This window comes from Leucopleurus acutus (genome assembly GCF_964270905.1).
Source record: "Leucopleurus acutus genome assembly, chromosome: 7".
NCBI classification, from domain to species: domain Eukaryota; kingdom Metazoa; phylum Chordata; class Mammalia; order Artiodactyla; family Delphinidae; genus Leucopleurus; species Leucopleurus acutus.
The window spans coordinates 104,933,767-105,005,532 of record NC_139150.1 but is presented as its reverse complement, the minus strand read 5'-3'; the positions used below and the strand labels follow the sequence as shown (position 1 = coordinate 105,005,532).

Sequence of the window (71,766 nt, the reverse complement as noted above, 5' to 3'; positions counted from 1 at the left end):
AGCTACGTCACCTGCAAGAAGAAATGCACATTGTTCCATTCTGGGAGATTTTTAGGACATGGAGTTTTTGAAGACAGAAACAGGGGAATAAACAACAGACATTTACTAAGCACCTCCTATATATAGTGCCAGATATAGTGTTGTTTAATCCTTAAGGCCCCTTCGCTATTATGCACACTAAACAGATGAGAAAACCGAGAACTTCAGAAGTAAAGTGGTTTGCTCAGCATCACCCAGCCTAGGCCTCATCTCCATTCTGAGAAGTATCATCATTACCCTTCCCGTCTCTCCCTGTGTGGATAGGATCAAGCTTGCTGCTGTCTCTGTCTTCAAAAACTCCACGTCCTGAAAATCTCCCAGAATGGAACAACCTGCATTTCTTCTTGCAGGTGAAGTAGCTTTTCTTCGCATTAAAATACTTTCTAAGGTATGACATTCCAAACATAACGATCTTCTATTAATGTCCTGACACTGTTGGATGTCTGAGCTTAGCTGATTTAGAGTGAGGGAAAGTGATTATACTTTCGCTTTCCAAAGAAGAACATAGCAATTTTTTTCTGTGTTTCTGAAGTTAGTTATAAGAGTACGGACACCTTACTTCAAAGAAGGGGAGAGAAGATAAGGGCGTAAGATTTCTTTTTTTTTTTTTTTTTTTGTGGTACGCGGGCCTCTCACTGCTGTGGCCTCTCCCGTTGCGGAGCACAGGCTCCGGATGCGCAGGCCCGGCGGCCATGGCTCACGGGCCCAGCCACTCCGCAGCATGTGGGATCCTCCCGGACCAGGGCACGAACCCATGTCCCCTGCATTGGCAGGCGGACTCCCAACCACTGAGCCACCAGGGAAGCCCAAGATTTTTGCTTTTATACAGTCATCTAGGTGTTTTGAAATTCTGATTAGTCCTAAAGGAGAGTGGAGAGACGTGGAGCACCCAGCCGGCACCCCCAGTCCTTCTGTCTTCAGCTGGTGAAAAGCTGAAGCTTACATAGCTGGTATTGCATCTTTTGTGGTGTAAATGAATCATTCCACTGTTCTCTATACTTTTCCCAAGAAATACTTCCCCACTCCCCTGGGGGTCTAGAGTTTTACCATTGATCCAACTTAGGTTTTGAAAACAGTAGAGCTGGAATGGGAGTTCCTCAAACTTCTGGTCTCTAGGTCTCTGTTATGAGTCACAGGACTCCCAAATTCATTTGAAATCCATTCTTTCCCCGGGAAAGGTCTTTACTGCTGGTCTAATGTTTTAGGGAACATTTTTCTCTGTCCAGATGAATTAGATAAATGTTCGCCTGGGACACCTGACCTTTCCAGGCACTGCCTAAGGATTTGGGAAGTAGATGACTTTTCCCAAAGACACTCCTGAAGTTGACAAGTGACTAGATGAAAAAGCGCCCTGAGAGCCCAGAGGAAGGGGCAATTTAGCAGCCTGGGGCAGGGAAGTTTCCACAAGAAGGTGGCATTTGATCTGGGATTCAAAGGATTGCTTCAAACATACCAGGTTGTGGAGGAGTATTCTGGGCAGAGGGTCTGCCATAGAACCAAGGCCATAGGGGCAGAGGACCTTGCAATCAGATAATCCATGAGTCAAGGGCTTGGCCCAGCGTTGAGTACTTGGTGCCCATCAATGTCTGTGGTCATAATAGAACCTGAGGGAGGGTCTGGGGAGGCAGGACTGAGGGGTGTGGAGAGGAGAATAACAAGGAAGACTTGAGACAGACAGACAGGCAGACGCAACGATAAGGTTCAGGCAGTGGAGGGACATGGTCAGAGCTGCGTTTTATACTTCTTAAATGTGGTTTATTTCTCGAGTAGTTAATACTATTGCATGGTTTGAAATAAAAATTATGTTAAAAGATCTACATTGAAAAGTCTTATCCTCTTGCCTGACTGCATCTATTCTTTCTCCCATGCCCAGCTGCCCTAGGTTACCCCTTTTATTAATTAGTTGTTTTTTATGGGGGGGTATCATTCTATATATATATCCTATATATATATCCATTCTATATATAGATCATCTATATATATATTTATCTATATATCCATCTACATCTCTATACCTGTATCTGTGTCTACATCTCTATGGAGCTCTGTACTTTTATCTTGGACCACTTTCAACCTTGCAGAAAGGTTGCAACAGTACTACAGAGAACGCACATGTACCTCTTCATCTCCGTTTATTTTTTTAATCTATTTATCTTCTATCTATCTACCTATCTGTCTATCTACCTATCTATCTGTCTTTCTATCTACCTACCTACCTATCTATCTATCAAACCATGAATTCACACTGATACTTCAATTTCAATCCATACTACAGGATTTATTCTTGCATTTCCCATTTTCATATTTACACCTACTTTCTCTGTCAGTGAGAAACCTGACTCCCATTACCATCGATTTATTTACTTATTTGCTCAATCTTATGCATATAGGCAGCCACTGGGTTTTCCCTGCCATCTGCTCTAAATACCATTTTTGTGTGACTCACCATTACTGGCCATCTCAGCCAGTGTACACACACACACACACACACACACACGTAAATATTTTTATATTTCTTTTTAAGGAATTGGCTCATACAATTGTGAGGGTTGGTTGGCAAGTTTGAAGTCTGCAGGGCAGTCTGGCAGGCTGGAGATCCAGGCAAGAGTTGAAGTTGCAATCTTGAGTCAGAAGGAGACAAGTTGGTAGAGGGGGTGGGGTGAGGGAGACCGTGAGACTAACTGGCCAGATGGTGTTGCTAGGAATGTAATATGTTTCCTATTGTTTGTGAGGTTTGGGCTAATTTGGGGAAAGTGTGTGTATGGAGTGGAGGTGAGGGAGCAGAACCCTAGAATGGAATTGGTTGGGAAGCTGCTTTACTTACCATTCACCTTATCGTGCCTGTCTACTATTATCTTTTGAACCATAAAAACCAAATTATGTCATAAAGTAAATAAGACGGGCTTATCTTGTTCCCAAAGGCGATATGGAGCTCCCCCAAATCAGGATGTCAAGAAGGACATTAAGGGGACAGAAAACAAAAAATACAAGTGACTATGAAACATATAAAGAGCTGATCAACTTTACTCATAATAGAAGAAATGCACATTTAAGCTGCACAGAGGAATCATTTCTATTCCACAGAAAAAAAGCCAGAAGTTTGACCACATTTTTTTTTTTTTTTTTTTTTTTTTTTTGCCGTACGCGGGCCTCTCACTGTTGTGGCCTCTCCCATTGCGGAGCACAGGCTTCCAGACGCGCAGGCTCAGCCGCCATGGCTCACGGGCCCAGCCGCTCCGCGTCATGTGGGATCCTCCCGGACTGGGGCACGAACCCATGTCCCCTGCATCAGCAGGCGGACTCTCAACCACTGCGCCACCAGGGAAGCCCTGACCACATTTTTTAATTCTCATACTTCTAGAAGACAAAAGGTAGAATATACAAAAAGGCAGAACTTATCTCAACCCCTGAGTTGGATTTTGGATCCCAGGAGACTTTGCATCACGCACACTAGAACGTGGTGGGCTGGCTGGGAGAGGAAAACCTGCTCACTTAGTGTCCTTTCTGTGCCCTGCGTGGTTTTCTGTTCCTGCGTCTCGCTGTCAGTGCTACTCTTTCTCCCCCACCTTGCTACCTTATTCATTTATCAGTATATTGATAAATATTTATTGATCACCTACTGTGTGCCAAGCACCATTTTAAGTGTTTGAGATACTCCAGCGACTAAAACTGAGAACGATTCCTGCCTGGCCTCATGAAGCTTCAAGTCAAATTGACTCTTTTCTCCTCCCTCTCTCTCTTTCTCCATCGTAAATTCTGTTTCCTCATGGTTTCTGCTTCCTCAAACTCTGGTTTATCAGGCCCCTTCACGGCCCTACGTCCTCATGAGTCTCTCGACATCCTGATGGATGTTAGTGTTATCCCTAATCTTCTACTGTTACAAATAGTGCTGCATTGAACAGCCTTGAACACGTTATCTTTTCATATTTATGCCAGTGTGTCTTTGGGATAGATCCCTAGAAATGGGTTTCTGAGTCAAATGTTTTTACATACAGACTTACATGCTAAGTCCACAGTAAGTGATAAATATTACATGGTAGTAAAGTATCAAATGTATGTTGGTAGATAATTGCCAAGTTGCTCTCCAAAGAGGTTATATGGTTTTTGTGGCTTTTCAGTCCTTTTCTATGACCCTCTCATAACTTTTTGGACCTCTCCCCTCTATCCTCCACCCATCCTGAACTAGTCTCCTTCAGAGTGTTCTTTCTGCCAAAATTTATTACCAACTCAAATCTCTTTTCTCTCTCTAGTTATCCTGAAAATACAAAAGCAAAATGAAACCTAATATACAACTGCATTTTGAGTTGGAGGCTTAACCACACTGAGAGTAATTATTTTAAATGACCTAAACATAGTAATTTGACTGTACACCCTTAGTGGGGAATACCTTAGGATAAAAAGAACTCTAAAAGATCTTAAACTCTTTTCACCAATCATATTGTTTGCAATAGTATTGGTTTTGTTAGTCTGAAACTATTAAACATATAGTAAGGTAGAGTAAATAATCATTTTGATGTGGTTAGGAATCAAGATCTTTAGCTTAAGAGAAAAAGGATAAAAATATGAAATCAAAGAAGTTAAGTAAAATTATATACTTCTAAATTCGGATTGGAAGTATATATACTCCAGAAGTTTTTCCTCTCTGTTAAAAACAAACAAACAAAAAAAGTAACTGTTCTTTCTTTCTTGTCCTCTAACTCTTTCCTTTATTTGTCTTCTTTTCTCTTGTTCAACAATTCATCCCTAAAGGCATGAGGTGCAGCTGAGGAAGAGGTGCACGCTTTGGGGGGATCAGGATAGGGGAGCCCTGGGGTGCAGAGGGTGTCCCTGCGGAAGAGTGGGCTGCCAGCGTGTGGTCAGAGCCAACTGGGACGAGGATGGTGCCTGTGTGGAGGAGCAGCCTGGCGCTGGGTGTTGGAGCGTGGGCGGATGAGGAGAGTGCCCATGGGGACAGTCAGTGGCTGCAGCCTGGAATGGGTGTCAGAGCCCCAGTAGGGTGGGGAGAGGGCTTGCCATAGGAGAGGAAGTAGAAGCAGCTATGGGACGCTGTGGGAAATTGGCCAAATGAGTAAACAGATTATGGGTAATGGGAGTGATTGCCTAACCCCCCGGAGAAAGATGTTACAAATACAGAAGGAGAGAAAGCAGAATGGACCCTGTAGTGTTGGATTGGAATTGAACTCACTATTTCCCACAAATAGATATAGATACAGAGACAAATATAGATGTGTGTGTACGTGTACAAGTTTAATCTCCCCGAGCTATGTCCACTGATAGAAGTCCTGAGAATGAAGATGCCCCATAAAGCAATAAGCCGTTTTAGCATCCTGATCTCGGTTTCTAAGTATTATTCTACAGTAAAGGAAACTGTGTTCTTTGGAGAAATGACTTATTTCACAGCTGGGACAGGCAAAGTACAAGATGAGCCTGGAATACAATGGGTACAAGTCAGAGAGACACAGAAGCTAGTCTGAAGGGGCACGTACTGGCCATATCTGGGACAATTTGAGCCTCAAAGTCCACAGTGATCACAATGGATAATAACCCATGGAATAAAATAGGAAATCTAGAGTCCATATTGACAATTTGAGCCTCAAAGTCCACAGTGATCACAATGGATAATAACCCATGGAATAAAATAGGAAATCTAGAGTCCATATTGATACAAATATGTAAATGAAAGAATTGAAAGTTTGGCAAAGAATAGGGTATTTACATAGTTTCAAAGTACTTTTCCAAGAAATACTTAGTAATTACAAAGACGGAAAGAATTATTTTACAATGGAGAAGCCTAGCAGCTACCACCTTAATCAAGCGATCAAAATGAACATCATTTGTAATGCAACAAACTGAAGTTGTGTGTCACCTAATAAGATGCAATGAGAACCCAGCCTCACTTCCATCATGTTTTTCCCCTGGATGTACAACCTGAATCTAATCATGAGAAAACATTAGACAAACACAAACTGTAGGACATTCCACAAAACAGCTGCCCTATAATTTTCAAATATTCCAAAGGCATGAATTTTGCAGAAAGATGGGGAACTGTTCTAGATGGAAGGAGACTAAAGAAACACGAGAGCTAAATGCAATGCGTAATTCTAAACTGGATCTTTTTGTTTAACCCTGGTAAAACTTGAATGTGGTATGAACACGGCATGGTAATAAAGATCAACGTGCATTTCCTCATTTTGATGGTTGTACTGTGCATATGGAGGAAAATGTTTTTGTTTGTTGGAAATACCAACAAAAAGTATTTGAGGGTTATGGGACATTCGTGGTAACAATTTACTCTCAAAAGGTTTTTGCTGGGGTGTGGGGAGTTCTTTGTACTTCACTTGCAACTTTTTCATAAGTTTGATTTGTTTTCAAAAACTAAAACAAGATAGCACTTATATAATAAATGCATATATATGTATATGTGTGTGTGTGTATATATATTTCCTAGTTCTACCCATTAAAGAGACTCAGAAGCAATGATCCACCAGTAGCACTGAGTGCCTCCTGTGTGCAGATTATGAATTCTAAATACCATTTTCCACCAACAGGAATCAGAGTTCCTAAGAGAGTGTTGGATTACAGATCCAAGACAGGAAATATACAAGATAAGCCAAGAACATTTTATCATTCCTGAAAGCAAGGAAACTATCAAAGATTACTGAAGTTGGGGCAGAATTCAGGAACTAAGCTGGGGAGGCCCAAAATGGGACCATTTGAACACAAGTAAGAGTAAAAAGTGCAATAGGTTGAAACACATCAAAATTGTTACAACCCATGAGTTCATGATAATAATAGGAATAATAAAAAGAACTCACAGATCATTTTTGGGTGATATAGTGGGGGAACCAATTCATTCTGAAAACGTAAAAGGAAGGGGATCAAGAATTCCATCTGCCTTTCTTATAGGAACTATACCTCCAGGTAATCAGTATTTGAGGAGAAAAAAATTCTCTCTGAAAGAATCCAGCTGGTAAGTGAAGATGCAGTACTAGAATCATGACTCTGCAAAGCCCTTATGAGCCGATGGACCTACTCATCAGTGTTCAGTCACATCACAGCAAGAGAGGCCGGGAGACATTACATATCTCCTAATGGCACAACATCACCTCCAAAATATTCTTGCTTAAAAATCGCACCTTGCATCTATAGATCTATCAATTTACAAGAAATAAATGGAGCAGAGGAATGACTTTTAAAAATATGACCAGCATAATCCATAATGTGGGAAACCCTATAGGAAAAATGACCTGGCTTCTTCAACAAAGAATGTCTACAAGGAAAAAGAAGGAGCAGGAACCTATAGATTCAAAGAGACTTAGGAGACATGTCAATCAAACGCTACAGGCACATTTGGGGGAAATTTGAACACTGACTGAATATTTGATGATACTATGGATTTGCTTCAAAACAATCCGTTTGTGGGGATGAAAGAAGTGTAGCCATGAGTCAAGTTTTTGAAAAGGTCTGGATGATCAGATCTGAGCAGTAGTTCATTGCTCTCTACTTTGGTTATGCTTTAAATGTTCACTATAAATATTTCTAAATGTCACTAAACTCCATAGTTTCTGCCTAGGTTGTTCTGGCTCTGGTCCCTCCCCTAGCCTGCCGCCTACCACATCCAAGGAGAGCAGGAGGTCCTCTGTGTCAACAGTGTCTCCTTTAACAGAAAACCTTCCTCTCCCTCCGTCCAACGATAAATGAGCAGAAACAAGAGAAGAGGTGGATGAGGTGGGTAGTGTAGGGTCTTGAACTTAGAGCCTCCAATAGCAAACATGGAGTGGGGGATAAATTGGGAATTTGGGATTAACAGATACACGCTACTACATATAAAATAGATAGGCAACAAGGACCTACTGTACAGCACAGGGAACTATATTCAGTACCTTGTAATAACCTATAATGGAAAAGAATCTGAAAAAGAATAGATATAAGTAACTGAATATATATATATATATGTATAACGGAATCACTTTGCTATATACCTGAAACACTGTAAATCAACTATACTTCAATAAAAACAATTTAAAATAAATAAATAGAGCGTTAACTGCTCCCCCCCTCCCCCCGCCAAAAAAAAAAAGTAAAGAGTGCTTGTGTGGCTCAAATGTCTGAAAAATTACATATGAAAGAGCCTGTATGTAGAAAATGATATGCAAATGTAAGGCGAGATTGTTTTTATTTTCAATTCCTTCTCCTAAACAGAATTTTTCTTGGCCCCATGCTATAGAAATATAGGAACGGGAGGATGGGGGAATTGTTCAGGCCTAAGAGAAGGCTCTCTTCGATTTTCTGCAACCACATACCACTGAATTTGCTGACCTGGGGATCCTGGCATCTGTGTCCTAGGGTGGAGCTGCCTGGACCAGCCCATCAACCACGGGCAGGGAGAGAGACCTGGAAGGAGGAGAGGAAGTGGGGGCAGGGGGTGGGATCTTGTCCGAGTGATGAAGTATGTGAATGAGAGTTGGCTGGAACCAGGCATCAGCACTAGGTTGGCCACGCCATTGACGCAGCTGGACTGTGTGGCTCTAGCCCTGCGCCAGCACCCCACACCTCTAGGCACATTTTGGAGGGCATTTGGGGAAGCTGAGCAGCTGCCCACCTGACAAAAATGCTCCACTGCTCCTCTGGGTCTGGGGGAATCCGAGGCCGGGCAGGTGAGTCTGAGCTGGCCTCCGTGGGACTCGAAGCACCCCCTGCCCCAGCACTGAATCTCAGCACTGTCCAAAGAGGTACATGGTTGGAGCTTCTTGGACCCAATGGGGTACCTTGAAGAGAAAACCAGGGTGGCATGCAGCCCAAGTGGGTGTGTGGAGGCCACAGCACCTGGGCAGGAGGCCAGGCCCTTGTCCAGTCCTGCTTCTTCCTGGCCTGGTCACTTATTCCGCTTCCCTGGGCCCCAGTTACTCTAGGTCTTGAATAGGGTCCAGAAACCTTTTGTAAAATCTTCTCAGGTGACTCTGATGATCACACAGGTTAGAAACCATGAACTCATCCAAATGGTCAATAATCTTCTGTCTTTGGTTTTTGGAATCTGCTCCTGCCTGATCTTTTGCTTTTCTCTGAACTGTGTTCATTTAATTAAAAAAAAAAAATGTGTGTGTGTGTATACACACACACACACACACACACACACACACACACATATATACACACACAAACTATATATATATATATATACACACACACATATATATATACATACACACACACACACACACACACACGCACACACACACATATATATATGGATGGATAGGAAGTGTTCATTCAAGGGGGGAAGAAAGGAAAACTGACATTTCTTGAGGAGAGAGTCTGTTCTGTGCTGGGTACTTTACCAACGTCATCTCTGTGTTGCCTGCCCAGAAGACAACTGTAGACTATAGACGTACTTTCAAGCAACTTGCCTTTCTCCCTTTTCCTGACTCTGAAATGCAAGGGCTACTCCGCTAGGGATCTCCTCACATTCTAAGAAGGGGAAATGAGAATGGGAACTTACATCTATTTTTTAGTCTCTTATTAACATTTAATTTTTTTATGCTAAAACAATGTATAAAGGGAATATCTGTATGTGTTTTTTTAAGTCCGTAATGAAAAATAGTGAGAGTTTATCTCTCGCCACATTCCAAAAATTGTCCCCCTACCCATTGCCCAGACAACCACTTTCACCCACTTCTTTTGGTAGTTATCCCTATAATATAAAACTTATATGCTAACACTGCATTTTCCTCAATGTATCAGTTTTAGGCATCGTGTATTTACTGACTTTTCTGTTATGATAGTATGTGAAGTATTAGCTTTCTCATTGCCACCTCCACCTGTTGTCTCCCCATCCTCTCCATATGGCTGAATCACTTTTTTTTTTTTAATTTTTAAAAATTAATTAATTTTATTTTTGGCTGTGTTGGGTCTTCATTGCTGCGTGCAGGCTTCTCATTGCGGTGGCTTCTCTTGTTGCAGAGCACGGGCTCTAGGCACTCGGGCTTCAGTAGTTGTGATGCACGGCTCATTTGCTCAGTGGCATGTGGGATCTGCCTGGACTAGGGCTCAAACCCATGTCCCCTGCATTGGCAGGAGGATTCTTAACCACTGTGCCACCAGGAAAGCCCTGCCATTTTTAAATTTTATATCTGTAATCAGGGTTTACACCATTAAGACTTATATAAATATTGTTTATGACAAAAGTCAAGTGGCACACTATGAATGCATTCTCTTTCCTGTATAGTTTTTCATTTTTCCTGGGGTTATTAATTGCTCTTCTTTTTATTTGCATAATTTTCTGTACTTCTTTTGAGGAGCTTCATCATGAAATCTACAATATCATTTTTGTTATCAAGTCTGTGTTTTTTCTAGAGAGCTCCTTTTGAAAGTCCTTCATTCTTCTCCTAAGTCTGCTCTAGAGTAACCTCTGAGAATTCTCACCACTCCTCTGAGTTGCAACCCCATTTCTGGGAATCTGTGACTGTTTCTATTTGAGTTTATTTTTTTGTTTTTTTGGTACCTCTTCTCCCATAGTTTCCCAAGACACTGTGGATGGAACTGAATTTTCTGAATCTTTGCATGTTTGGAAAACATTTCTCTTCTGCTCTCACACTTGGCTGATCAATTAACTGGGTACAAAAACATAGGCTGAAAATAATTTGATGTCATAATGTTAAGATACATTTGCTCAGGAGAAGTCTAATGCTATTCTTATTCCTTTGTGTGTAATTTGTTCTGTCTCTAGAAGCTTTTAAGTTCTTGGCTTTATGCTTGGTGTCCTGGAATTTTAGGATCAAAGACCTAGGTATAGGTCTTTCAGAATTCTTTTGGCAGGTTCTTTTAATCCTGTGTCATGTACTCTTTAATTCTTGGAACATTTATTATATTATTTATTTGATAATTTCGTCTTCTTCATTTTCTCTCTCTTTCTGGAACTTGTTAGTCGTTGAACCTCTTGGACTGATCTCCTGATTTTCTTATCTTTTCACTGTTATTTCTTATTCCTATGTTCTATTTTCTGGGAAATGTCCTCAGTCTTATCTTCTAACCCTTCAACTGTACGTTTTATTTTATCTGTTAATTTCCAAGAACTCTTTCTTGTTAAATGATTGTTCCTTTTTCATAGCACCTTGTTCTTGTTCCATGGCCTCTCATATTTCTGTGAACATATGAGATTGGTTGCCTGTTCATATTTAAGAATGAGGAGCTACAAGAGTTGATTGGAAGCTCTGTGTTGCTTATCACTTTAAAGTGACTGGGATGAGACTTTGCCATTTCTTTGGAAGACCGCTCCCCCTGAATATTAGTATCTGGAAGATTTTTCTTGGGAACTATTCAGTTTCTCTAAAGAATCCTATTTTCCTGTTGGAGAAAAGATGTGCATCAGCAGGTAAGGCAAGAGGAAGGGGCTCCCTGCCTGCTCCATAGTCAGACTTTCAATTGATACTTCCTTTTTAGCCCTGAATCTCACCCCCACTATTTGGTGCCTGGAGCCCCCAAGTCCATCACCTCTTCTGTTCTCTTTCTCCTAAGAATAAACCCTGCCTCCTGCCTAAGGAGTAAGAATCTGGTGCTAGTATTCTGAAGGTAGATAGGTTTCCTACTTATGTCCTCATTTTCCTCCCATGCCTCACCCTACCCTCCTCCCTTCCTGGTGCCTTCACATTCTGAGCCTCTTCAGGGTCTACAGCACGGATCGGCTCTTTTCTCACAGATACCATTCTCAACTCACACATTTCTCCTTGGTGCTAAAATCGTTACCACTCCTCCCAGCATCCACACCTCATCTTCTCCTGCGAGACCCATTGAATCTCCAAGTTCCACTGCTTCTTCCTCTCATCACCTCTCACACTCACCTGCTCTCCGCTTCTCTGCCTTCACTTCACCTCCACAGTCAGACCCCTGTTGTCTCGTGCCTGGCTCATGGCAACATCCTTCATCTCACAGTCTCTTTAAGCTCTTGTGTATTTCTCTCCTTCAATCAGTTCTGCATCCCGTGGCCACACAAAGCTGATCATCTCTCTCCCCTCCATTTAAGTGCAGACTTAGGATAAAATCTCAACTTGAGCATGAATACTCAGCCTCCACTGCTCTCTTCAACCTGTCCCTCCTGGATCTTCTTCCCACTGCACACGCCCTCTCCAGCCATACTGAATCCCTCTGCTAAGCCATGCTCCCGCTTAATGCCAAGCCCACGCCCATGTTGCTTTTTTGCTTTCGTTTTTCTTTTCAAGAACTCCTACTTAGACCCTGCCAGTCTCAGCTTAGATGTCATTTCCTCTGGATAGGTTTTCCTGGCCCCAAGACTAGTAGCTTCTCCTCTATACATCCCTAGGGTAATGCCACTTGTCTTCATTAAGCTACCAGCTCCTCCTCCTGAGCAGGGACCATAGTTTGATGACTGTTGCTTCCCCAGTGCCTAGCACAGTGCCTGACATATAGTAGATACTCAATAAATACTTGTCAAACAAATGAATATATGAATAAATGGTTGGATTCCCACGTTCAGATGCAGAAAGTGAGGTGGGAGAGTTATTGAAGGTCATTCAGCAGGGATCTGCACAGAGGTCCCTCTGGCTTCAAAGCCTATTGAATGATGGGCACCTCGTCCTTCAAGTGCACTTGCTTTCCTAGTCCCAGGCCTCTGACTCAGAGATGTCAGCCTTGGCGCCCCTGGGGATTAAATTTCCAGGGCCCTCTGGGGTGGTTTACCGTCGGCTGATCTCCAGCATCTCCTGCCTGGGTCTACCAAGGTCCTGCAGAGGTCCCTGCCAGCCAAGTGCCTGTGATAAAAGACAGCAGCCCCAGAGGGAGGCGGGTGGGGACCTCCGGTTCAGCTCCAGGCTCCTTGGACCCGCCCTCCTTCCCCCTCCTCTCCTCATCCCCCTCAACGCTCGTTTTCTCTGGCCCTGGTACCCGGAGAAACTCAGACTGCGAGGATTTTCATGGGGGACGCAGTGGCGCCCTCACTAACTGCTCCCTTAACGAGCAGAGGAGTGAGTTCCATTTTGGCCCAATTCAGAGGACACTGCCCTCTGGGGACCAGTCCGGGCTGAAAGTTCAGATTATTTTGCAGCTTTTGAAGCAAACATCCACTCCAAAAACATGATGTCACCAGAGAAGGCTTGACTACCCTGTGGGGTGCTGGCAGCAAAGACACCCCTCTCCCATCTCCAGCACGTCCTCCCTCGGGGGAGAGACAAGAACCCTCATTTCAAAGCAGGAATGGTGCTTCTGAGGGGAGTTGGCCCAGTGTCTTTTGTGTGTGTGTGTGTGTGTGTGTGTGTGTGAGAGAGAGAGAGAGAGAGAGAGAGAGAGACCCAGAAACCAGAGATGGGAAACAAAGCCTTTGCAGGAGTTCTGAAAGGCTTTGATGAACTATCTCTGCAGCTCTAAGCACAGCTAGATCAGGAAGCTTCCCTCTAGTCCAGCTCAGGCTAGGGTCTTTACTATTGACCTGGAAAGTGAAGGGGGCTCCAGCTAATATTTCTTCTGCTCCCCTAATGCCTTCCTCTTTGAGAGGCCAGCACTGAGCCCCAGGAATCTGCAAGGTGAACATGAACCCCTCACGTCCACACGTTTTCCCTTCCTCCCTTCCTTCGTTCACTCCTTTTCGTCTTGCTTCTATTCTTTCCTCATTCTGCATGTTCCTCCTTTTCCTTTTTCCTTTCCTCTGCTTTCTCTTCTCATCTTCTTTTCACGTTAAGCTAATAACATCTAACCTTTATTTATCCATGATGAGAGGCCAGCCCCTCATTTATCTAAACATCTTATGGGTAGTGTGTCATTTCATAAAAATTTTTTCCTTTAAGTGTTTTACAAGAGTAATCTTGCTTGTTGTAAAAAAAAAAAAAAAAAAAAAAAATTAGAAAGTACAGGTGAGCTGAAACCAAACAAAAAACAACAAAAAGTTAAAGTCCCACCATAATCACATCTTTGACATTGTGGTGTATGTTCTCCCAGATTTCGCTCTAAGAATGGACCCTTCCAAATCTACTAGGAAATTCATTAGAAGTCAGGAGTCCTGGGTCTGCAGTTGAAGCTCGGCCTTGAGCAAATCGCAGCCCCTCGGCGTGTCCCTGGGCGGCACCTGCATCGCAGGAAGAGGCCTGCCCCTGCCAGCTGGTAGCATGCCCAGGTCAAGAGACCAGATTTTTTTGCTCTCAAGAAAGCCCCAGCCTGTTGCCTTTTGCCACCATCCCGAGAATCAGAGCCGGATTCCGGGCATGGCCACACACCTCTTCACATCCCCTTGGGCCCACCCCGACTTCTCAGCTTTCACTGTTTCTGCCAATGCGTTGGAAATGCTCCTGTGTTCCCTCCACCTGCACTAACAGAGGGAAAGTACTGCCCCAGCACTCCTTCCATGTGCTCAGCATCTCTGCCAGGCCCAGGTGCCCCACAGATGCAGGTGCCCCCCGGAGGCTCCTCTCCTGGATGGCTTGGGGCTGTTTCTTCCCTGGAGCGTCATGGCCAAGTTTCCGTGGCCCTGCCTGCGGGGACCCTGGGCCAGGGCTGTGGGTGTGGGCAGCTTTGGGTTCCACGTGGGCTCTGAACAGGAAGGGCTTTCATGTGGGTGCCATCTGGACTCCTGGGCCTGGCCCCGGCCCTGGCAGTGCCCAGCGAGGGGGAGCTGCAGTGAGAAAAACATTTTGTGTTTGGGAGCCTGTTGGTGGGACGGGAGGACGGCAGGGCAAAGCGTTCGTGCAGGCTGAGAGGACAGAGACCAGTGTGACCCTGTGGAAATGAGACGAGAAAGCCTCTTCCACCTAAGAAGCAGCCTCGGCAGAGACACCGGGAAGAAAAGTCCATCGGGTGGTGATGGAAAACAATTTTTCGAGCCTGCCTTTGCTCTCTCCCTCTCTACAGGCTCACTGAGCCTAATCAGGTCAAGCGTCCAGCTCCCGCTGCCAGACATGGTGGCATTGTTTCAATCCCCCGCCCCCCCCCCCCCACCCCGCCATCCCCTCCACCCCTGAGAACCGAGTTCTGACAAAGGAGGCCCTGAGGGACGGGCCTGGGAGGACAGAGGCCAAGGGCTGGGGAGGCAGGGTCACTCCTTCTCTACTCCCTCCTGCTGGTTATTTTTCTCCCTGGGACTTGAGGGAGAAAACAAGGCTGCCTCTGGAAGACCCGAAGGCTGTTTTTGTTTACATAAAGGCACTTTCTGAGCAAACTGCTCCCTGAAAGGTCAGCACTCATCCCAGGCAGCGCTGGGACCCAGGGCGGGTTTGGGAGATGTGGGGAGAAAGGAAACCGCAGGCCACTTGAGGTCAGATGACTTCACCGGAGAGGGGAGGGGAGCTTCCTGGAAACGGGACTCTGGGAGACTCTTGCTGCTCCATAGAACTCGAATAGGGCTTGTTTATCTGTCTTCCAGAACACCCCACAGCGTGGCAGAGAGGCCAGAGCCACGGGCAGGACACAAGGGAGCTTGGCATCTGGGCCCGTATCCCACAGCCTCTGCCTTCACCTCCCTAGGCCTGAGTTTGCATGAGGGCACGAAGTAGAAGAACCTTGAGAACCCCCCAACCCATATATTCTCGGTGTTCAGCAAACATTTTCTGAGCAAATACCCTGCACCTGGTATGATACTAAACCCAGGGGCCCGGGTAAGGTGACCGATAGCCCTGGTTTGCCTGGGATTCTCCCAGTTTTAGTACTGAGCACCTGGATGTTGGGTCAGGCCAGCCCCAGACCTCAAGCAGCTCAGGATCTGGAAACAATGGCAGCTGTACAATAGCATGTGATGAGCGGCCTAATAGAGGGTATACAAAGGCATGGAACGTGAGAGACGCAGAGACTAGCTCTTGGGAGGAGAGCTGGGAAATTGCACTACGGTGACACCTGTTAGCAATGAGGAGCTATGGCTGGATTTCTTTTTTTTTTTTTTTTTCTGCGCTACGCGGGCCTCTCACTGTTGTGGCCTCTCGTTGTGGAGCACAGGCTCCGGACGCGCAGGCTCAGCGGCCATGGCTCACGGGCCCAGCCACTCCGCGGCATGTGGGATCTTCCTGGACCGGGGCACGAACCCACGTCCCCTGCATCGGCAGGCGGACTCTCAACCACTGCGCCACCAGGGAAGCCCTTACCACAATTTTTTTATCCATTTACTTATTGATGAACATCTGAGTCCTTTCCAGTTTTTTTGCTATGATGAATAATGCTGTATGAATATTACATACAGATCTTTGTGTCTCTTGGGTAAATGCCTAGACGTAGAATTGCTGGATCATTTGTTAAGTAAATGTTCAAATTTATAGAAAATTCCCTGACTTTTCCAAAGTGGTTGTGCCATTTTGCAGTCACACTGTCAACGTCTAAGAGTTCCAGTTGCTCCACATCCTCCCCAACATTTAGTTTTGTAAGTTTAAACAATTTTAGCCATTCTAGCAATATCTCATCATAGTTTAAATTGTGTTTCCCTGGTGATTAATGAAGGTGAATACTTTTCATGTACTTACATATCATTCATATATATCTTATTTGCAAAATGTCTGTTCAAGTCTCTTACCCATTTTTAAGTCTGGCTATATGTCTTTTTAAAATTGAATTGTAGGAGTTCTTTATATATCCTGAATGCATATCCTTCGTCTGATACATACATTGCCAATATTTTCTCCCAGTCTGTGGTTTGCCTCTTTATTTTTTTAAAGGTATAGTTTGAAGAAGAGAGGGTTTTAATTTTGATAACATCCAACTTATCAAGAATTTTTCTTTTATGGCTGTGACTTTCATATACTAAGAAATCTTTGCCTACCACAAGGTCGTGAAAATTAACTCTTATATTTCCTTCTAGAAGTTTTATAGATTTAGTTCTTACATTTAGGTCTGTGGTCAATATCAGATAAATATTTTGTGGAAAAAAATCATTTTTGTTGAAAAGATTTTCAGAATTCCCTGTATGTCCAGTGGTTAGGACTTAGCACTTTCACTGCCAGGGGCCCAGATTCTGCAAGCCCACACGGCCAAAAAAAAAAAGACTTTTCTTTACTTATTGAAATTCTTTGGTGCCTTTGAGGAAATTCAATTGATAGTATATGAGTGGCTCTATTTCTGCATTCTCTGTTTGGTTCACTTGATCTATATATTTATCTTTACACCATTATCACACTGTCTTGATTACTGTTACTTTAAAGTAAGTCTTTTTTAAAAAAATCTTTTTTAGATTCTATACATTTTTTAAGTAATAGAAATGTCTTTATTTTATTTATAAAATTTATTTATTTTTGGCTGCATTGGGTCTTCGTTGCTGCACGCAGGCTTTCCCTAGTTACGGTGAGCGGGGGCCAGTGCGTAGGCTTCTCATCGCGGTGGCTTCTCTTGTGGAGCATGGGCTCTAGCGCATGGGCTTCGGTAGTTGTGGCACATGGGCTCAGTAGTTGTGGCTTACGGGCTCTGGAGCGCAGTCTCATTAGTTGTGCTGCAATGGCTTAGATGCTCCGCAGCATGTGGAATCTTCCCCGACCAGGGCTTGAACCCAGGTCCCCTGCATTGGCAGGTGGATTCTTAACCACTGCACCACCAGGGAAGTCCCTAGAGTAAGTCTTGAAATCAAGTAGTATAAGCCCTCCAACTTCACTCTTCTTCAAAATTCTGTTGGCTTTTTAGGTCCTTTGCATTTGAACACACATTTTTGTCATCAGTTTATCAATTTCTACCAAAACAATCCTCTGCAATTGTGTTGGGAATGTATAGAATCTACAGATAAATATAAGGAGAATGGACATCTTAATAATATTGTCTTCGTATACATGAAAATAGTATATATTTCCATTTGTAAAGATTCTATAAAATTTCTCCAGCAATGTTTTGTAGTTTTTCAGCATAGAAGTCATGCACATGTTTTATTCAATTCTTCCTATGTATTCTATGTTTTTATACTATTACTGGATTTTTTTTTTTTTTTTTTTGCGGTACGCGGGCCTCTCACCGTTGTGGCCTCTCCCGTTGCGGAGCACAGGCTCTGGATGTGCAGGCTCAGCAGCCATGGCTCACGGGCCCAGCCGCTCCGCAGCATGTGGGATCTTCCCGGACCGGGGCACGAACCCGTGTCCCCTGCATCGGCAGGCGGACCCTCAACCACTGCGCCACCAGGGAAGCCCCTCTTTATTCTTTAGTTTGGATAATTTCTATTGATTTGTCATCAGGCAAATCATTGCTAATGTGCTGTTAATTCCATCCAGTGAATACTTTATTTCAGTTATTGAAATTTTCAGTTTTAAAATTTCCATTTGTTCTTTTTTTAATAACTTCCACTTCTCTGTTGAGATTCTCTATGTTGTCATTCATCATGACCATATTTTCCTTTAGTTATTTGAACATATTTATTATCATATTTTTAGTCTTGGTCTGCTAACATTTGGGTAACCTCTGAGTCAGTTTCTATTGCCTAATTTTTTTCTTGACAATTGTCACATTTTTCTGGGTTTTGCTGGGCTTTTTTTTTTTTTGGCAGGGGTGGGACACATCTAGTAATTTTAAATTCTCTATTGGACATTGTTGATGACATATTTTAGAGACTGTGGAATCTGTTATTTTCCTTAGAAGAGTGTTGAGAGACTGGATTTTTGTTCTAGCAAACAGTTTGATCACTGGTTGATGCCCTTAAACTTGGCTAACTTCATAGGACTCAACCTCCAAACTCTGTCTCTTAGACATTTTTTAGAGTTTGACTTTAGTTTTTTTAGGGTGGGCCTATGAGAGGCCTTCCCCTAGGGTATAGTCCTTACTCCTAAAACACAGATTTTCTTACATCTCAACCTGATGTCCAAGACGTTAACAGGGTGTTAATGACATCTCTCCACTCTGGCTGGTATGGATTTCTAATACCTCTAAGACTTTTTGACCTCTTATACCTCTGTTCAATTTTTAAGCCCCTATCAACCTCACAGGTAATTCTTCGTAGTCTTGATCTGTGCAGGTACAGTCCTCATCCAAGGACTCATGGGTGACCCAAGCACAATTTTGGGGTCTCTTATGTGCACATGTCTCTCTTATTCAATGCCCTGCTCTGCAGATTCCAGTTGCTTCAGCTGCTGCAAACTCTGAACCCTGACTCCTCAGCTCAGCAAAACTTCTCTGCTTAGATTAGACTTCAGCCCTGTGCCTTCACTTACAAAACTGTCTCCAGGGTGATCATGGTGTTTACCTCGTGGGTTTTCTTTCTCTCGGAAACCATAGTCTGAGATTTCCTGTTATCCACTATCTGAAAACAGTTGTGTCATATATTTTTTCTAGTCTTATGGTTGTTTATAATGGAAAGACTATACCTGTTATCCTGTGATATCCAGAAGTGGAAGTCACCCAGTGGATTTCAGACAGGCAAGTCTCACAATCACTTCAATTTGTATCATATGGTAAGGTGTTGAGGGAGACCACTTAGGAAACTCTACCTTATTTTCTACTCCCTTTACATTCCTTCCTTTTTCTGTATCTTTTTTTCCAGTTATAGCCCTGCCCTCTGATGATTTGATCCTGCTGGGACCTGAAGTGATAAACAGATGTGTTTAATTCCTTTGGGTCAGTATTACGTCCTGGCAGTTCATAAATTGGCACAAGTCTCTCTCTCTTGTGGATAGCTTACATTCCTCCTCCATGTCATGTTCACAAATTAGATCATGAATAACCTGTACTGACCAAACTATCAGGGAGGTAAGCTTCTTATTGATCCGAGCCCCATTTACTTCTTCCCACACATCCCTCCCCTTCTCCTTCTGAGAGGATCATTTCCTCATTTATCTGCTCATTCGTTTCTTATTCTGTATGTGTTTTTCCTCTCTCTACTTTATTTCTTATTAAAACATTTTTTTCTGGGGTCATATGAATATGTATGTATCTTTGTATAAACTCATATACATATATATGATTTACACAACCTGATGGGGCATGTTCATGCATATGTTAGTGAGAATGTGTGTGGCATAATTTCTGTGGAATGAAGTTGGCAAACTTGTGAGGTTGGAGAACATCCAGAGGAAGAGAACTATTTATTTACTAAGCATTGGCTCTGAGTCAAGGCACTAAAATATACCCTTTACACACAAACTTCATTTAATCTTCATCACTACTCTATGAAGTAAGGATTCTTATACTTATTTTTCAAGAGGAAAGCTGGGGTTCAATGAGGTAAATGTAACTTGCCTCAGACACAGTTGGTAAACAACAGAGCACGGAGTTAAATCAGCGTTTCTCTGGCTCATATCTGGGCTCTTTTCACTATACAATACTTTCTCCCTAGAAAGATGTCTGTTAAAAAAAGGGATCAAAGGGCATGTAGTTCCCTGACTTGTGAGGGTGGAATGAAGGGAAGAAGATGTATGGGGAAGTAGACCTATGGTCCAGCATTGCCTTGATGGAAATGGTCAGATCTCAGGGATCCTCTCTAATCACCTCCCACCTGGAATCAGAGTGATCTGCGAGGGTTTGTGATCAGGCACTGGAGAATGAAGAGGGCGGGAGAACTTAGCCGAGGGGATCGGAGATTTAAGTAATTGAAAAGTGCAGAAAAGGAATCATAGGATTCACAAGGAAATGGGTCCAAAATCTAGGAGGAGAAGGGATTGAGGATGAGGTCAGGAGAACGGAACCCTCAGGTGACAAAAAGGTCATTCGGCGCTGAAACTTACAGGAATCCACGGGGGCGGGATTAATGAAGCAGACAGACAGCCTTCCCAGAAGTCACTCACACATGAAGAGACAGGAACTGGGTGAGTGCAACCAGCCTCCCCTGGTCTCAGCAAGGGGTGCCAACATCATTTATTAGATAATCAGGATGAAACGGGTGGTCTAGTTAGAAACCTTAGCATGTTATGAACGTACATTGAAATGAAGCATAATGTCATGACAAGTACAAGAAGGGAAGGAGTCAGAGAGTTTGAAAAAGAGAAGAAAGTAAAGGAATGTAAGGATTGCTCAGAGATTCTGCCACCCTGGCCAAGGGAGACAGACTGAACTGGGTGGCGTTCAAAACCGGGGTGGCCAGAAAGCTGTGCTCTGATGCTTTGCTAAGTTCTCCCCAGTCTCAATTAGATGTAAACACTCCTCGCTTTGGAAAGGCAGCGTGACATCTTTACTGTTTCATATTTTAAAATAAAAATAATAGATTAACACATTCACAAAATCCAAAAGGTGCAAAAGAATATACAGGGAAATGTAGGTCTCCCCCCACCTCTGTCACCCACTTCCCCAGCCCTCCTTTGCAGAGGAACTCCCGTTATGAGGCTTACGTGGTTCCTTCCAAAGAGATTTGCAGCATTTAAAACCAGCTGTGAGTATATTGATAGCTTTCACAAAAATGATAGCACACTGTACGTGTTCTTTTGCACTTTGCTTTTTATAAATTTTAACTTTTTGAATAGTTTTTGGAAATTACTCCTTATCAGTACCTAGACAACTGCCTTATTACTTTTTAAGAGCCACATACTTTTCCATTGTAGAAACTGTATCATAATTTAACTAGTTTCCTACTGATGGGAATTCAGGTTAACTTCCAATCTTTCGCTATTACATACTGCATACTCGGCAATAAACATCCTTTGAACATACATCACTGTATGTGTGTGTGTGTGTGTGTGTGTGTGTGTGTGTGTGTGTGGTATGAGGGAGCAGGGAGGACCTAGGAGTGGAGGTGCAGTGTCAAAGGATACGTGCATTTTGAACAATGGAGAATGGTTGTCTCCCTTTTTAAAATGAGTGCTGACTGCTCATTTGTGAAACCACCTGCCTGATGGGAGGAAATGGATCAGATATACCACTACATATGCTCTTTGTTTCAGTTCTTCCAACAATGCTGTGAGGTACAGAGGCAGGTCATTCCTCTATTTTGTCCAAGAAAGTCAAGCTCAGCAAGGTGCTGGCAATCCCAATGTAACTCGGCAACTTCCAATCAGTCTCTTGGGTACCCTAACACTGGAAAGGTTGCAACTCTCTGGATAAAGGATAGAGATGCTAGGTCTCTAGAACTATGTGTCCTTCATGATAAATAACCGAAATCAGCTTTCTGGTCCAAACCCGTCTTAGCTGTGGGCCTGGGGTCTTCTGCTGCCTCCAGCTTAGCTTGAGCAGAGCTAAGAGAGCACAACTGGGCCTGCTCCCAACCCGCCAGGTTCTATGCTGTCTTGGGGTCCTGAGACAACGTGGCCGGGCCACCCCCAGACACAGGATTCCCCAGATCCTAGAGCATTTAGATGTCTTTTTAGTGTCCGCATACCCACATCCAAACACAAGAGGACTTTTGTTCTGAAATGGGTCCTTGGGGAGCCAGCCCTAGCCACCCGAACCCCTCCTCTGCGACGTGGGAAGATGATGAGCTATAAACAAGATGCGGCTCAGTGCGTTACTAGCATCGCTTTGGGTCACTTGGTTTAGCTTGGAACCACCACAGAATAATCACACTTTTGATGGGCAACCCCATTTCACTTCCTTGTTCCTAGGGAGTTTCTACCCGCAGCCTGGTCTATAGCCCTTTCCCTCTTAGCTTTCCAGGTTTTGAGGAAACTAAAGCTCTTCCCAGTGTCCCCCCAAGTCAACCCCTTGGTTGGAACTGGGGTGTCAACAAGACCCCCCACCCCGCCAAGCCCAGAGAATGTCTCCCCTGGGCACTGCCAGAACTGGTTTATGAAATTTCTCTCTCAGACCTTTCGAGTTGCCTGGGCACACACTCCTCTTAGATGCTCTTTCTGATTTCAGGTCTTTTCTGACTGACTGGTTCGGTCCTAACGTTTTCAGAGTATTACCCAAGGAATTCCAATTTCTAAGGAAGGGCCTTGGGGCTGCTTAGGAAAGCCTCTTTAACTAAAGAGTTCCCCACCCCCTTTTAAAAAATTGTGAACTATATCATACATTCAGAAAAGTACAAAAACCTATATGTACAGTTTAAAAATAAAATTAAAGCCAACACCCATGGAACCATCACCAGGTATAGACATAGAATATTGCCAGTACTCTAGAAGCCCCCTTTGTGGCCCTCCCTAATCTATTTGATACGTTGAAATTCAGGTGAGAGTTCTCCTCCTAAGCAAGTCTGAAAAGCAATGAGTTACTGTCCTTCTGGAATGCCCCTCCAGCTATACTCACAGCATCCACTCACACACAGTGCTGTCTTCTCCAGGGCCTGTGAAGCTCTAGAACTTTGCTCACACCCAGCCCTGCCTCCCAGCCCACCAATGGGTTAGGAAGAAATATTAGTAGGTAAAAAACTTCACAAATGAAGGTATTCGTGAGGGAGAAGTGGCTTTTTACGGTCAATCTTCCTTTGCCTTTTCTTTGTTTTGAAAGTCTTTTTGGTAGGTTGGTTTGTTTTAGGACACTATCAAGGACTTTGGTGGTTCTTTCCCCTTTACCCTGTGTCTTTTCTATCGCTTTCCTTCCTTCCTTCCTTCCTCATCATTAGTCATCACTGACCATCAGTCATCGTGGGCACAACAAAACATTCCCTCCTGTAGATGGAAATAATTTTAGAGTACAAACCACGCATAGGTCACTAATTACAGGTACAATTACTGGTCACAGAATCAAGTTCTGTCCATCATTTTTAGTTAGAATCCCTGAAGGACAGGAATTCAATAAATATTTTTAAACCAATGAAAGTTTCCTGGGTTGCTGTATCATTCAGGATCCACTCAAAAGTAGAAATCACACCAGTTATTCAGATAGAGAGTATTTAATACAAAGAAGTGTGGACTGGGGTAAAGTGGTCCATCAGAGAAAAGGCAAGGAGGGAACCCTAAGGGATCACAGAGGCAGGAAGCAGTCACCACCCCCAGGGCCGGTAGAACAAAGGGTCAAGACTGAATTATTGAAACTCAGAAACTTGGAAGAGGGACCCATAAGGCTGAAACTCAGATGTCTGAGGAGGGGGCTCGGCTCAGCTGACCCTGGTATCTCCGAGCTCAGAGAGGGGGATCAAGCCCTGTGATGAGAGGCATCAACCATCTGGTATCAGTGTTTCCAACGGGGTTGGGGGGGGCGTGCAATCAGGCTGCTTCTGTGTTTGACAAACTTCAAACTGGATTCAGCTGCTGTTATAGGTGAAGAAGGGAGGTTGGGGTGATGCTCACAAGAAACAAAAGCCCACAGGAAGCAGATGGGAAGGAGTGAGTCTCTCCTCCTCCTCCTGGCTTCAATCTCTGTCTACTAACCTCTCTGGGCAGAGCGTAACCGGAAGCCAGGTGAGTGAGAGAGTCCTGGCATCACAAAGCAGTCATTGAGCAGAGTGCAGAGTTTGGGATAGAGAGACAGTAGCTTAATAACTGACCCAGTAGGTCTGACAGGCAACCCAGGACTGGCTCCCCTGAGACCACGAGCCAGGGGCTGTATTTAGTCCGTTTCCGCTCACAGGGTTGGAGCACTTGATTCTGGAGAAGCAAAGATGAGCGTATGAAACACAGCGCCTGCCATCAGGAACTCACAGACTGGTGGGAGAGCACGTATGCCTACAGGTTATTACAGGGTGAACAGTATGTGTGAAATGCTCCCTATTTACAGTTCCCCCACCATCATCCTATTTATTTATCCTCCTACTTGCAGAGAGATGATCAGGGAAGGCCCCCCTGGGGAGGTGACATTTGAGTGGAGCTCTGAAGGATGAGGCAGCAGCCATATGAAGGTCACGGGGAAGAGAGTTCCAGGCGGTGGTATCTACCGGTGTTCACACCCTGAGGCTGGCACCTGTCTGTTCTGTTTGAGGAAGTTCAAGGCCACCATGCCTGGAGGCAGGTGGGGGGCAGAGGGACAGTTAGAGGAGCCAGCAGGGAGCAGAGCAGGGGAACCTCCTGAACCTTGTTAAAGAGTTGGGATTTTATTCTAAGTGCAGTGGGAAACTATTGGAAGGATTTTAGGCAGGGAATAGATGAGATCTGATTTATGCTGAAACAAAACGAAAAACTCTGGTTTCTTTAAGGAGAACAGCATCAAGGATGGAAGCAATCTACAGATTCGGGGCAATCCCTATGGAAACACCAATGGCATTTTTCACAGAACTAGAACAAATAGTTCTAAAAGCTGTGTGGCAAGTGAAATAAGTCAGAGAAAGACAAATACTGTATGATTTCACTTATACGGGGAATCTAAAAAACAAGACAAATGAACAAATGGAACCAAACAGAGACAGAGTCCATATAGAGGCCAAACGGGTGGTTGCCAGGGGGTGGGGGTCAGGGGGAGGAGAGGAAAAGGTGAGGGAGCTTCAGAGGTACTAACTTTCAGTTACAAAATAAATGAGGGCCAGGTATGGATGTACAGCATGGGGAATAAGTCGATAATTATGTAATATCTTTGTATGGTGACACATGGTAACTAGACTTATGGTGGTGATAATTTTGAAATGTATAGAAATAATCGAATCACTATACTGTGTACCAGGAGCTAACATGGCATTTTAGGTCAATTATACTTATATTAAACCATCAAACTCATAGAAAAAGAGATCAGATTTGTGGTAACCAGTGGTGGAGGTGGGGGAGGGTGGATTGTATGAAGGTGGTGGAAAGGTACAAACTTCCAGTTATAAGGTAAGTAGGTACCAGGGATGTGATGTACACCATGATAAATATAATTAACACGGCTGCATGTTATATATGAAACTTAAGAGAGTAAATCCTAAGAGTTCTCATCACAAGGAACAAATATTTTTTTCTATTTCTCTAATGTTGTATCTGTATGGCATGATGGATATTCACTAAGTTTATTGCGATAATCACTTCACTGGTGTACGAAAGACGAATCGTTATACTGTACACCTTCAACACACACAGTGCTGCGCATCAATTATATCACAGTAAAACTGGGGTTGGGGGGAGGATGGAAGCAGAAAGACCAGAGTGTGCTGGAAAGTGTGCTGTGCACCTTCACACACGGTACCTCATTTAGCTGGCTCAACAGCCCCATGGAGAGCTATTATTATCATCACTTGATAGATGAGGAACGTGAGGCTTAGAAAGTCACGTGGCTTATTGGAGCTGAGATTCAAATCTGAGCAGCAGGCGTGCGCTTTTTCCACACCCCTGCCACGCTGCAGCCTGCTTCTGCTGCTGCCCGTTCGGTAGGGAAGAGAAGGGGTAAAGAACACCTCCTGCAAGTTGTTGTGGAGGTGAGGCGTCCGTGGGAGGAGGGCTAATGATCCTCTGACTGAAGGGCATATAATCACGGGGAAGCCAGATTATTAACCTGAGGGCAAAAATAAAGGATGCTGATGGAATTAGCACATCATTATAGAAAGTAAGAGGAGAAAAAAATCTCAGACACCGTATGCCTTTTACCATTTATTACCATATGTCAGCCCCTTATGCCTTTTACCATTTATTTCTATGTCTCACTTCATGGAAATTTACAGGATCACCAATTCCTTGTCGAATACAAGTAATGACAGCAGTATCATCTCTCGTTCTCGATCCTAAAGCGAATGCACTCTCTCGCCCTCTCCCCACCCCCTTCTCTCTCCTCCCTCTTTCTCTCCCACTTCCCAGCAAAAGGGTATTTGGCTTCTTAATGCGCAGGAGGAGTGCAGGGGGTGGGAGGAGAGACTGCTTTGACGGCAGGGAGTGTGGCTCTGTTCAGGGATTATGACGTTGTCGCCAGGCTCTGAGTCGCTGCTGTCTTACGGTGGCTTCTTTCCTAGGCAGGGTCTTCTCTCAGTGTTAGGCAAACGCCCAGCCACTCCAGGCATTTCAGTCTTCTGACCTTGCTACCCCTTGAAAGGAAGTGTCTCTTTTCTCATATTTCCAGCACAAGTCTGGGCGCGGATGCTCTTTGGTGAATGAGTCCCGCCTGGGTAACACGTCCATTCCGGCAGAGGGTGTGACCAGAGCAGTGGTATTCTCACTGGTCACCCCTGAGTCACTAGTCCACTGTGGGGGAACGTGAGTGGTGAGGTCAACACTATTTGAGCCTCATGAAGTGGTTAAAGATATTTATGCAAAGGAAAATACGGGTGTTGTTACCCGAAGAAGAGACAGTGATTGCTGGGGAAACTAACACAGCAGCTATCGCTGTAGGCAGCAGGGGTGCTGAGTTTGCAGGACTGAAGCCGACCGAGACCAGCAGGAAGGGAATTCTGGGAGAAAGAAACGGTACAAGAATCAGGCGTGGAGGTGGGCTGGAGACAGTTTATGCAGCAGCCTGGGCCCCCAGGAGGTCCCATGATGGCCAAGGAGGAGACGGGCCTCTTGCCCTCTGTTTTCTTTTTAAAGTTACAGTTTTCATCATCATCATCATTATTTGTCTCTTAAGTTTTGATTATCGAAGATTTCCTATTACTCAGCCATAAAAAAGAAGGAAATAATGCCATTTGTAGCAACATGGATGGACCTAGAGATTATCATACTAGGTAAGTCAGACAGAAAAAGACAAATATCATATGATATCACTTATATGTGGAATCTAAAAAACTGATACAAATGAACTTATTTACAAAACACAAATAGACTCACAGACATAGAAAACAAACTTATGGTTATCAAGGAGTTTGGATAAATTAGGAATTTTGGATTAAAATATACACACTACTGTATATAAAATAGATAACCAACAAGGACCTACTGTATAGCACAGGGAACTCTACTCAGTGTCTTGTAATAACCTACAATGGAAAAGAATCTAAAAAAGATTCTATATATAACTGAATCACTTTGCTGTACACCTGAAACTAACAGAACACTGGAAATCAATTTTTCAAGAAAATTTTTTTAAGAATTAAAGAAAAGAGGGCTTCCCTGGTGGCGCAGTGGTTGGGGGTCTGCCTGCTGACGCAGGGGATGCAGGTTCGTGCCCCGGTCCGGGAGGATCCCACATGCCACAGAGCGGCTGGGCCCGTGAGCCATGGCCGCTGGGCCTGCGCGTCCGGAGCCTGTGCTCCGCAGCGGGAGAGGCCACAACAGTGAGAGGCCCACGTACCGCAAAAAAAAAAAAATTAAAGAAAAGAGAAAATTTCCAACATACACAACGTTAGAGTGACTGGATAAAGAACCCCATGTCCCCATCATCCAGTTTTACAATTATCAACGTTTTGCCAATTGTGTTTGATTTGTCATATCCCATGGAGTACTTTAAAACAAATCCCAGGCATCAAATCATTTCCCCTCTAAACATTTCAGGTGTGTATCTCTAACATATAGAGGCTTTCAAAAAACCATAATCACAATACATTATCACCCTTAATTTCTTAAATGGTCTAATCATAAATCTGTGTTCACGTTTCTAAGATTTTCTCAAAAATGCCTTTATAAGTTGGTTAGTCTGAATTAAAGTCCAAAGTTCACACGTTGCATTTGGTTGATATGTCTCTTGAGTTTCTCTCTTCAACACACTTTGACTTGAAGATGAATTTTAAGTCTCTTTTAATCTATAACATTCCCTCTTCTCTTTGCTCTTCCCATGCTATTTATTTGCTGAAGAAACTGAGTCATTCTGGGTTTGACCGGCCGACACCTCAAGCTCATGCAGATGGTATTAACATGTTTCTTTGGAGCCACTGTATGTAAACTGGAAGACAGATCTAGAGGCTGGATTACAGTCAGGGTCAGTTTTCTTTTCTTTCTTTCTTTTTTTTGGGGGGGGGGGATGTTTACTTACTAGGTGGAACTGTGTACTTTCTATTGCCTCATATCAGGAGGTATGTAATGTCTGGTTCTCTTAAAGGAAATAATTTCTCTTTTTTAAATTTTTATTGGAGTACAGTTGATTTACAATGTTATGTTAGTTTCAGGTGTACAGCAAAGTGAATCAATTGTACATATACTAAAGGCAATAATTTCAATTCACCTCAATGAAAGATTTTGCTGTGGACTTTTTGGGTAGATAATATATTTCAGGTTTAAAAGTTCCCTTTTATTCCTAGTTGGAAAAGATTTCTTAAGAGTCATGAATGGATGCTTCATTTACTAGATGCTTTTTCTGCATCTGTTTATGTATTTTCTTTTCTGGTTTTGGTAACAAGATTTTCTCTCACAGGATAAGTTGGGGAATGCTCCCTATTTTTTTCTGTTCTCTGGAAGAGTTTGTGTTGGATTAGAATTGCTGTTCTTTGAACGTTTTCGTAGAATTTGCCTTTAAGTCTTTCTGCATGGGCCTGGTGTTTTTCTTGTGGGGCTATTTTTAATCACTGATTTAATTTCTTTAACGGTTTCTAAATATTCAGGTTTTAGACTTCTTGAGTCAGTTTTGGTGAGCTGCACTTTCCTATGAATTTCTTTGTTTCATCTAAGTTTTCAAATTTATTGGCATCAAATGTTCATATTATTTCCTCTTAATGTCAACTCTTCCATTCCTAATGTTCTTTATTTATGCCTTCTTTCATTTCTTTTTTGATCAATATTGCCTGAAGTTTATCAGTTTTATTAGGCTTTTAAAAGAACCAACTTCTGGCTTTTTTGATCCTCTCTATTCAAAACGTTCTTTTTCCCATTTCATTAATTTTTGTGCTTTATTATTTCCTTCTTCTATTTTCTTTATATGTGTTCCTCCTGTTCACTTCCTCAAACTTTTTAAGTTGGACACTTACCTCATGAATTTTAGCCTTTCTTTTTTTCTAATTAATATGAGTGTTTAAGGTTATTAATTTTCTCTCCAAGTATGTCTCAGCTACACTTCTCAACTTCTGAGACTTAGTCTTTTCATTATAAGATAATTTTTTTTTTTTTGCGGTACGCGGGCCTCTCACTGTTGTGGCCTCTCCCGTTGTGGAGCACAGGCTCCGGATGCGCAGGCTCAGCGGCCATGGCTCACGGGCCCAGCCGCTCCGCGGCACGTGGGATCTTCCCGGACCGGGGCACGAACCCACGTCCCCTGCATCGGCAGACGGACTCTCAACCACTGCACCACCAGGGAAGCCCCATTATAAGATAATTTTAAAATATTTTCTATATCTATTTCCGCCTAATTTTTATTATAATTTCTTTTTTGACTCACAAGTTTTGGGAAGTGAATTTCTACTTTATGATTTTTTAAAAATTGAGTGTTAGTTTATATTCAGTGACACGCCCAGATCCTGTGTATAGTTTGAGTTTTACCAAATGCATAACTTAGTATAAATCACATCTATCAATATGTAGATAGTTGCATTATGCTCTTTCCATCAACCCCTGCTCTTCTTCTGCACAGTCTAAGGCAGCAGCTATTCTGATCCTAAGCATCACAGAGTAACTTTGCCTCTTCTAAAATTTACTATAAATGGAATCATACTGTATGTATTCGTTCGTGTCTAGCTTCTTTATCCAGTATAGTGGTTTTCAGTGTTGTTGCGTGTCTCTTTTGTTTTTCTCTTTCTTCCTCCTCTTCTTCATCCTCCTGCCACTCCTTCTCCCCCCTCCCTCTTTTGAGTAGTTCATATTCCATTGCACAAAAATACCGCAATTTATTCATCCAGTCCCCTGTTGACGGATAGTTGGACTGCCTCCAGTTTTCAGCGATTATGATGAAAGCGGCTGTGAATGTTTTTGTGTAAGTCTTTTTTTGTGGAATATGTTTTTATTTCTCTTGGGTAAATACCTAGGAGTGGAGGTGCTGAGTCACAGGGTGAGTGTTGTTTACCTTTACAAGAAACTGCCAGAGAGTTTCCCAAAGACGTTCTACCATGTTCACACACCAGGAACATCCTCACTAACACTGGACATTTTAAGTCTTGTTTTTTTTAAAGTCTTTTTAATTTTAATTATTTTAGTGAGTAAGCTGTGGTGTCCTAGTTCTTTTTTAAAAATCAATTTTACTGATGTATGATTTACATACAATAAAATGAACACATTTAAAATATATCATTTGGTGGGTTTTGACAAATGTCTACCACTGTGTCACCACCAATCCTAATCAAGATATAGAACATTTCCATCACCTCGCAAAATTCCCTCATGCTCCTTCACGGCAAATTACACCCTACTTCTGCCCCAGGTAACCATTAAACTTATTCCTACCACTTTTGATTTGTTTTGCCTGTTCTAGAATTTCATATAAATGGACTCATACATGAGATACTTTTTGTTTTTTTGGTATGGCTTCTTTCACTCAGCATAATTATTTTCTTTTTTATTGCTGAGTGGCATTCCATTGAATGGATGTGCCACAACTTGTTTATCCAGTCTCCTGAGGGGGGATATTTGATTTGTCTTTACTTTTTGGCTATTATGAATAAATCTTCTATGAATATTCTTATACAAATTTTTTTGAATATATGTTTTTATTTTTCTTGGATAAATTCCTAGGAGTGGAATGGCTGAACCATATGACAGGTGTATGCTTAAATTTTTAAGAAACTACCAACCTGTTTTCCAAAGAGGTTGTATCATTTTACATTTCCACCAGTGGTGTAATTGAGTTTCAATTGCTTCTCATCCTAACACTTGGCATGGTCTGTCTTTTTTTTTTAATAAATTTATTTATTTATTCTTGGCTGTGATGGGTCTTAGTTGCTGCATGCGGGCTTTCTCTAGTTGTGTCGAGCAGGGGCTACTCTTCGTTGTGGTGTGCAGACTTCTCATTGCAGTGGCTTCTCTTGTTGCAGAGCATGGGCTCTAGGCGCCCAGGCTTCAGTGGTTGTGGCACGCGGGCTCAGTAGTTGTGGCTCGCGGGCTCTAGAGGGCAGGCTCAGTAGTTGTGGTGTACGGGCTTAGTTGCTCAGCAGCATGTGGGATCTTCCCAGACCAGGGCTCGAACCCATGTTCCCTGCATTGGCAGGCGGATTCTTAACCACTGTGCCACCAGGGAAGCCCTGGTCTGTTAATTTTTAATTTTAGCTATTCTAACAGGTGTGTAGTGGTATCTCATGGTGGTTTTAATTTGTCTTTTCCTAATCACTAATGATGTTGATCATCTTTTCATGCGCTAGTATCTTTTGTGAAGTGTCTGTTCAAGCATTTCACCTATTTTTATGGGTTATTTATCTTCTTGTTACTGAGTTGCAAGAGATATTTATATATTCTATTTATAAATTATTTGTCAAATATTTTCTCCCAATGTGTGACATGCCTTATCATTTACTTAACTGGCTCTCTTACTGTGCAGATTTTAATTTTATGAAATCTACTTTATTATATTTTTCTTTTATGGTTAATGCTATTCTTGTTTCAGCTGAGAAATCTTTGCCACTCCAGGATCATGAAGGTATTTTTCTGCATTTTATTCAGAAGCTCTATATTTTAATTTTTAAGTTTAGGTCTTGACCCATCTTGAATTGACTTTTGTGTATAGTATGAAGTAGGGGTCAAGATATATATTTTTTCCTGTTTAGATATTCAATTGTTCCAGTACCATTTTTAAAGACTCTTTCTTTTTCTCATTGATTTCTTTTGATGCCTTTGTGAAAAAAAATCAGTTGATCATTTAGTATTGAACTTTTTTCTGACTCTGCTCTGTTCCATTTGTCTATCTTTGTGCTGTGTTGATTACTATATCTTCATATTAACCACTGAAATCAGGCAATGTAAGTCCTCCAAATTCGTTCTTTTTTCCAATAATTTTTTTCTTTTCTCTTTTGCTATTCTATGTCATTTATATTTCCATGTATCTTTTAGCATCAGCTTCTCCATTTCTACAAAAAAACATGCAGGAACTTTGTTTGGGACTGCACTGACTATATATCAGTTTTGGGGAGAATACATGATATTGAGTCTTCCAATCCATGAACATGTGTATCTCTCCATTTATTCTGGTCTTTCAAAATGTCTCTGAGTAGCATTTTATAATTTTATATGTAGAGATTTTATACCAATTTTGTTAAATTTATTCCCAAGTATTTTATGTTCTTCGATTGAAAAAGCTTTCTTCTTTTTTAATATCGTCGTTTAAAGCTCTATACTTCCTTCTAAGCATTGCTTTATCTGCATCCAACAAATGTTGGTATGTCGTGCTTACGATACCAGTTTAGAATGAATATTCAACCGTTGCTGGGTGCAGTGTTCTCACATCATTAGGTCAAATCGGTTGACAGTATTGTTCAAATTTCTATATCCTCATGGCTTTTCTGCTTACTTATTCTGTTTCAAATACTGAGAGAGGGGTGTTGTTTTTAGGCCTTGTTACTGTTGGTCTAGAATTAGTTCAGAGTCAGCTCACAGGCCCGCACAGATTCTTGCCCTGTATATTTCAGCCAACCACTCAGGGGAGCTCTATGCAGATTTCTGGGGATCCGCCTCTGCACACCTCCTGCCCAGTACCCTGTCTGGTACCCAATTCCAGCTGCCTTGGCAGCCCTAAACTCTGACCTCTATTCCTTCCAACCCGTGGGACCAATGATCTCTGAGTGAACAAACTCAGTGGGATGCCCACACTGCCTATTCAGTTTTTAAATGTTTCTATGTCCAGAAGAAGGTTGTTTTGTGAAGCTGAAGTAAGAACAACGATGGATGATGGGGAGCAAGCAAGTTCCAAATTATAAACTTGTGGGTCAGGCTTGTTGGAGGCATTTAGAGGTTTTGGGAGTTCAGAAGAAGAAGCAGCCATCAGGTTATAAATCTGGTTAAAATCATCAAGTGGAGATTCTTTCTTCCTTTCATATGGGGGAACTCTGCTTTATCACAAGGGACAATGTCAGAAGAAACAGAGTTGGCTTAGGGCAGTGGTGTTCAAATTTTTTGTTGTTGTTGTTTTGTTTTTTTTGCGGTACGTGGGCCTCTCACTGTTGCGGCCTCTCGTGTTGCGGAGCACAGGCTCCGGACGTGCAGACTCAGCGGCCAAGGCTCACGGGCCCAGCCGCTCTGCGGCATGTGGGATCTTCCCGGACCGGGGCACGAACCCGTGTCCCCTGCATCGTCAGGTGGACTCTCAACCACTGAGCCACCAGGGAAGCCCTCAAATGTTTTGATCACAACCCCCATTCATAAAAAAAAATTGGGGGATTATTTCTTTGATCTCCTAATATATGTAAATTTATTTATGAATTACTTTCTGTGTTTCTATTATTGGTTAACGTCTCAAAGCAAAATTGCACTTAGAATGATGTTGATCGTGAAGGATAATAAATATAAATCTATTTTCAAGTCATATTTTTGATCAGTCCACACTTTTTTGGCTGACTTCATGTCAGATCTGATTCTGTGAAAACAAAGTGTGACCTTGAATGAATAAAACACAACAGGAAGATGTTTTAATATTTAAAAGTTTGTTCCTCCCCGCTGCACAGTTTGGCTGGGCACCCGTTTTAGAGACCTTGGGTCTGGGGAGAAGGACGTAGGGAGGTTAGCAGCCTGGCTAAAGGTCGGCGTCTGGCTTCCTTGTGGAAGCCTCCAACTTTCACAGCAGGAAGCGCACTCCTGTCTCCAAGTCCTGCACTGTTCTCACTAGTCCATCGTCATGTTTAGTGATGAGGCAGCCAGGATGGGGAAGTCTGGTAGCCCTGAGACTTGGGGCCTTGTCACAACTTTGTCACTAGCTTGCTCTGGGGCTTTGAACAAGTCTGTTTCTGTGTATCTCGGTTTTCTCAGGCCCCATTGAATTCCCAATCCCACCGTTCTGGAAGAAGTAGCTCTGAGACAGGCTGGGACCTGGGGCCCTTTGCTACAATGCTTACACCTGGACAAACATCTCCTTGAGCAACAAAATACAAAGAAGCTGTAAGGGACTAAAAATAACTGCATGCCTACGCAGTTGGGGCAAATTCTGGACAAAAAGGTACAAAAAGACCAAAAAACCCCCAACTGCCACTTCTGAAGAGCAGGGAGCAAAAGCAGGGTACTGTGCATGCCACCTGCATCCAGCACCACCTAAGGGGTGGGCAAAACTCCGGAGCCACCCCTCCGGCCTGAGCCCCGGACACATCCCTACCCTCACCCCAGATAAGGAACCAGCTCGTGCCCCTGCTTGGGGAGCAGGGGCCCCAATAAACCCTTGCCTGAATTTCTTGTCTGGCCTCTTATCAATTTCTATTGACTGGGGAAGGCCAAGAACCCTGGTCAGCATTAGCTTGGCATAGCTGGCTTCCATTAATCCTGGGTTCAAATCCACATAATATCTACGTGGCCTTGAGCAACTTACTGTTTTGAGCCTTGTTTTCTGACCTATAAAATGTAAATACATTTAGTTCATGAGGATTAAATGAGATACTATACATAAATCGAAAAAAAATATTTTCCTTTCTCTGTCTCTTATGCCTGTGGTTCTCAAGTTTTACATGGGGGTGTTGGAATTCCCTGGGGAATTCTCCCCCTCACTCCTCCTGTCCCACCCCATCTCTGTGGTCCTGAAGCAGTGGGTCCCGCACTCTGAATTTTTGTGGGTTCCTGGGTGGTTGCCCTGCTGAGGGCACTGCACCAGCCTTCACACCTCTCCCATTACATCAGACACAGAGCCTTGCCCTTCGAAGCATTCAAAAGAAAACAAAAGGACTGGACAGGTGAAGGCAAGGAAAACACATCCCCAGGGAGTTGCTCAGTGCGCCGCCAGCCTATGTGTCCAGGCAGCTCCTTGTCAGCCTGGCCCGCCCTATTGGAAAGCACGGCGTGGTCAGAATGTATTTGTCAGTTCTTCGCTCTCCTCTCCTGTGGCTCTGTTTTGACAGGTGTGTCCAGGGCTGGCACGGCAGGCGTTGCCAGCTCAGCCCTGGCTGGGGAAAAGGAGCAGGAAGAAGGCGTGGAGGTTCTGCCCAGCTCACTGTCCTGCCCCAGCTGGCAGGGCACTGAGGCTGCTGGGGAGGAAGGGTGGGCAGGTCGGGCGTCGTTAAAGGTGCTCAAGGACGTGCCCCAGGCCTGTGACCTCCAGGAAGCCCCTTGCTCTGCTTAGAAGAAGGCTCAGGAGCTCCTCAAGATTTTGCACATCTGGTGGAGATGAACACAACACAACCCAGCAGCGAAGGCCATGATCCTAAGCCACTGACTGCATCCCGCTGCTGTCACCTCTCAGTCTGGATTCAGACTTTCCTGCCTTGGCCCTGGCCGAGTCCAGGAAAGCCACCAAGCAGGGCAGGAGGAAGAGCACTTGGTTAGAATTGTAGGACAGAGGGGTCGGGCCCATCCGATGACTCCCACATGGAGTCGAGACCAGGCCACTCTCTTTGTTTCCTGATGAAGAAAGTGAAGGTTAGAGAGGGCGGTGCTGGGCCGACTTTGCTGCGATAAATGGAGGACCCAGCAGGGAGCAAGAACGACGCATCCCTATTCCATGTCCACCGAGGGTCTCTATCGTGAAGCCCACCCGATCTCCCCACTGGATGCGGGTTGGATCCATTTCCCAAAGTTTATGCACAGAACAAGATACTGATTCACAGAGTTTGCTGCAAACTTTACAATTCTGACTGCCAGCCCTGCTAACCCCTGTGGTCAGCTCTTAGGATTTTCGGCAATACCTACAATGGTCCAGATGCCCTGAAGGGCTGTGTTAGTACCAGGAGTGTTTGATGACATGAGACAGAGAGAGGGATTGCAGGGGGAGTACTTTCTGGGGAACGTGCAGTGCTTGGTGCCCATTGGTCCTAACCAATGGCAAACTGAAATTGCGGCAAAACCAGAGACACGAGAAATTGCTTTGCCCAGGAACCGAGACACCAGAGTTCTGGTCCCGGTTGGTCAACGAGCCCTTCAGCCCGTCTCAGCCTTTGGTTTCTTACCTGTAAAGAGGTTGAGCTGGGTGAGTCACAGCTTGTTCCAGGCTCTAACCATGCAGGGAATGTGGGTGGCAGTGTGCAGGACCTGGAGTTCTGGCCACTCATCTGCAGAGGAAAGTGGTGAGTAATGTTGCCATCCAGGAAGCCTGGGTCTGTAGGATAAACACCACCATGATGATGCCTGATGTTTACGGGATGGTAACCCTTGCCGGGCAGCAGACACTGAATTGTGTCCCCAGAAAATCCACATGTTGAGGCCCTAACCCTCAGTGTGACTGTATCTCAAGATAGGGTCTTACGAGGTAATGAAGGTTAAATGAGGTCATAAGGGTGGGGCCCCGATCTGATAGGACTGTGGCCTTCCAAGAAGAGGAAGAGAGCCTTCCCTCTGCCTCTCTCTCTCTGTCTCTGTCTCTGCTTCCCCCACACTTCCTCTCCCCCTACCATGTGAGGGCAGAGCCAGAAGGCAGCCATCTGTAAGCCAGGAAGAGCTGGTGCCTTGATCTTGGACTTCCAGCCTCCAGAACTCTGAGAAAATAAGTTTCTGTTGTCTGAGCCATCCAATCTGTGGTATTTTGTTATGGCAGCCTGGGCTGACTAAGACACTGGGAAACTGGCCAAGAGCATCACCTTACTTAATCCCCTCAGCAACCTCATTTGGTAGGTCCAGTTGTAATCCCTGTTTTACAGGGGAGGAAACAGAAGCACAGAGAAGTTAAATCACCCAAGACTGAGGTTCAATAGAGAAACGTCTAAAAGCTCATTATCGGACTTCTCTGGCGGTCCAGTGGTTAAGATGCTGCGCTCCCATTGCAGGAGGCCTGGGTTCAATCCCTGGTCGGGGAAGATCCTGCATGTTGCACGGCATGGCCCAAAAAAATAGAAAAAAGAAAAGTGGAATTGTATAAATAAGTAAATAAATAAATAAAGTGTCCCAGATTTGACCAGTGGGAACCCCTTTAGGCTGGCTCCTGTGTCCTTTAAAAACAAACAAACAAAAAGACACAAAAACAACAACAACTCACTATCTATGTGACTTTGGGAAGTTAATCTCTTCAAGCCTTAGTTTCCCCATCTACATAGTGGGAATAATAATAATATATGTAGCTACAATATAGAGAGAGATTATAGATTTATAGACATTATAGCTGCATTACAAATTGTAGTGAGGATTAAATGAATAAATATATGAGAAGTGCTTAGAACGGTATTCTGTTGCATAGTAGCTCTCCCATGGGTGTTTGCTATTATCATTACTGTTGAGGTTATCCTCCTGTTCCTCTGTTGCCAAACACAGATTCTGTGGCCAGCTTTGCTCATGGTTCTTGCTCTTGCGCCTCTCATTTTTTACCACGTGATCCCTCTCCCTCCGCCTCTTCCTCCGTGGTCACAGCCCACTGGATCAGGGTAGACCCCTGACCCACAGGGTGAGCGATCAGATTGCTCTCCTAGGGCTGGGAACTAGAGATTGTAGGACCGGGTCCTTTGGTGGTCAGCCGTCGCCCTGTTATGCTGGGCCTCGTGCAAACAGAAGATGCTGGTCAACAGAAAGGGTACAAAGAGTAGCAGGAAGGGGAGGTCAGGGGCCCCTGAGAGAAGAGAGGTAGGAGACTGGCTGGTGCTCTGGAGTGAAGACGGATGCTTGGGACGTCGGCAGCTTGCCACGTCTAGTCGCCCTGAGATGGAGTTGTACTTCAATTTCCATAGGCTCGATTTTACCCGCTGCGTCCTTGTCATGACTGCCCCCTCCTGATTTCCTTGCTAGAGCTTGAGACGGCTTCTGTGACCAGGGAAACCAGAGGTGGTGGTGACTGCCTGGATGGACCCCAAGGGCCCGTCTCCACCCTGTGCCTGCAAATCAAGCTGATCCCCCAAAACCACACGGTCAGGGATGTGTTGGTGGCCATTGTCCAGGACCCATGAGTTTTTCTTATGTGTGTTTGCTTATGTTCTGAAATCAACGCAGTTTTCCATCCTTGCAGCCTTGTCTCTCATTCTGGCCCCCCAACTCATCCCTTGGAATTCATCCCAGACCTAACTTTTCTGGATTTGGACTCTGGGACGTTGGCTTGCTCCGACGCCTGGGTTTTCCTGCTCTTGTTTCCCTGGCCCAGCTCTCTGGGTACCTGCGTCCATGCCGGCCCCTCCCACCCAGGGGTACCCCTGCCAGGCCTGTCATCCACCCCACCCGGGACAGTGAGTAGTGAGAGTTTCCTGGAGGGTTTCCTGGGGACCCAGACTGTGAAATGACACCACTGGATGGTCCTCACTGCCTCCCCCAAGGCCCATTACCTCTGTGCCACGACCCCTTCTTCTCCAGCCCCCAGCCTGCCCCGCACGAGGCGGAGACGTATCTTTCACTACTGCCCCCTCCTCTATGAGAGGCGAGCCCCCAGGCAAGGCGGCTTCAGCCCTGTAACCCCACAGTACCTAACTCACTGCCCAGCACATCTCAGTTGTTGATGGGGGCAGGTGGGGCAGGGACCCTGAGCCACCACGGGGAGTAAGGAAGTGGTGGGCGCCTCGTGCCATGGTCCCTGGGGCCCCATCCCCATCCTTCCACCTCTCTGCTTGCTTCCTCTACCAAACACCCTATGAGGCTTAATTTCAAGTGCTGACTTGACCAGGCCACGGGATACTCAGATGTCGGATTAAACATTATTTCTAGGTGTATCGGTGAAAGTGTTTCCGGAAGAGATGAGCATTCGAATTAGGTGAGCATTTGAATGGGTGCACTGAGTAGAGAAGATGGCCCGTCACTAAAGCAGATGGGCAGCCTTTCAGCCTGTTGAGGGCCTGAATAGGACGAAAAGGTGGAGGAAGGGAGAATTCTCTCTCTGCCTGACTGTGTGAGCTGGGACATCTGTCTTCTGCCCCAGGGCTGGAACCATACCATTGGCCCTCCTGGGCCTCCAGCTTGGGGATGGCAGGTCATGACACTTCTCAGCCTTCCTTTCTCTGGAGAATTCTGACTAACGCTCCCACAACCCCTGCCCCCCCCCCAAAAAAGTAAAAAAGCAAAACAAGGCACAGGCCTTTCACTAGGCCATGTTTTACTGACGAATGAAGTTACTATGCTACCATAGTCTGGATGTTCATGTCCACCCCCCCAAATTTCTATGTTGAAATCTAACCTCCAGTGTGATGGGTTCAGGAAGGGGGGCCTTTGGGAGGGGATTAGGTCACGAGGGTGGATGACCCTCATCATTTATGTTGTTTCTGCTGTTTTAGAAGTCACCCAGTCTGTGGTGTTCTGTTACAGCAGCCTGAACGGACTAAGACATATGCCTTGAAAGCCAGCCGAGGGCACGGCCCCTTCACGCACCCCTGATTCCTGGAACAGGCCCAGCTGATTCCCAGAGGACCCAGCTGTCCTTTGTTTCCTGTGGACCCTGGAGGGCCAGGTCCTTTGGGCAGGTCTGGTCTCCTCCCCCTTTTCTGTTTTATCTCTTTGTGTTAGGGACAAGACGGGGGAGCAGGGGGTATCACTCAGGTGTCCTGTCTTATTTTCCAATCTCATTCTAGCCCAAGAGCTCTAGGGCCCTGCTGCGAGATTAGTAGGCTCACCTTGCTTCCACTGGGTTCCTGCTCGCTTGTGGGTAATCCCTCAGCCACGCTTGGTCCCTGGCCCCTGCAGGACCACTGGGAACTCCCAGCAGAACTCAGTGTTTCCAGAGTGAAGGGCCAGGGGGTCCGACCTGGACTCCACAGTGGGACTGAATATCTAAGGGACCCCTTGTGCACTGGTTCCCCTTCAAAGGCCAGGTGAGGTGGAGCCCTTGAAGACATCACAGTCCCGGTCAAGCAGAAAGGACCAGAAGACACCTCCCTCCTGGAAACAGCTCTTTACTGAGTCGGTGATACTACGTGGCATGATATCATATGTAGACAGGAGAACTACACGGCAGTGAGGGCAGCGGGAGTGCAAGCCAGTTGCACACCTGTTACAAGAAGGGGGAAGGCTTCTGGAATGGGGAGGGGCCGGTCTCTGGGTCGGGCTGGGGAGGGGACAGCTGTAAGCCCCCATCCCAGGGCTGGTCGTTATCTGTTAGAACACAAAGGAGGGGCAGCTTCACTGGGGATGTCCCAGTCCTCCTTGCTGCTGGCTGCGCAGGAGGATGAAGGTGGGTGAGGGGTGACATCAAAGGGAGCTGGGGCCCCTCCCCCTCATCTGGTCCAGCTGCCCCTGCAGAGAGGCCTGGGGCCATTCTGCGTCACGGTGGGGTGAGGTCAGGAGGAGAGCAGGCGCGGGGAAGGGAGAGCAGCCCGACGGTCAGCCCTCCCCCAGTTGCCACAAAGCGGTCACCCCCCGGATCGGAACGGGGCCTTCTACTTTGGCAGAACGTTCCAGGGCCTGGAGAGTGTTCCGGTGCAGATGAAGCTCCTGCTTGGATTCCTTCTGAGATGCTCCTGAGAGGTGGACGCAAGGATGAAGCGAGGAATTTTCTGGAGATGTGGGAAAAAATGCTGAACTCCTGGGGACACAGTGCTCAGGGCCCAGGTGTGTCCCGTGTGAGTTCCCGGGACGCTGCTCCCATGGTTACAGGGAAGGTCTTGTGGTTGCCAAATCCACCTCGTCCCTCGAGTTTGAACCGTAATCCCCTGCAAAGCTTTTCCTGGGTCTTTTCAACCCCTGGGAGCCTCAGGGAACTGCCAGCCAGCTAGGATGGGTGTGAAGATGCTAGAAAGACTAGCGCTGGTCACCAACTCAGAGCCAGAGTTAAGACCGCTGCCCCGAGGTAGCCGCTTCCCCGGCAGGCTCAGCCACAGGCGAGGGGGCTTCTCCTGCCCTCTCCTCCCGCCCAGCCACGGAAACCCAGTCAGCCCCCCGGCCAGCAGGGAAACGTGCGTGTGCATGTGCGTGTGTGTATATGGGGCTGCCTTCTATGGTATAGTCACTACTGGGAAGCCCGCAGGTGCAGGGGCAGGCCTGGGAGAACGCTTTTTGGGACCGAAGGACCACAATGTCTGCAGGTGCGGCTTTTCAGGGGTCTCTCCTCACACGAGCACCCTTCCCCACCTTCTGCGTGGCAGTGTCCGGGACCAGGCCACTCCTCAATAGCGGCTCTGGCTCCCTGGTGGGCCTGGGGGCCCAGGGAGGCCAGGGGGACCCTGGATTCCTGGTTCGCCCTTTGGCCCCATGGGCCCCCGCTGGCCTGGTGACCCTATCTTCCCAGCGATCCCTGGTTTTCCCTGAGGCCCCTCTGGCCCTGGAGACCCTGGGGGCCCCTCTGGCCCTGGAGGCCCCACGTCCCCTTTGGGGCCTGGCTGTCCTCTTGGGCCTCCAGTTCCAAAGCTGCCCTTCAAGCCTTTGAGGCCTGGGAAACCTCGCAGGCCAACCGGCCCCCTTTCTCCTACAGGCCCGGTGTCGCCTGGCTGCCCTTGAGGACCCTGAGGTCCTGGGGGGCCCAAGCTGCCGAGGTCTCCTTTTGGTCCTCTGCTGCCAACAGGCCCTTTCACGCCCACATCTCCCTTGAGTCCTCTCGGTCCTGGAGGGCCTGGGGCACCTAGGGTCAGAGAGAAGAGGGGAGAGATCAGTCCAGGAGGGCAGGTGTCCCGAGGCTGTCCCGTGAAGTGGACGCCTGGCAGTGGGCACTGTGACACCCGAGGGTTCGAAGCCACAGAGCCCAGGTCTGCCGACTGACTTGACCCTCTAAATCGGCTTGGCCACCGGTGAAGTGGGGCTGAGAATCTCACCTGCAGGCTGTGAGCCCATCCCGAGCTGACATGCGTTGGCATTTGGCATGAGGCCTGCACCTGGAGGGCACTCATTGTTTTGACTTCAGGGCTTGGCCGTAGTTCCACACGTGCACTCAGGCTGGGGGCTGAGAGAGCTGGACAGCTCTGGGCAAAGGCCACAACCATCCAGGATCATCTGTCCTACTCTGGAGAGCGGCCTGGATGCCTACACTCATTATGGACTTTGACTGCTGTCCTGACCTCCTGCCCCAACCCCATCCCAACCCCAGGATTTGCCCCTGACCTTCAGGCACCTGGGACCAGGAATGGAGTCAGGTGACAGGGAGGAGAAAGCCAAGAAAGTGAAGCCTGAGAAGTGGATCCCTCCCAGTGTGAGTGAGTGAGTGAGAACAGCTACAACCCAGAGAAAGGGCAGCTCCTCCAGGAAGTCCACCCTGACTACTCCAGCATCTTCTCTGAGCTCTTGGAGCTACTACTTTCTGAATCTTTTAGTTGATACATAGAGAGAGAAGTCATAATATAGTGAAAGCAAATCCTTGGTACCTCTCTGGTGGACTCCACTAGACTGTAGGGCCCCAGGAAGATGGGCGGGCCACGGCTCCCATCCCCTGCCCTGGGCTCGGAGCCTAGGCACACGGCAGGGAAAGCTCAGTATACACTTGAAGAGCGTGATTCACCAAACAGCTGTGGACCCCCCGCTTTTGCTCAGCTCTGGCCTAGGGCCTGGGAGAGACGCCAGGATGAAGACACTCTTCTCTTCCTTAAACAGCCCAGTCTAGCGCTCAAGCCAGGGGTCAGATGACCTTAATGCCCTTCCTGCCTGCCATGTAGGTCAGAGTCACCACCTCTCAGAGCTGTACCAACCCTGAAGACACAGAGCAGAGTGTGGCCGTCACTCTGGCCAAGGCACGTCAGATGCCCCGGGGTCAGAAGAAAAGAACCCTCTGGCCTAATGAGAACAGGAATTGTGGAGAACAGCTTTAGCCCCCGCGGGGTCAAGGCACTGCAAAAGCCTGGCTTCCTTCGGTGGTCTCGGCACCGGGTCACGGGCTGCCCCCCAGGCCTGGCCTGGGAGGTGAATTCTCACACCCATACTCGGCTCTCCCCCAGAACTCTGCTGTTACACCATCCACTTTGTAACAGAATCCTGGAGTTTTTGAGCTCTGTGGGAGCTGGTCCAAATCCTCCATGTCAGAGAGGTGACGTGATAGCCCCAGGGGGCCCTGAGCGGAAACCAGGAGCCGGGTGGGCCTCTCAGAGAGACGGGATCTTCTATGTGGGAGCCGGGAGCCCTCCCAGTGGCCGTGACCCAGTTCTGCGGCCTCGGGGCCCCGTCCCCGCTAATGCAGACACCACTGCTGTCCACCCTGGCCGGGGCTACCTGCTGCCTGCCCCCAGCCTCCTCCCACACTCCCACCCCCTCAGTGCCCCCTCTCACCTCCCTCCCGGAGTGTTTCTAAGTGGAGCAGAGAGTCAGTGAACCCCATCCTCTGGTGACGATCTAAACTGGGGCCCAGACAGATTCAGCCCCACCAGGGCCAATAAAAACCTTCCAGCCGTTCCCTGCCACCTCCTGCCCATGACCGCCTCCCACACACAGCGGGGCTGTAGCCTGCGTGGGCTCGGCTCACGCGGCCTGCCGGCGGCACCGGCTGAGATGCCTGCCGTCATGGGCTGGCTGGGGTCTGGGAGCGGCTTGACCTGCCCTTGTGTCTGCAGCACAGCAGCCAGAACAACACGGCCCAACGAGGGCACAGGGCGACACCGGGCAGGGACCACCTGCCCCAGCCCGGCAGGCACGGCTGGGAACCGGCAAAGCCACTGCGCCTATCCTCACCCCAGCTCTGCCCTTGGCGCCTGGGCCAGCCGGGGCTGGAAAAGCAGAGCCATTTGGAGGTGGAGAGGCCCCCGTAGGCTGTGCAAGTGGAAGGGAATCAGAGGGCGTGGAGTGACGCTGGGCAAGTCGCTGCCCATCCGCGCTCAGACCATCTATAACATTGAGGTTGCGCTTGACCGTCCCCCAGGGCCCTGTGGCCCCACAAGGACCCCTCCTCCTGCCTCTGTCCCTCCTGCTCTAAGAACGTGGCTCCCAGGGCTTGCCCAGCTCCCTGGTTCTTCTCTCTTTCTCTATAACCACTGCTGTGGCTTCCACTCTTGTCCCCTGGATGGATGGTCCCCAGGCCCAGCCTGGATTCAGGAAAAGCCTGAGAAATCTCATCTGCACAAGGATGCCCACGGATCCAGCAGGAGCCCCTCCCTCCTTCCGTGGGACCCCCATCCTTCCTGAGCCACCATCTTCGTCGCTCGTCCTCTGCTCCCGGCTCCTAAGGGCACGGCGGCTGCAAGGATTTCTCACGGTTTCTACGCCAACAGCGGGGAGAAAAGGCAGAGAGTAAAGGCCTCTCTTTTGCTTCTCCCCTCCAGCCCCCTCGGGCTCCTCTTTCTGGGAAAGCTCTTGGGTACCTTTGCTGGCTGGGGAAGGCTGGGTGCCCACGGGCCCAGGGTGTCGGTTTGAGCAGAAGCGTGGGTCGCACCGTTCTCCTCACTCCCCCAGGAGCTGCAGCCCCTAGTGCAAGTGGAAGGAGGCCCGGCAGGAAAGGGGTCACCTCCCTCTCCACTGCCGCTGCTGACCCCGTCTCTGAGAGCCCACGCAGGTCTCCCGGTCAGTGGCCTGGAGGACATCCGGTGGGGTGGCTCCACGTGGGGCAGGACCTGTGTTGCAGGCATTGGCCTCTCTCACTGCCCTGGCTCGGTGTCGGTGTGCCCACGATGGCCCCGGATCACCCTAACTTCTCTGTGACCTGCCTTCTCTTGGGTCACGGCCACTGGGAGGGCTCCCGGCTCCCACATAGAAGATCCCGTCTCTCTGAGCAGTGAACGTTTGCCTGCCTAGTCTCTCGTACGTCCCCAGCACCGTACATTGAGATCATCGCCCCATTTTACAGATGAGAAGTCGCGGTGCAGAGAGTGGCGACTTGCCCACCATCACCAAGCAGGAAGGGTGGAGACAGGATGCAAACCCAGGCCTGAGAGGCTCCTGGTCTGGTCCCTAGACCCCCTCCCACTGCCAGGACCTCCTGCCCTCGTGCCACTCGGAGGAGGTGGAGGGTCCCCACAGAGCTGGGAAGGGGTCACCTGAAGGACTGTCTTCCTCTGGTGAGCCGAGCCTCCGCCTGTCCCTCCAGAGCCAGCCATGAGTCATGCAGTCAGAGAGGGGAGAGCTGGCAGGACCTGGGTCTGGCCCGGGCGGAAATCAACAAGCAAAGCTTAGCGGTTAGCATGGGGGGAAGGGATGCAGGCAGAGGCTGACCAGGGGCTCTCCACAACAGGAGGCCCTTCACCCAGCCTGTAACAAGATCTGGGTGTCGGAAGGGCTAAAGGGCAAAGTGGGGGGCAGGGAGCTAAATGCTTCTCTGAGCAGCGGGGGCACATTTGAGACAAAGGAAGAAACGTGATGAGGGGGAGGAAACGTGATGGGGGAGAGGAACGGGGCACTGTGGAGTCCCAAGAAGGCCCGGAATTACTCAGAAAGCCCTGGGCTGTAATTAGGCCATCCCGGCCCATTAGCGCAGAGCCACAGCTGACTGCATGTCTGGGACAAGTAGGTGGTCTGCTCCTGGTCTGCACTGGGAGTGGGGAGAGGGTGGGGGGCTGAGCAGAAGCACCCATGGGTGAGGGAGTGCATGGGCGGGGAGGGGGTGGGTGCAGTCCATCTCATAATCTAAAGCAACGTGCCAGCCCACAAAGGGAGAGGGAGACAGAAACAGAAGGGGAGGCTCTCGGGAGACTGGCCTAGTGCCGTGAAGGCACGCTAGCCTGCACTTCAGAGGACCTGAGTTTGAGTCCCAGCTCCCCTAGTAACAAATCGGGTGGCTGGGTAAGTCATTTGGCCCTCTTTGGACTGCAAGCTCCTCTTTGTTCAGTGAGAATATCAGCCTGGGTCAGGGACGCTCAATCCTGGCTGTTGTTACCTGAGGAGCATTGAAAACATGCCAGTGGATTTCCACGTCTGCCTATGATGGATTAATTTGTACAGACTCAACCTCCCGCTGAGAGCAACCAGAATCATTAGACAGAATGCCAAGACATCCTTCTAAAAGCTTTGGAGAGCGATCAAGGGCCAGACTCCCAGGGAGAAGGGAGACTCATTGGAGAAAGCCAGACCTTCTGGGCCTCTTTCTCCTCTCAAGGCATTTGTTGACTAGTAATTGGTTTGGGCAGAGACGCTGAGAAGCTGAGTAGGGTTTTCAGCAGCTTCACTGGGGCTGGGGCTCAGGGCTGCCAAGGTCCAGGGCTGAGATTCAGGAGAAAAGGAAGAAAGGAAACTGTGTGGGCATTTGCGGTAAGGACCCAGGGGGTGGAGAAGCTGAGCAGAGAATTAGGCTTCATCCCTTCAGTCCTGTGGGGCTGGGGAAACAATAAGCTGAGTTCAAGGCCAACAGGTAGTAGTGACCTGTAAACACTCCTCAAGGACTGTGTCCTGGAAGTAAGAATGTATCAGAAATAGGCCAGGTGTCATGGTAAGCTCTGTCGCAGGCACCAACAGAAGCTGGTATCATTCTCCTTTTCATTAATCCCCCTTGCTTCTCAATAACAAGCGAACCTACTACCTCCAAGCAGGCATGTTCCTCCCTGCCTCCCCTCCAGGTAGCTCCTCCGCCCTAAACCACAGAATAATTCAAAGTTCTCTTTACAACATGTAAACTGCTGGACACTGTCTGTGGCAGGAGGAAGGAGGTTAGTGCTTAGGGAACGCATTGGTAGGTGTAATTCCTCGTCCTCAGCTTCTGCCCTGTGGTCATGCTTTCAGTGATGCACTCAATGAGCAAATGTTTCCTGAGAACTTTCCAAAGGTCAGGCACTGTGCTGGGCACTGATGAACAAGACAAGGAGCCCACCATCCAGTGAATTAGATTCAGAATCATCCCTTCATTAGGACACCCTTTTATATTTTACCAAGAACTGTTCACACAGTTAACATTGTTACTCACAACTACCCATGAGAGATAGGCAGGGCAGCTATTATATTCCTACTTACAGATGAAGAAGCTGAATTGAAAGTAGCCAAGAGGGCTTCTCTGGTGGCGCAGTGGTTAAGAATCCACCTGCCAATGCAGGGGACACGGGTTTGAGCCCTGGTCCGGGAAGATCCCACGTGCCGTGGAGCAACTAAGCCCGTGTGCCACGACTACTGAGCCTGTGCTCTAGAGCCCGCGAGTCACAACTACTGAAGCCCACGCACTTAGAGCCCATGCTCCACAGCAAGAGAAGCCACCGCAATGAGAAGCCAGCACACCGCAATGAAGAGTAGCCCCTACTAGCCGCAACTAGAGAAAGCCCGCATGCAGCAACAAAGACCCAAAGCAGCCAAAATTAATAAATAAAATAAATAAATTTATATATAAAAAAGAAAGTAGCCAAGAGCCTTGTCCAAGGCCACTCAGCAAATAAGCAATGATGCTTTCTTGGCTCCAATTCCCAAGCGATAGTCTTAGGGTAGGCACTGTCTAGCACACACACAGAAATCCTCCTATAGAATAGGAAGAAACAGTCTATGAGAGGCACAAACACTATAGAAGTACCACTGGCTTTCCGTTTGGCAAATGGAGACTCAGAATTAATCACAGAGCTGGAAGAAGTCTCAGAGAACAGCTGGTCTTATCCATTGATTTACATATGAAACAAAACAGAACGAAACAAAAAACCCCCAAAAAACCAGAGGCCCTGAAAGATGAAGTGATTCTGCCTAAAGACCCACAGCAAATTCGAATCCAGGCTCCTTCCCCGGACGGTTTAAGAGCCCCGGAGCTTCAGTCAGCACTTGGCACCTTCCACACTGGCTGTGGCCATTGCTGTCCCTCTTCCTTTATTCTGGTGAGCAGCTCGGCTTCAGCCAGAGGGAGACGTTGCCAGCCCCAGCGTGAAAGCCGATCAGCACCTGTCTATGAATGAATGAATGAATGAATGAATGACATGTTCCTGTAGGAAGGGATGTTGGTTTTGTCCCTGAAATTTTCTTTCAGATGTGAGAGGCTTTATATGTGGTGATTTAACAACCAAGAGAAATGTTGCCCAAAGACACAATTTAAACAAATATGCTGAGAGTCAAATGTAGCTCAGAGCGATGTCCCACCTTGCTCTCCGGTTCGGATGAGGTTCTTTGATGAGAACTCTGCCATCATTAGGACAGGAGCAAATATAAAGTCCCATGACTATTGTTGGGTTATACTTAGAGTGAGGTTCTCAAATTGTTCCCTTACTAACACTCTTGGTACCATTTCCTTCTTTTCCAGTCTGTCCCACACATGACACCTAATCAGGACCTGAGTGGAAATGCCTTTTTGGTATCTGCTCTCAGTGTCTCCTCTTCTGGCTGGGCACTAGACGTGTGCGTCTCAGAGCCATGGCAAGGGGTCAGGATCTTAATCATAGTGTGACCTTGAGCTATCCCTTAACCTTTCCCAGTCTCAGGTCACCTTTCTGTAAAGGTGCACCTGCAACACGTCTTGTCCACAAAGGTTGTCAGGCTAGGGGAGGGACAGATTGGGAGTTTGGGACTGACATGTACACACTGCAATAATTAAAATAGATAACCAACAAGGACCTACTGTATAGTACAGGGGACTCTGCTCGTTATTCTATAATAACCTAAATGGGAAAAGAATTTGAGAAAGAATAGATACACATATATGTATAACTGAATCACTTTGCTGTACACCTGAAACGTACAGAACATTGTTAATCAACTATACTCCGATATAAAATAAAAATTAAAAAAAAATGTTGTGAGGCTAAAATGAAACAAAGTGCGTGAATGGGCTTTATCATGATTGAATGCAACCTAAGAACAAGGTTACCAGAGGATGAACCACGAGAACTACCTGCTAATGCCTTCTCTGGAACACTGCATCCTAGAAGTCACACAAATACGTATTTTAGATGAAATACTGTGGGACTGTTTCAGTTACTAAGGAAATACTCAGTACCTGGCTTTGTTGCCAGAATATGACAACAGGCAAACAAGATCTTACCTCACCTCCATCCCCTGCAACACCGCCAATCTAGAGTAAAGAAAATATTAGCAGAAATGCTCACTGATATAAAATGAAGGTAACACAGGTTTGAAACCAAATGGTTATAGAGAATCAGAGAGGTTGGCTCCAAGTCTGAGCTCTGTGAAGAAAACAGCGCTGTGTGGGATCATGGGGCCCTCCCTCCTGTCTCCTGCAGCTCCCTGAATCATCAGGCCCAGGCTTCTGGCCCCCCCAAATGTGACTATACATTCTAGAGCCTGCAGATCTCAGTGGCTACTTATTCTATTCTCTAGAGCCAAGAGCTGCTATATTTTCAGGTTGAACATACTTCCCACAAAGACACGCACTTCCTGGGGAAGGGTCCAGGAAATTGAGTATAGCCATACAAATTCCTGTATGGAATCCAAATTAGGAGTCTTCTGGGCCATTTTCCAGGAGAAAAACTGTTGGAAATATTGCTGGGAAGGACTAAAATGGAAAGGTAATGGTGTTTGTTATGGGCTGACTTGTGTTCCCTCAAAATTCACATGCTGAAATCCTAACCCACTCTGAATATGACCTCACATGGAGACAGGGTCTTGACAGAGATCATCAGGTTGAAATGTTGTCATTAGGGTGGCCCCTAATCCAATACAACTGGTGTCCTTATAAAAAGGGGAGACTGGGACACAGAGACAGACACACGCAGGGAAGATGTTATAAGGAGACACAGGGAGAAGATGGCCGTCTACAAGCCAATGCCTGGAATAGATCCTGCCCTTATCACCCTCAGAAGGAACCAACACTGCCAACACCTTGACTTTAAACTTCCAGCCTCCAGAGCTGTGAGATAAGAGATTTCAGTTCTAAGCATCCCCAGTCTGTGGTGTTTTGTTACAGCAGCCGGGGCGGACTAATATAGGGTTTACTTCAGAGTGAAGTACTCATAAGCAGAAGCCATAGAGCATTTCAAGTCAATTCAAAGAGCGGGCCAGGTAACCAACCTTTGATGTGGGATATAAGGGGAAACTGAGGGCAGAGCTGTCCCAAGGGGAGAAGAGGTCAGTCCCTTTTGGGGAAATGGATGGACGGTAGACAGGAATAGAGCGCAGAAACTCCACCAGGAAGCCTGTGCTGTCAGCAGGGAGCATCTCTCGTTTGCTCAGGTGCTTTTAGGGGAATACGGGTCTTAGGTGACTTTGGAGGAGGCCACTCAAGGCAGCTCGCACAGCACTGGATCTGAACCACCTTGCATCTGAATCCCATTTCCCTTCCTTGCGAGCTGCGTGAGCTTGACTAGACCTCATCTGGCAGCCGGTTCTTCAGTTTCAGGGACCATGGGAATTCAAGGCGATAACGCATGTGCCCAGGGTCTTTGCATGTCTGCTTCTCCACCTGGAGCACCTCTGCTCATCCTTGCCAACCCTGCTCTACCTGACTTTCTCCCCTGTTCTCAGGCCTCATTTCTGATGTCACCTCTGGTGGTTGATTTCATGTGTCAATTGGGCCGGGGGAGCCCTGATATTTGCTGTGGACCTGCCGTATCAGTAAACAGAGGATGTTGCGGCCATCAAGCCATCAGTCACTTGCAGCCACCCTTGACAGTGCACACTGAGAGGATTCCGGATGGAATAAAACAGGATACTGGCCCAAGATAGTGAAGGTGCCTATCAAAGGAATAATTTCATTAAGCCCAGACTCTTGCATCTTCCCATACATAGAAGAGTGCTAAATTCATTAATTGAGATGTCTGGTTTTTCTTTAATTAGGAATAATCTTCTGATGTTCAACTACCTGGATTTTTTGGCAAAAACTCCTATATATGCTGGCTCTTCCCTTAACTCTTCGGAACAGTCCCTTAGAGCTATCTGAGAGGCTGTCTCCTGGGCTTAAGTCCTCGGTATAGCCGCTGAGTAAAACATCATTCTCAACTTGAAGATTGTGCATTTTTTTCAGCCGACATTGGTGCAACATCACTCTGGGTGTGTCTGTGAGGGTGTTTTGGACAAGATTAGCATTTGAGTTGGGGGACCAAGTAAAGCATATTGCTTTCCCCAATGTGCATGGGCCTCATCCAATCAGTTGAAGGCCTGAATAGAACAAAAAGGCTGAGTAGGGCTTCCCTGGTGGCGCAGTGGCTGAGAGTCCGCCTGCCGATGCAGGGGACACGGGTTCGTGCCCCGGTCCGGGAAGATCCCACATGCCGCGGAGCAGCTGGGCCCGTGAGCCATGGCCGCTGAGCCTGCGCGTCCGGAGCCTGTGCTCCGCAACGGGAGAGGCCACAGCAGCGAGAGGCCTGTGTACCGCAAAAAAAAAAAAAAAAAAAAAAAAGGCTGGAATTAAAGCATCATCTCTCCTGGGTCTTCTGCTTGCTGACTCACCCTGCAGGTCTTGGGACTTGCTGGCTTTTATACCTATGTGAGCCAATACCTTCAATTCTTTATAATACGTCAATCTCTCTCTCCAGAGAGCCTACTGGACACAGCATAAATATACATCTTGCTGGCTGGTTCTGTTTCTCTGGAGAATCTAATACAGATTTTGGTACCAAGAATGATTCCAGGTGAACAGAATTTTAAAGATGAGTTTTCTGATTTGGTCTGTGGTTTCTGGAACGGGCTCTCTAATATGATTAGATTTAAAGATGCTGAGGACTCTCTATCCAGTAGTAAAAGCAGCCTGAGAATCCCTGGCAAGAGAGATACCCAAAATAATGGAGACGCCTAAGCGAGGATCTAGGCAACCATGTATATTATACCTTTGAACATTTTGGTCAAAATAACAAGTATGATGAGATTGGCTGGTTGTTTCTAATGTTACTGGACAAAGTGGGGAAAGAAAAGTTTGAGCTCAGGGATTCGAATTCCTAGCTCAAGGGCCCGTAAATGACCTGAAAGCTTCTATGTCTGCCCTGAAGGAGACCCTTACCCCCCGTAGCCACAGGGCTGAGTGCTGAAAATCAGACCCGCAGTCTCCCCCGGTGACTGACTGAATTACAATGCGAGTTGAACTCCCAGCCTCCCAGGGTGTCTCCTGCTAAACCCAGGCCACGGACTGGGAAGGAAGGGGATCCTGCAAGTTGGAAGGGGGGTGTGTGGGAAGACCCTGATGGAGCTGGGGAACTTGAACCCTAAATTCTGATGCGTCTCCTCTGCCAGCGGCAGCAGTCTCTCTGTCCCCAGGAGAAGCGGCCTCTCCACCCCCGCCCGTCCCAGGGTGTTAACCCTGCGTTACCTGCGGAAAGGGTAATGACCGCCCCTGAGGCAGCTGACAAGCAAGGCATTGCTGGTTCTCCCCAGTGTCGACCCCACCACCGCTCTTGGCGTCTAGACCTCTGAGCAGACTCAAGTCCCAGCAGCCCCTAAAGTGAGGTACAAAGCGTGACCCGTGAGGAGGTGCACTACCCTCTGCGTTTTCTAACTCCTGCAGATAGAAACCCGGGCCACACGTGTGGGGATGGGTATTAAGGCTGTGGGATAAATCGTGGAAGGAACGGAAAGTTGGATCGGGCGGCATTTATTGCCACGGGCTCACTAAGCAGGGATTCTGCATCTAACTTTGCATCTTGGGGAGGAAGGAAGAGCTCTAACAGTTTGCTTCGCTGCTTGGCTGAAATATGGCCAAAAGGAGACCTACAGTGAGTGAATTAGAATTGCCAGACCTGCTTTGGGTTAATGTAGAGAAAGGGATTCCATGACTTAGGGAGACGGGAATGTTCAAGTGAGTTTGTCATTTGAAACTCACCCACCCTGGGAAGGACCAGAAGGCATGCCTTTCACCACAACTGTGAGAGATAAACTTGAGAGGGAAGCCCTGGCATCCCTGGCTCTTCTCTGTGGGCCAGACTTCACAGAGGGAACTGCAGTCACGGAATTGGGAAACGTAACCACAATGAGAGTGATTGGACCCGTGGTGGCAGGGACCAGAGGTGGCACTCAAGCCCCGAAGGCAAGGAGGGAATGGTCCCTGGAACTGACAGCAGGGTCAATGCCGCAATCAGAATGTCCTGACTCCTGCAGACCATGGCTGGCTAGCTCATCATGGGGTTCCTAGAAGTGAAATAGACAGGAAGCCTACTAATTCTTACTTATTCTGTGTAAGCAGAAAATAGGTCAAGTGAACAAGAGTCTAACTTGAATCATAAAAACAGAGTGTCATAACCCCCAACCAGTTCTCAGACTTGAGCCACTTTACAGACTCAGAACCCCTTGAATGAAGAGGCCAGGTCCCCTCGAGGAAGGACCCTTGTACACTACCAACAATATTTACTACTAATCATTTTTCCAGCCATCCCCAAAGGCCCCTATGGTCTTTTGCCAGGATAACTGTGCATTGGGCAAGAGGAAATAATCAGAACTTTCAGGCACCACCGGACACAAGCTCTGAACTGACACTGATTCCAGGAGACCCAACCATCACTGTGACGCACCAGTCCGAGTAGGGACTTATGGCGGTCAGGTGATCAATGGAGTTTTAGCTGAGGTCCATCTCATGGTGTCCTATGTGAATGCTCACCAAAGGTGATATCAGCAGAAGAGGATTTTAATAATCAAGTGAAGAGGAGGACTTGTTCTATGGGTTCCAGTCAGGCTTCTTCTCCAGCCACCCCTGTCATCAACCAATGGGCTCATGAACAAAATGGCTATGGTAGCAAGGATGGAGCTTATGCATGGGTTCAGCAACACGGATGGACTTCCAGGCCCCAAGGCTGACCTGGCTACAGCCACTGCTGAGCACCCAATCTGCCAACAGCAGGGACCAGCAATGAATCCCCAATATGGCATCATTCCGCAGGGTAATCAGACAGCTACCTGGTGGCAGGTTGATTACACTGGACCACTTCCATCATGCAGTGTTTTGTTCTTACTGGTTTAGACACTTATTCTGGATATAGAAGTGCCTTCCCTGCATGCAATGCTTCACCAAAAATACCAGCCATGTGCTTGCAGAATGCATTATACATGGTATTCCACACAGCATTGCTTCTGATCAAGAAACTCATTTCACGGCAAATGAAGTGCAGCAGTGGGCCCATGATCATAAGATTCACTGGCGTTACCATGTCCCCCACCGTCTTGAAGCAGCTGGCTGAACAGAAGGGTGAAATGGCCTTTTGAAGACTCAGTTACAGTGCCAGTTCTGTGGTAATACCTTGCAGGGCTGTATATGCTCTGAATCAGCAACAAAAACATGGTGCTGTTTCTCTTACAGCCAGGACTCAGGTCCAAGGATCAAGAAGGGGAAATGGGAAGCCACCACTTACTATTAACCCTAGTGCCCCACTAGCAAATTTTTTGCTTCTTGTTCCCAGAAACTTATGCTCTGCTGGCTTAGTGATCTTAGTTCCAAAGGGGAATATTTCTGCCAGGAGATACGGTTCCATTGAACTGGAAGTTAAGACTGTTGCCTGCTCACTTTGGGCTCCTCATGCCTCTGAAATAACAGACAAAGAAGTTACTGCGCTGACTGGGATGATTGACCCTGACGGCCAAGGAGAAATCAGACTACTTCTCCACAATGGAGGTAAGAAAGAGCATGTCTGGAATCTAGGAGATCACTTAGGGCGTCTCTCAGTATTACCATGTCCTGGGATTAAGGTCAATGGAGAATTACAACAACCCAATCCAGGCAGGACTACTAATGGCCCTTCAGGAATGAAGGTTTGGGTCATCCTACCAGGTAAAGAAGCACAACCAGCTGAGGTGCTTGCTGAAGGCAAAGGGAATACGGAATGGTAGCGGAAGAAGGTAGTTATAAACACTAGCTGTGACTCTCTGACCAATTTCATGAGCAAGGACTGTAATTGTCAAGAGTATTTCCTCATTGTGTTATGATTATATGTTGACATATATGTGTATATATCTTTGTTTTGTTCCCTCTCTTATCCCCTTACTATGTAACAAAAAATACAAAATGTATTGACTTTATATCACAGTATTTAAATATTGTTAACTTTATATCATAATATTTAAGTTATGGGATATTAAGAAGAGTAAACATCACTCAAGGACTTTACTTCCTCTTCTGGGGAAGGGGTTAGTGCATTTTGGGTTACTCTCAGGATTGTTATATCATGTATATTAGGCAGAATTCTGACCTTGTTACTTTCTTTATTTGGAGATTAAGTATGATTTAAGGAGATGTGCATGGGTGTCAGGTGGATGAGGGACGCACTTGTGACAGTTCATTTTTATGTGTCAACTTGACTGGGCCACGGGATACCCAGATATTTGGCCAAACATTATTCTGGGTGTGTCTCCATTGTGTTTATGGATGAAATCAACATTTAAATCAGTACTGAGTAGGAACTCTGCTCAACATTATGTAACAACCTAAATGGGGAAAGAATTTGAAAAAGAATAGATACATGTATATGTATAACTGAATCACTTTGTTGTACACCTGAAGCTAACACAAAATTGTTAATCAACTCTACTCCAACATAAAATAAAAAGTTAAAAAAGGGCTTCCCTGGTGGCGCAGTGGTTGAGAGTCCGCCTGCTGATGCGGGGGACACGGGCTCGTGCCCCGGTCCGGGAAGATCCCACATGCCGCGGAGCGGCTGGGCCCGTGAGCCATGGCCGCTGAGCCTGCGCGTCCGGAGCCTGTGCTCCGCAACGGGAGAGGCCACGACAGTGAGAAGCCCGTGTACCGCAAAAAAAAAATTAAAAAAAAATTAAAAAAAATCAGTACTGAGTAAAGCAGATTGCCCTCCTCAATGTGGGTGGGCCTCACTTAATCAGTTGAAGCCTGAATAGAACCAAAGGCTGACCCTCCCCTGAGTAACAGAGCATCCTCCAGCCTGACAGCCTTCAACTGGCACACTGCCTCTTCCTGGTTCTACAGCAGCCTCCAGCCTTTTGAGTTGAACTAGGACATCAGCTGTGCAGATTTTGGACTTGCCAGCCTCCAAAATCACATGAGCCAATTCCTTATAATCTCTCTCTCTCTCCTGTATCTCTGAAGAACTCTGCCTAAGACAGGGGTGAGATGGGAGGAGAAGAGGGCATCAGAGTGACAGGCATCTGAACTGCAGATGGTTGAGAGCACCACTAAGGGGGTGGGAAGGGAGAAAACAAAAGGAGACAGAGTTTCCGAAAGATGAGATCTACCTGTATCTCTCTGTGGGCCCAATTAAACAGATCCGCACATAAAAATCCAAATTTGTATGTCGGGCAAAGTGAGGAGCCATACACTTTTCCAAAAGAGGTTGGCAAGGACGTAAAAGCTGCCAGTCACCCCAGGAATTTTCTGCAGGATTGTATCAGCCCACTGAGATTTTTGCCCAAAACCAGGTCCTTCTGTGTTTCCCAAGGTCACCGAGGCCCTCCGGGAGCTCCCCGGCAGCCCGGCCCAGATCTGGCTCTCACCTCGTAGGATGGTGACGTTGCGCAGGATCTCCCCGTGCTGCGTGTCCACGGCCTTCATCTCCTCCATGGCCATGGACAGGTTGCGGACGTTGAAGTCCAGGCGGGCGCTGAGCAGGCCAAAGCGCTCCCGGAGCAGGTCGGTGGTGGCCAGCATAAGGGAGACGGTCTTGTTCAGGTAGTAGAGCTCCTCGGCCTGGGTGTGAAAGCCCAGCGTGCAGGAGAGCCGCACGTCATCCAGGTACTTGAGCATGCTGTACACGTGGCTGTCGGTGGCGTTGATGTTGGTGAAGATAGTGCCGATCTCGATCTCATGGGAAGCCATGCGTCCTTCCAGCGTCTCGAACCTCTCCACCGTGCGGTTCTGGGCGTAGTGGGTGTGGTACTGCAGGTCGTGCATGTTCTCCTCATGGTCATCCAGGAAGGACGAGATGTTATCCAGCTGCAGCTGCAAGCCCATGACCTGCAGCACCAGGTCGTGCATACTCTCAGAATTCTGGCTGATGCGCTGGGAGGAGGCCCCCAGGGTGGCCTGGAGGCTCTTGACCGCTTCTCCCGTCTTGGCCGAGGTGGCGCGCAGGCTGCTGAAGAGCCGCGTGTAGTTCTGCCAGTCGGCGATCATCTTCTGGAGGGTCAAGGTCTCCTCATCTGTCTTCCGCCGGATCCCGTGGATCCACTCAGAAGTCTGCCCCACGGTGAAGTTGATCTGGTGCATTGCAGCCTTGACGTTGTAGCACTCCTGGGTGAGGTCCTTCAGAGAGAGGTCCAGGCCGGCTGTGGTGGCCTGCCAGCCTCTCACCTGGGCCAGGAAGAGCCCCAGAGACTGGTTGATCTGGTGGACGGAGAAGGAGCAATTGCCCATCTCCTGGGAGATCTGACCGCTGGTAGTGGAGAGCAGTTCGTGGGTCTGGGAGGTCTGGTCCAGCTGGACCTCCTGAGCCAGAAGCATCTTCTGAATTCCCTCCAGCTCCGCCTGCAGCTTTCTGATCTCTTGCCCCAGCTGCCCAGCCTCATGGCAGAAAGAGCAGTTGTTCGGGGCTTTCAGCTCTTCAGGAGAAAGGGACAACATTTTGAGTTGCTGAAGGATCACGGGACAAAGGTTGCTTCTTTAATATTTCAGAGCATAATGAATTGGCAAGTGGCTTTCCTATCCCTCTTCCTTTCCTAAGACCTGCTATGAAATCCTTTTTGGAAAAGTCTTGCCACCTCTATGCAACCTTATTTCTACCAGATGTCTTTACTCTGACCTGAAATGTAGGCTTTAGGATGTTTTCTCCATCTCACCACCAAATTCTTTTTTTTTTTTTTTTTTTTAACATCTTTATTGGGGTATAATTGCTTTACAATGGTTCACCACCAAATTCTTGAGAGTACGTATCTTCATAACTTTTCTGAGGTTGCCAACAACCTCCCATTTACACTTTATTTTTACAATTTCTCCCCACATTTTAATATTTGTGCTTATCTGAGCCCGTCACAAGCTCATGGAGAAAAGGGTACAGGGATAGTTTCCCCCGCGACTGATGAGAAATGAGGCTTAGGAAAGTGACTTGCCAAATGTCACTCAGCTAATTAGTGGCAGAATAGAACTTTCTCTTCCCACCAAGCAGACCCCTCTAAACCCTTCTATTATGGCTCCTTCTGTCTCATTCTCAGAACAAGAACGTCCCTTGTGAAAGCAAGAGACAAAGAGACAGTAAATTGTGCAAACTTTAAGGCAGTGATGAGGAAAGGGCCGACTTGTCAAGAGCACAGGGAAGATCTTAAAAATAATTTCAGATATGTGAAGATATTTGGTGAGTGGACTTGCTTGTCTCTGGCTTGCTTCTCTACCTGGAGGCTCTGCTAGATCCGTGCCACTCACAGAACCCCGAGCCCCATTCCTGGGTGCACCCCAGGGTAGCAGCCCTCGTTGGCTGGATGTTCTCCAGCTGCACAGGGAGGCCAGGAGCCATGGCTGTCTTTCCCTCATGCCTTGAAGCTTGGTGAAGGCTGCCCTGCTGCAGGGCACCATGGCATGGGAGGAATCCTGTCTCCCCCTGCCCCCCATCAAGTAATATCGGCCTTCTGTCACGGTCACTAGCACATCTGGACACTGGACACTCACCCAGCCCTTGGAGATTTTCCTGCATAGACACAAGCTTCTTGTCATAAAGGGCCTGGGCCAGGGAGATGTCTTCTGAGAGAGAGTCCACTTTCCTGAAAACTGCAGGGGAAACAGAGACGAGAAAACGGTCTTAGCTCAGAGAAACAGCAGTCGTTTGTTACGAAGACAAACCATTTATCAGCCCCTCTGCGGCCAAAACCGTTCACTCTTCTGTGGAGCTTCCCAATGGCCAGAGTCTGTCACACATCTCTTAAAAATATATAGCTGTGTATCTATATATCTATAGATATAATCTTTTTATATATCTCCCTTAAGTGTATATATGTGTTTATACATATGTGGGTATATATGTGTATATTAGAATATGTAATAGTACATAAATTATACATATACATATCTAATTTCCACCCCCCTCAGATTTTAGACCTAGGAGCTGACCACAGGGTAGAATGGGGACAAATAAGAAAGGAATATAAAACTAAAAATTATTCTTAATCCTATCCATCTCCGTGCCTCACCTGAGTCCCAGCTTTGTCTTTAATATCTAGTACACTGGAGCGAACAAACCTACAGGCTTCCCTTAGTAAAAAAGCTTTTTTTAAAATCTGAAGCTAAGAATGGAATGAGATTGCGGTTAAGAAACTTTCAAATTTGTTTTCACTTTTTAAACATAAATGGTGTTAGTATCCAGAGGCAGAAGCTACCTGAAACTGGCAGCTCGCCATCACCTGGGTCAGCCACCACAGTCATACAAACTGCTGAGTGTGTGAGAACCACCAAACTTCAGATCCCTGGGCCTCGCTGGCAGGACTCTGACTTAGCAGGTCTGAGGGAGACCCAGGAATTTGCATTTTAACAAATCCTGGGGGCAACCCTGACGCAGGTACACATCCAACCTCACTTTGAGAAACACAAAGGCCATGGCAAGGGCTTAGACATTGTCCGATCTGGTGATTTCAACCTGGATGTACACCAGAAGCATCTGAAGAGCTTAACTACTGAATTAATTCCATTATCCGAGGAGGGGGGGGCAGGCATCCATATTTTTTTACAGCTCCCCGATGATTCTAACATGGGGCTGAAACTGAGAACTACTATCTAGTCCTAGCCTCTCATTTACCAGCAGGAAAACAGAGGTCCTGAGAGGGGAAGTGCCTTGTTCAAGGCCACACAGCTAATGATTGACCAGAAGTTACGAGCTAGTCTTTGCAGTTTGAATCAGGCACTAAGAGCCCCTAGTCAGGAAGATGCTGGCTCTGGTCCATGAGCCACAGAGATGTGTGTCTGCCTTTGTAGGGGGTTTTGGCACTGAAAGGACCCCTGACGAGAAACTCCCCCCGCAGCCCGGGGTGGAGAGCCCCGGACGAGCGGGATGCTGCTGGCAGCCTGCACTCACCCAGAGAGGCCAGCACGGCCACAGACACCAGCAGGAAGGCCAGAAAGAGGTAAAGGATCCGCACCGATGTGTGCAAAGACAGGTTCTTCTGGCAGCGGCTGCAGCGGGGCCCCGGCCGGCCTGTGGAGAGGGGGGACAAAAAGAGGCTGGTGGCAGAGGCCGCGGCTAAAGGGTCAGTTCTCCTGCTCTGGCCTGTCTCATCCCATTTTGAACCAGCCTCAGAAAGGGAGCTGTCCTGGATCCTCGCCTCTACCCACTTCACTGCCTTTTCCGGAGGTCCTAGAGCTTTTACGAATAGGCAAGACCACAGCGAGGATCTTCAGAGTACGCGCCCATCACACCATCATTCTGTCTCCGTGGCTTCGTCATTCAGCCCATGGTGCAGGAAAACACCTCTTCCCGAAACATCAGCCCCCTCACAGGGCAGCCAGCCTTGTCTCACCATTGGGTGACCAACTCCTCCCGGTTTGCCTAGGACTTTCCTGGACCTTAGCACTGAGAGTCTTCTGTTCTGGGAACTCCTTGGTATTGGGCAAACCAGGATGGTTTGCCAAGACTGTCTCAGTTTTAAAGCTGTAAGTCACACATCTTGGGAAACCCCTCAGTCCCAGGCCAACCAGAAGGTTGGTCTCCAGTCCCCAAACTTTGCAGGTAACCAGAAGTTCTCCTGGAAGCCAAACGGATGATTCCAGTGTATCAGTTGGTCCTTGTTATAGAGGAAGGTTGGAAGAAGGTGTTCGTGGCGGCTCTGGGAGGTGGCCAATGGCCAGCAGGAAAGCTGTGATGCTCCCAGCTGTGAAATTTCTAAGATGGATTCAACTTCAGCTGCACATTATGAGTACCAGGAATGTTTAAATACCCTGATGCCCATCCACGCTCCAGACCTAAAGAGATCAGAATTTCTAAGGGTCGGTCTCAGGCGTCCCTGGGTGGTTACAATGCACAGCCGAGATTGAGAACAGCTGCGCTAACCTCTACTGAAATCCACCAAGAAGCCCTACTGCAAATAACAGTTCAGAGGGCGTTGGTTTCTCAGATCAGCCACATGCCAAGCTGGTCCTGTGGGCCTGAGAAGGACGGGCCACTTGATGGGCATGGGATACAACGAAGGGGACAGTTCTGGGCCAGCTGGAAGAGAGGCCCCGGAGGAGATGGTCCCGGGCAGGTCTGAGGAGGAGCCCTGGAGACAGAGGTCACGTGTGTCCAACTCGGACTTCATCTGTACCGCATAACCCAGGCCCATGCAACGCTTCCAGGGAGCAGCGGGGAAGGCACAGCCAGGGCTTTGAAGCCATGCGGACAGACAAGTCTGTCCCCAGCCTGGGGTCAGCCCGGAGCCCTTACCCTCCTGTGTGCACGGGAAGGACGGCATGTCCTCGTCGTCGGCGGCTGCCAGCTCCTCTTCTGTAACACACAGCGCATCTCCGTCGCCAGCGGCCGACCTCACTGTGATGGAACCAGAGCTGTCAGACCCAGGCTGGGGAGCCACGCCCACCCCTCTCCAGCTGCCCCATTCTTTTACTGTCCCCACACCCTGCGCCCACCCCCGCCCCTGGGTCCAAGTCAGCCCACCTGAGCTCCAGGTGACCTGACAGCAAGCAGAGCAAAGAAGGATGGAGGTCAGAATCAAGTGGCTGAGGAACTGGGATGTCCCAGCGCCTCTGGGGAAGGAGAGTTCATGATCTCTGGCAAACTGGTAAAGACACGCAGGCCAGCCCAGGTGCCTTCTCTATCTGTGCCTTGTTCAGACCCCTGGGGTGGAGTAGGAAAAGGTTGCTCGATCTGACTCAGCACCCTTCCATTCCCTGACACGTTGTAACCGAAGCAGGATTCTGCTTCTGCAGGGACAAGGGCGAATCTGGCCCCAGCACAGTCCCCGCCAAGACTCTGCATCCAGCCCAGCTGGGGGGCTTCGGAGAGGAGGAGCTGGCAGTGTGAGGACATGGGATGGGCACAGCCTCTGCCTCACACATTGCCTTGTGCAGGACGTGCCAGGGGGTGGAAGGGACCGCGGCTGGAACAGATCTCATGCTGGAAGGCTGATCCCCTGCTCGCTCCCTGGGATCACATGCTCTCTAAATAAGACCTAAGTGATGTATTTTTCCCTCATTCAGAAGATTGCTCCCATTCCCCCAGACACTGCATAGCCCTTCCTCCTTACAAGATCTGCTCTTTTTATGAATCACCAGAAGAAAGATGTCCAGTATTGGCAGAATGAGCCGGACCTCCAAGTGGGTGTTTGAGAAATGAGGTGGTCTGCATCGAGCTGACCAGGGCTTCTGTGCTGGGAAGTCGGGGTGCAAGCTTACGATGACAACTACATTGCCTGGCAGGTAGTTGGCGGGGGGATTTTTTAAGCTACGCCTGGGCATCCAGAGGCAATAAAAGAAAAGATCAGTACATTTGACTACATGCTAGTAAAACAACACTTTTGCACGGCCATAAAAGCAAATGACAAGCAGGGAGAAAATATCCATAGCATACCTCACAGATGAAGAGCTAATATACCAAAGTTATAAAGAGCTTTTAAAAACTGAGGAAATAAAGGACCAAAAATCCTACAGAAAAATGAACAAAAGACCCAAACAGGCAATTACGAAAAGAGATACAAAAATGGCCCCGGAATAATTTAAAAGATGTTCAACTTTACTCATAAGACAAATGCAACTTAAAACGACACTGTGATAATATTTCTCACCCATCCCATTGACAAAGATGCAGAGGACAATACACGTTGTTGGCCTAGGTGGTGGGGGGAGTTGGGGTCTGAATGCAAAATGGCCCAAAGCTTGTGGAGCGGGGGTTTAGCAGATGCATTTACCCTTCCACACAGCAACCACACTTTTATGAATTTGTCCAGAATACAGACCTCCAACAGTCTGAAAATATATGTGACAAGGTTATTCATTACAGGATTACTTGTAATTACAAAATTTGGGAACTATCTAAATGTACAGCTATAGGAGATCGGTTAACACACGATGGCACGTATACACGCAATGGGGCTCAGTGCAACTATACAAATGAATAAGGAAATCTCTATTAACCGATGTGGAGTCGTTTCCAGGAGATATTAAATGAAAACAGCAAAGCAGCACATATGGTATGTCACTTTTTTGTAAGAAAGAAGGGAAAATAAGAAAACACGCATATATCTGCTTATCGTTAAAAGAAGATAAACAGGAAAAGTAAACTGAAAAACAATGAAGTTGTTTTCTACAATGGATGGGGTGGGGGAAAGGGATATACGAAGGAGTCACAGTTCTCTGAATATAATTTTTTTGTATAGTTTGACTTCTGAAAGCATGTTAATATCTTACATATTCAAAAAATTCGATTTTATTAATAAAAAATACTTGGAACTAAATAAGCCTTGCTTGCTTGAATAAATACAATAAACATACTACGTGGGGAAAAAAAAGGAAAGAGGAACTGATCTAAGTAAATTATGACACAGTCTGGACTCTGTAATCTCAGTCTAGGATGTGATAACGTAGGATTGGGGAAGAAGTGCAAACAAATCTTGAACTTTTAAAGCAATTTTATTTCTTGGTGTAGCATGGGTAAAGCAATTCCAAAGTTATTTTACATTAATTCAAGATTCAGCAAATAGAGTAAATGCATTGATGTGGTTTGGACCCAGGGTTCTCACTGTGAAAAAAGGGATGCAGAAATATACAACGGGAGAGACAAATAAGAACCCCTTGGAGCTGGACTGAAATTTGAAGGTATCAGTGGGAATTAGTAATTTCTAAAATATGTTTATGTGTGTACATATTTATGTTCATATATAGGTATGGATGCATCTATATTTGTAGCTACGTGTATGCATATAACTTTGTTTGTTGAAAGGTCCAGGAAGCAAAGACACCAAAATAGCCCTGAACACCCCTAGCAATCCAGTTGGTCTCTAATACCATTTCCCACTAAAAGGAACCCAGGCTTCTTAAAGAAATGGCTGATTTTAGGATTGGGGCAGAGGGTAGGTAGAAGATGAATCTAGAACATCTTGCTATTTCAGAAATTAAGGGAATGCTCAAAAAAAAATGATAGGGGCATATCAAAAAGAAATAGAAACCAGCCTGAAGATGCCCCCACTGGCCAAATCTGGGACAATTTGAGCACTAAAATAATTAAGTATAATAATGAAATTACAAGTCATTGAAGAAACAGGAATCCATACCAATGATAGACAGACAGGTAGGGAGAAGGGAGGGCTCTTCTTACTGCTGGAGTTGGGACTGCAATCATCATGATAAAGACCAGATCATGTTAGAACCATGAGTGGACGCCACCTCTTGGGAAAATTTTGATGAAGAACAGTATATATGTATGCTTACGTATAAGCCTTTATCCATGGCCTTAAACTGTCTGCTTACAGACTACTTATTAGTTGCAAGGGAGGAAAAAACCCAGTAACTACATAGTGGGGAAATCAGGCAACGCTGACCAGCACACACCATCATTTACGTAAGTTGCTGGCCAAGGGTGCATAACCACAATCGAATCATGAAGAAACATGAGAAAAACACAATGTAAGCATTGTATTTTTAAAAGTTGGGGGGGGCTGTATTTTTCAAAAATATTAGAGTCAAAAAAGACAGTTGAAAGGTGAAGAGACATGACAACCAAATGCAATCCTTAATGTTAAGCTAGAGCCTGCTAGAGCCTGGAAGGAAAAGAAAACCCATCGAGGTTATTATCTGATCAACGAACATCGGAATACATATGGTACATCAGATAAAGAACTGAAGCACATTCATGAAGTTCATAATTGTACCCTGATCATATTCCTGTTCTTAGGAAATCCACACTGAAATATTCAGAAGTAAAGAACCATGATGTACGTAACTTACCCTCAAGAGCTTCAGGAAAAATTTATGTGTCTGTGTGCATATGCAATAAGTGTGTGCATGGATAATACCGCAGTGAAAACCCTTATACATAAAATGTTATGCACATATAGGACTTTATTTAGACAGTTTTCTAAAAGTGAATTGACTGGAGCAGATTGTAAGAACATTTTAATATTCTAGAAACCAATGAACAAACTGACATCTAGAAAGGGCATACAGATGACACTTCCACCCACACAGCATATGAATATATACTGATATACTAGTCCTTCCCCAATGAGTCTTATAAAAAATAAATGTCTTTATGAGTTTAACTCAAAGAATCTCCATATTTTATTTTGCACATTTAAGAATTATTAGTGAAATGGAACATTTTCAAGTGCTTACTAACCATGCCTTTCCACGAATTAACTATATGTAGGCTTTGCCCATTTTTCTGTTGAACTGTTGATTCTTCTTTTCACAGAAGGTTTTGATGAGAACATAACCTATCATCATGTGTCTTGCAGATGTTTCATTATATTTATTTCTGAAAATTGTTAAAGCTTGTGTGTGCATAGCTTTGGGGCCACCATAATGCACTCCAGGGGGAGGGAGAGGGTGGGGAGGTGTGGAAGGGCATTCATATTGTAGCCTCTGATTAAACAGTGGGTCCTGAGGGGTCTGTGTTCAAAACTCGTTCTTCCAGAGGGCATTTCCTAGACTTTTGCCAGGTGCCAGGGGGGCTACCGATCTGGGATCACTGTGGTTTGATTCCTTAGATTGGATCACCCAAGTGTGCACATAGAATATATACTAGATCCCCAGACCAGGTGAGGGCAAGCCTGTGTTAACCCAGCACCGCCCCCTTCCCCTCACCCGGAGTGTCTGGAGATATCCCATTTCCTTGTCAGCTCTCTAGCAGGTAGATTTCGCATCTAGCCTCTTTCCCTTCCCCTCCCCCCTTTTCAAGGAGCAGACTGGCTGGGGTGAGACTCAAAATCATTAACTGGGCGCTGACCAAACAGTAGGAAGACCGTGGCCCATCAGAAAACAATGGGGCCAAGAAAAAAAAAAAAAACCCCAACCAGAATGGCTGTCCCAGGGTGACAGCACCTGGAAGCAGCATCTTCTAGGGTTGGAGTTTTATGCTGGGAGGTCTTTGGTTCAGCAAAGGTCCACAAGTGCCCCTTGTGCCTCTCACAGCCTTGTCTTCTCCTGCACCCAAGACTAGAGATTCCTAACATCCAGCTCGTGCATTTGTGGACTCGTTTGGTTTCAGTCCCTAATTTTAAGGGGTGTTTTTGGCTTGGTCCCTAGGGATTTCCCCTGTTTTCTTTCAACTCTAGCTATGCATTTAGCAGTTTGCTTGTAGTTTATCAGGCACTTAAACTTTATAACCCAGGAATATTTTAAGTTGGTAATGCTAGAAGTAGAAGCTCCAGTTTTTGTTTTTCTTTGTTCCCTTTTTTAAAGTGATGAAGGGTTGGATCTTGCCTTGGGGCAATCTTCACAACGATGCTATAAACTTTAGAGTCGGTAGTACCACTTTCATAGGCAAAAAGACTGCGGTTCAGAGAAGTTAAGAGTGTTGCTTAACAGCACCCAGGATATGTGGTGAAGCTGAGATCTGAACTCAGAAGTCTTCTCTACCGCACCCACTCCCCACTCAGAGTAATGAGACAAGGTTCTACAAATGCTAAGAATCCTTGCTCCTGTGACTACAAGGTGAGCAGGTAGAAATGAAGGGGCCTGGGCCCAGGACTGGCCATGGTTCTCAGGTTCTCTGGCAATGACCCGGAAGCAGCCTCATTTCCCAAGTGCTGTGCTGTCGTGACCACTGTGACCTACCCGGGAGCCAAGAGGCAGAGTGGGCAAGGAATGCCCGATAAGTGAGGGCAGCCCTGAACGGGCTCAGTCGGGGAGGGACTGTGGGTAACCCCAAATGAAAGATGCCACCATCACTGCCATGAGTGCCCTCTGCTTGTCCTCCAGGTCACGACTTACATGTCACCTCCTAGCAGCCTTCCCCGAGCTCCCAGACTGGAGGAAGTCTCTTGCTTGTTACACATTCTTCCACGTGGTCTGTATTTTCCCTTTGTGGAGTGCAGTATACCTGTTATTATTTATCCGACAGCTCTCTTCCTCAGTGTCTAAGATCTGAGGGTGGGGACTGTGTCTGTCTTTTTCTCTGCTTTACCCAAAGCACCTAGCACAGGGATTGGCACAGAGAAGTGCTCAACAAACACAATTTCGCATGGGACTATGAATGGTTTTGTGTTACCCTTCCTGGTAGGGGGTCTATGCCTGCATGTGTAATCATGGAGAAGCCTGGTGCAAAGACCAAGGTCAGCCCCCTACCCTCAGAGACTCTGAGTTAATGCGGGGGGAAGGCAGAGACCTGGGTTCATACCCTTTATCTCCACAGCTAGCCTGACAGAGAGACAGGGTGAGAAGTTATTCTCCCAGTTTTACAGATGGGGAAGCTGAGTTAGGGGGAGGAGGGTTAACTTTGAATGCCTGGCTAAAGCCACAGGGACAGCTAGTGATGAGACAGGCTGGGACCTGGGACCCTTTGCTGCAGTACTTGCACCTGGACAAAAACGTCTCCTCCAGCAATAACATACAAAGAAGCTATAACGGGCTAAAAATAACTGCGTGCATGCACAGTTGGGGCAAGTGATGGACATAAAGAGACCGAAGACCAAAAAAAAAAAACCCCAACTGCCACTTCTGAAGAGCCGGAAGCAAAAACAGGGTGTTGGGAGCAAAAGCAGGGTACTGCACGTGCCCCCTGCATGCAACACCACCTAAGGGGTGAGCAAAACTCCTAAGCCATCCCTCCGGCCTGCCCCATGGACACACCCCTACCCTCACCCCATATAAGAAACAAGCTCGCACCCCACCCCCGTCGGGGCGCAAGCCAGGAAACCTGTGGTTTCAGGGGCCCCAGAAGCCTAGCCTGAATTTCTTGTCTGGCCTCTGATCAATTTCTATTGCCTGGGGAAGGCCAAGACCCCTGATCTGTAAGAGTGGCAAAGCCTCCTGAACTTCATGCTTGAGTTTCCTCTCCACAGTAACAAACTGCAGGTAGCCTCTGTCTGATACAGTCAGTGTGTTCTCGTGTGTATGTATGTGTGTGCGTGTGTGTGTGCGTGTGTGCACGCTTTGGAGGAGGGTGGGTACAGTAGCAGAAGGAAGGCTGACATGACTGGTACCCTTTATACGTATCCTAAGAAATCAACCTCTTGAGCCCCGCTTTGTGTCTTAAGGCTGTCACCCTATCATCAATCTGCCGACAGTTGAAGAGCATAACGTCGCCTGGAATGTTACCAGGACTGCCGTCGCTTCCCCATAAACGAGCGCCACAGGCGAGGCGGTGCCTTCTGTGCTGTGTCGGACCAAACCCTCGCCCTAACTAGCGGCACCCTCTCACCCCCCAGATGATTTCAGCCGGAACCACGCTGTGGGCTGTTGGATTTACCGCAGCCCCGGGGGCCCCTCAGGGAGGTATTCCTTCCACTCCTTGGAGCACAGGCTCCTCCTAGGCCTGTGTTTCTCATCTCTCTCCACCCCCGGTGGTGCCTGCGTGCCCGCCCCTGTGACTAGGCCTCCTCCCTCTTCTGGCTCCAGGGTCAATTTCATCACTTCCCTGTTTATAGCCTTTGCAGGGAATCTGGGAAGACCTAAATCAAGCAAGATGGACACGAACCTTCAGCAAACACCCCCTCGGAAAAAACACAGCTCTGTCATAACTCTGCTCTCCCACCGAGAGCCCCTAGATTGGCAGTCATTAGCAAGTGAGAATTCACCGAGACCCGTCCGATACTTTGCGGAGCCGCCCGCGGGAAGGGGAATGATGGCCAGCGCGATCTCAGCTCTCTTTAGATGAGGGGCTTCGCAAATGTTTGGCCCTATTCCCTTTTTCCCTTTGCTGACGTCACAGCTCCATAACTCACAGCCCCACCTCTCCCCACCGTCCCCCCTCCCCGGGTCCCATCCCCAAAGAGCTCTTCTCTTTCTAATCCTTCCAACTTCCTGTTTACTAGCGCTGAGCCACGGACCCTGGGGACCCCTAATTTACCTATGGCTGGAACGCTATAGCAACTGTTCCACTTCAGCCTTGTTCATCTGAATGAGGACATAATCCAAAGCTTTGCGAGGCTCTTAGAAGCCAAACCCTGTGCAAGCACGCACTCATTACACTCGCATTACACCAAGACTGAGCCAGTCAGAGGAAGGATGAGGAAACAGACCTAAAGAATTGAGAGGAGCTGGGCTTGAGGGACAGAGGCTATGACTGATGAGAGGATGATCGATGAGACAGGATCTGTACTCTCCCCTTGCACTGGACCAAGTGGGGTCAGCAGAGACAGGAAAAGAATTCTCCACCCCCCTCCACATCTCCCATGCTGCCTGTTCCCATGCCTTCTGGGGCCATGTGACTGAGTGTTCCCATGCCTTCTGGGGCCATGTGACTGAGTGTTGGGTGCCCCAGCTTTCCAGAGCTTTCAGAGAGAGGGAGTGGGAAGGGAACTTACAAGTCACAGAGCCCACCTGTCATGTTACAAAGGCTGGCAGAGGTTAAGTCATCTGTCAGCTAGTTAGAGGCTCCGAAATGCCCAGGGATCTGAAGCAAGATGCAAATGCACATACAGAGCTCTTGCAGAGTTACACACACCCAGCGCAGACAGGCCACGGAGCTCGGAAAGGCCTCTTCCATCCAGGCTCAGCATCTGTTTACACGTCTGGCCTGCCAGTGGTTTGTCATCCCCATGAGGTCAGGAAATCTTCCCTCAGCCTCTTTCAGCACAGGGCTGACCTCATAGTGGGTGTTCAAAAAAGATGGGTTTACTGACCTTTTGAGAAGGCCTGCATCCTTAGTTAATTGTTAACTTCTGCCCTTTTAATTAAGAGCTCAGTTTTACTAAAAAAAAAAAAAAAAAAAAAAAGATTAATGATTTAAAATATGGTTTATTCTTAGAGTTCTCCCTGGCCAGGGAGTGTTGGGGAGTTCTGCTGCGTTGAAGATGCAAAGGCTTAAAGCGGCAGAGACTTAAAATGAATATACAGGGAGGGGCCTAATGTCTGGATTGAAAAGGAATGAAAGGCTAGGTTGGGGGCGGTGCAGCAAAATTTAGCATCTTCTTCCCCTCCCTTTCTCAGAGCTGGAACAAGGGATATGATTTTCCTCTCCTAAAGCTAAAAGGCCTCCCTGTTTTGGGGGGGTGGGTGGTGGTTAATTTTTTCCATGTGTCCAGTTAATCACTTTAGAATACCACCAGCATGTTTATGGCCCTCGCAAATCAGGCTGTGGTTCCTTCCTGCATCGTACGTAAACCATCCATGAGACTGAGCACTTCTTGACATGCTGAAAACTGGGAAGCACCTGCATGTCAGTGTGGGCTGCCAGGTGCCTGGAATGGTGGACGATGTCGCCACAGTTGTCTGAAAAGAGGCCACCTTTCCAGGAAGGCAGAAGTAGCCTCTGTTGCCTTCTCTCTGTCTCTCTTTGTGTACTCTTCTTTTTTTTTTTTTCATTTTGCTGATTCCAGGAGAAAGGCCACTGGGACAGGAGGGGGTGGGCTTGGGAAAGGGCACCGGCAAAGCTAGGGTAATGCCTGGAACCTTAAGTATTCAGGAAAACCCCTCTCTTGAGACAAGCCTGGGACAGCCTGCTGCTCTGGGTAGCAAACATCGAAGACTCTGTGAGCCAGTTTCGGCCTCCCCTGTTCCAGAGGCCCCAAGGGACTGGAGCTGTCATGAGGGAGCATTCTCATCCCTGTCATGAAGAAGCCAGGCCCATGAATGACCTACTGGAGGCACTGCCGGGCCCCACTCTTCAGCTAGCGATCTCTACCCAAATTCCAGGCAGTGAATTAAAAAAAAAAAAAAAAATTAGCCTTCGAAGACAGCGCTGCAAGCCCAGACTCATAAAGTAGTGGCCACCACCGGAGACTTGAAAGAACCTCTGTTTCTCCCATACCTACGGTCATATTCTCCAACTCAAATATCGGAAAGGCCGCCACAAGGGAACTCCCTTGTGTTTTTCTAGCCTCAGCTCCCACAGAGCCACGTTGTAGAGAGTTTGATTTGAAGGTGCCAGTGTCGGCACATGGCTGGGCATGACTTCTGGCTCTGCTGGGGCTGAGCCGGGTTCACTTGTCCCTCTGGAGGTGGAAAATAGCCCCGACCTGTTCACCAACTGCTAACTCAACTGTGGTCGCAGGATCCAGCTTTCGGTTGACTCAACATGCGGTGTTGATTCACTCTTTAGCCTTTCAGGGACTGCAATCTTCCGTCAGAGTCAGCAAGGGGGGAGAGATTCGAGGAACTGAATAAAAGGTCTTTCTCTGGGAACTTCAAGGAACATATTTTGATGATTATCTTCTACAGAGTTCACAGAGTGGGTTTTCAAAACAGCCAATTGGGTCAGTAAAAATAAAGTTTTTGGAGTCTTCTCAGGAGCCAATGCTATATTTAAAGTTGCAGAATAATTGTAGTTTATGGTCGGAGAAGGCTATAATTAAGGTGGCAAAACTGTTTTCATTGGAACCCTTCTGCCATGACCCCCTCCCCACAGGCTTCCGCTGAGGGTACGTTTATATGCGGATGGGAATCAGTCTGTCCCTCTCTGCTCTGATGATCTGGTACTTCCCTTTCAGATTCTCCTGCTCGGCAACGTGTCGTGATTTGCTCCCTTGTGACTGTCGCCTCTTTTCTGCTCCTTCATTCCTAAAATCCACATTCGATGCTCTTGGGACAGGCATTTCCTCTCCTTGCTGCCACCTCTGCCTATATCCTCAG

At 47.0% G+C, this 71,766-nt stretch overlaps 1 protein-coding gene across 1 annotated transcript; it reads right to left on the bottom strand.

Moving 5' to 3' along the window:
- Positions 1-40,405: 40,405 nt before the first annotated feature.
- On the bottom strand, positions 40,406-70,101 carry SCARA3 (scavenger receptor class A member 3). Its single transcript, XM_082842472.1, has 6 exons — positions 69,819-70,101; positions 61,469-61,570; positions 60,125-60,244; positions 58,729-58,827; positions 56,625-57,668; positions 40,406-42,048 (listed from the first exon to the last, which is right to left on the bottom strand). The coding sequence occupies exons 1-6, from the start codon at positions 69,835-69,837 to the stop codon at positions 41,597-41,599; spliced, it is 1,836 nt and encodes a 611-aa protein (XP_082698598.1). The 5' UTR covers positions 69,838-70,101; the 3' UTR covers positions 40,406-41,596.
- Positions 70,102-71,766: the final 1,665 nt, after the last annotated feature.

What these genes read in the sequence shown, in the direction of transcription:
- SCARA3 (XM_082842472.1), bottom strand. An exon ending in GGAAAATCTCCAAGGGCTGG is followed by an intron (nt 57,669 to 58,728) that starts GTGAGTGTCCAG and finishes TTTCTCCTGAAG; the next exon opens with AGCTGAAAGCCCCGAACAAC. An exon ending in CAACGTCACCATCCTACGAG is followed by an intron (nt 42,049 to 56,624) that starts GTGAGAGCCAGA and finishes CTCTGACCCTAG; the next exon opens with GTGCCCCAGGCCCTCCAGGA.